The sequence below is a fragment of the Aplidium turbinatum genome, chromosome 1 (assembly GCF_918807975.1).
Source record: "Aplidium turbinatum chromosome 1, kaAplTurb1.1, whole genome shotgun sequence".
NCBI classification, from domain to species: domain Eukaryota; kingdom Metazoa; phylum Chordata; class Ascidiacea; order Aplousobranchia; family Polyclinidae; genus Aplidium; species Aplidium turbinatum.
In genome coordinates, this window is record NC_137472.1 from 56,463,633 (window position 1) to 56,535,721 (window position 72,089).

The 72,089-nt window shown below is 36.6% G+C and overlaps 2 protein-coding genes across 2 annotated transcripts in view; both read right to left on the reverse strand.

Annotated features, from left to right (window-relative positions):
- Positions 1–17,557: 17,557 nt before the first annotated feature.
- On the reverse strand, positions 17,558–35,548 carry LOC145767569 (deoxynucleoside triphosphate triphosphohydrolase SAMHD1-like). The gene is made up of 13 exons (XM_082579419.1): positions 35,476–35,548; positions 35,102–35,262; positions 34,580–34,695; positions 32,985–33,064; positions 32,054–32,326; positions 31,206–31,253; positions 29,550–29,774; positions 28,684–28,775; positions 27,767–27,893; positions 26,232–26,408; positions 25,549–25,611; positions 24,519–24,653; positions 17,558–19,646 (listed from the first exon to the last, which is right to left on the reverse strand). The coding sequence occupies exons 1-13, from the start codon at positions 35,500–35,502 to the stop codon at positions 19,551–19,553; spliced, it is 1,620 nt and encodes a 539-aa protein (XP_082435545.1). The 5' UTR covers positions 35,503–35,548; the 3' UTR covers positions 17,558–19,550.
- Positions 35,549–68,477: 32,929 nt separating this feature from the next.
- The window catches only part of LOC145783575 (deoxynucleoside triphosphate triphosphohydrolase SAMHD1-like), a 14,031-nt gene continuing 10,419 nt past the window's right edge, over positions 68,478–72,089 (reverse strand). Inside the window, exons 11-13 of the mRNA XM_082595474.1 lie at positions 71,566–71,631; positions 71,133–71,267; positions 68,478–70,958 (exon numbers count right to left, since the gene is read on the reverse strand). Coding sequence (XP_082451600.1) covers positions 70,869–70,958; positions 71,133–71,267; positions 71,566–71,631 — 291 coding nt within the window. The 3' untranslated portion in view covers positions 68,478–70,868. The remainder of the gene's footprint in view (positions 70,959–71,132; positions 71,268–71,565; positions 71,632–72,089) is intronic.

Sequence of the window (72,089 nt, forward strand, 5' to 3'; positions counted from 1 at the left end):
GTCTATTCAAAAAATTGCCAAAGATTACAACATATGCCATGTGACTTTGTACAGACTGGTTAAGAAAGTTAAAGGTAAATTTAACTAGCCTACCTAAGATAGCTTACTGATTGTAAGAAACAACATTGAACACCTGTAGGCCTATGTCTTTCGAGCGCATTCGAACAGTAGACCGGGAGAAAACTGGGTCAGGTGTGAAAAGTGCCATGGTTGGTCGCATTCTCAATGTACCGAGGGATGGCCAAAGTATTATTGTCACCTTTGTGAAGTAAAGGAAAAATGTCACCTTTGTCACCTTTGTGGAGTAAAGGAAAAATGTGAATTTTTGAAATGCCTATTATATTGTGTGCAGTTTTGCTTCAGTGTGTACCTTCTGGTGAACATTTTCTGACCTTGAGGAGTGAATAAACCTTTCTTGAGCAAAAGTGAATGTTCAGTAAAGTGTTTGCTATTTATTAGCAGCAAAAATATTCTGTTACAACTTGCCTCTGCCTGTATTATAACTTGCCCCAGATCCGGGGCAAGTTGTAACGCTCGATTGAAGTTTTTCTAGGCCAATTTTCTCAAAATCCTTAATACATATCACAGGGCTTTAGGTGGAATAATATGCGTAAATAGTCTACCTATACAACTAATCTCCAAAAAATTCGCTCAGACTTGTTTTTATAGACATATAATAAATAATTCAAAAAATGTTACAACTAGCCCCGGTCTCCCCTACCTCACACCATTGTTCCACTTGGAAAACTTTTGCATTTCAACTAAATCTGCAGCCCATATTTCATCAACTTCTTTTGAAAATACTTGACGTCTATTAAATTTTCTCCTTATTGGTTTATGCAACTCTTCAGCTAAACCCTCCTTTTTTTATTACCCCCAAACCTAATTTGTATTTTGTTTCAATTGCTCCTTGAACTAGTTTCTTATCGAATGACTCTCTGATTCTTTTTGTTTTCGTCTTGGACAAGCTGTTTAACATGAATTTACTACATTTTAATTTTCTTGCTTTGTTGTTATTATCCCGATAGCATATGTCATGTTTTAAAGCGATAGCATCAACTTGATCGTAGGGTTCTTGACTTGGCATTGGATTGTCGTTTGCATCTAGTTGTTGATCTAAAGGATTGAACGGACCTGTGTATTTGTGACTTGGTAGAGTGAAACCACCTTTTGGACTTGATAATTTTCCGATTAGTGAATGAATATCAATATTTTCACCAACAGAAACAAAACTTGTTTTCGTAGTTCCACAGTTAGCACAAACACATTTTGAAATTCGACTACCTTTTGTTTTTTCAATGCGATCACTTCCTGTAACACATTTAGTCTTCTTTCGTCCTTTAACGCACTAAGTTCCATATCAGTTTGTTTAATAATAAAATGAAAAAAAAAACATTTTCTATCACATCAGCTCTTCTTCCTTAAAATATTGAATAAACATTTCATTAACTTCACTTGGGTTGTCATGAAAATCTTTTAACATTTCACCCGGCCAGAATTCTTCCTTTATTCCGTTCTGATATATAATAGATACAATATGTCCGTCCGAAAACCAGCTGGGACATGGCCTCTCTAGACTTGCCTCATCAAGGCGTAACCGTTTGCTCACTGGTGTTGGACGCTATGGTGCAGACATGTTGCGCTACGGCTTGGCAGAGAGTGCTGCTTGTGAGTGTGGCGAAATGCAGACGGCAGCCCACATTATCAAGGATTGCCGGCTATACAGACCACCCCATGGTATGGAAGGCCTAATTTCCATCGATGACGACACCAGGCAGTGGCTAACCAACGGATGCCCTGACATATAGCGACAACACGAGAGAAGAAGAAGATAGATACAACAATACCCACACACAATTGAACTCATGTTTTGAATTTGTGAGTCATTGAAAATCGGAATTTCAATCGCGGGAACAAGTTCAAATGAATCAAAGTATTCAACACAATCTGACCCCGGATCGTTAAATACAGAAACCCAATGAGTTCCTATGGTCCTGCAAAGTAATCTTGCGATTTAATAATCATTGATTCGTCATTTTTATGTTTTTTCTGGAAGCATGTCTTTAGAAAACACACCTCTAAAATATACAGTAGAATTCGCCTATAACGGCTTCGTTTATAACGTCAATTCGCCTATTACGTCACATTTCGCTCGGTCCCGGCAGAATTCCTATCTTTTACATACATTGTAGTTCGGCTACAACAGCATCGCCTATAGCGTCAATTCGCATGTAACAGCACCCTTTATTGGTCCCTAGACGTCTTTTGTTCGTTTATAACGTCACTTTAAGCCATCACCTTCACCACGAACGGTCAGTCTTTTAATCCAGTTGGCGCTGCTGCTTGCAAAATGTCTTCCCTTTATTTCGCTACGTCGTTCTCAGCAGGGACTTTAACTAAATTAAGTTCTTTCCCGCGTGAAAAACTATCACGTGTAAAAAGCAGCTCTACAGCTGACCTTTAAACAACTCAAAGCAACAGTTGTACAATGTACGTGCAGTACCGGTACTGTATAAACTAATTAACTTCTTTTTCCCGCGTGAAAAACTATCACGTGTAAAAAGCAGCTCTACAGCTGTGTCAAATCCGTGTCAAAACCGAAACAGCTCAAGATCAATGCCTTTTTTGCTAATAAACAATGAACTTTTCTATTACTGTATGTAATTGTAACGAGCTGTATTGCGCAAATTTCCTGTACCTGTTGCTGTAGGTTATTTTTTTTTTAGCAATTTCTTTGTTTATTGTATTTTCTGCGTGCCTTTTGTCAGTTTGGTGGTACACAGTAACCCTGATTGGATTATACACCTCTTTCTTTAATCAAAAGACAGTTGTGGAATAGTTTGTGGTAGTTCGTCTATAACGTCAATTCGGCTATAATGTCAGTTTTTGCAAATCCCCTAGAGGTGCCGTTATAGGCGAATTCTACTGTAGTTGCTTTTTTATCATTCTTTCAATATCAATATTGGAAAGTGGTTTCATCATCATTTTCAATTTTTTGAACAGCTTTGCTGGTTGCTCCATGAATTGCACCCGTTGCAGCAGCCAAACCCAAAGTTGGTAAGACTTTTTTTGATATTCCTGGTAACATCTTAAACAGAGCACTAAAAATCCCATCTCCAAGCTTTTCCATCTGAGTTTTCGACATCTTCAAGTCCACACCTTGGTTTTGTATTCTTGCTTTCTCAATTTTTATGATCTGCCTCTCTGTTAGCAAAAGTGATGCATTTCTTATTCCACGCAGTCTTGTAGAAGACAAATGAATTGTTACTCCTTGTTTCTTTTGCCCAGCAGAGACAATTTTTATTTTCTGATTTTCTGACAAATTCAAATCAAATTTTAAATTACACATCTATTACACACGAGAAAATTATTAATCATCATCATAAAATCAAACCAAGAATCGGTATGTTCTTGAATGGAGAGTTTTCCCTAAGAGAAACCTGATCCATGAATTGGTTGTGGAAAGTAATGTGGAGTCCCAGACCTGGTTCCGTGTAGTTTCAATCCGTTCCATAGAAGATTTGGTAAAATTGCTCCAGCGAGACTTGCCAAAAGAGTCCCAAGAAATCCTTCTTATTTTAGAAGCTATATTTGAATAATTTAATTGTTACTGCGGTTCTTTTCTTTTTCGCGGTGTTTATCTGTTTTACCTGTGTTTTTACAGAGTAGACGTTGATAAGGAGAATCAGCGTTGTTTGCTTGGTTTCTGAAATTACCACCGAGAGTGAATTTTAACTCAATGTCTGCTGGGGAGTTCTTCAACCGATCATTGCGTTTGGAGACGTCAAAATGATGAATTGGATACAAACCTGCCCAGTCTTCCACACTTAAAGTGCCTCTGACAGGTAAATAAATATGCGAAATTTACCTAAGATTCCAAAAAGGTGACACTAAAAAACTTCCCTGACCAGAAAATTGTAAAAAATATCAACAGGCTACTAAGTTACACGCTTGCAAACTTTCGTTGACATCGGCGATTCTGACACTCATTTTTTTGCGAAAATAAAAACGGCAACATCGCTGTGACGTCACCGTAAGCTGGAAGGATACATCTGTGGTGACTGGTGACTTGGTTAGGTATAGTACGGCTACTGCAAAACGTGAATGTGTTGGGCTCTGTTGGTCTAAAGCAATGGTTCTCAACCTTTTTGACCTTGCGGCACCCTATCAAAGAGATAAATAGTTTGCGGCACCCTGGTAAAACTGGATCAATTTTATGAGGTTTCTGCATTTCAAATAACTGTATGAAATAACAGAATGAGTTGTACAGTAGCCTATAGCGCGGGTAAATAAAGGTATTTATTCAAAAGTTAGTGTGAAATTTGGGCATGACTTCTTGCACAAAGGCCCTTAATATTTGGAGGCACATTCGATAAAGCCACTCGCATTTCTTCCTCGACTATAAGCAGTCGTTCTCGTTTTTTAGTTTTTATGTTCGTTAATACAGAAAATCCACTTTCACATAGGTATGACGTGGAAAACTGCAGCAAAAGCACAATAGCTTTCTTCCAAACGCAAGGTTATATATTCATTTTGAATTTTTATCCAGAACTCGTCGAGAGGCATCTGCTTGTGCATAAGCTTAAAATTTCCATTGTTACAAATGTCAATTAATTCTTCTTCTTCTTCTTTAAGATTCAAAACAATATGAGAGTCCAGTAAAAATGGATTTCTCGGTATCTTCGCAAAATAAAATCATGAAACCTTGCAATAATGATGCGTTTTAAACGTTTTTATGGAAAAAACAACAACGAGTTAAAATCTCTTTCACACTGTTTTTCCTGGTTGAGAAAACAAAGGCTTACCGCAGATTATCAACCTACCGCCAGCGACTTCCCCACTAAGCGACTCTCCAGAAAGGAGCAGGGAATAACTGGGAGACGCCAAACTTAATACGCACTGAAACCCGGTTAGAAATAAATAAATTTCGCTCTTAACGGGTTAAAGTTAAAATAAAGAATGAGCCGCAGTATTGCAATATCTCAATATCTCGCGGCACCCTTGAGCATTGCAATTGGCACCCCAGGGTGCCGCGGCACCCCGGTTGAGAACCACTGGTCTAAAGCATGTGCAAATTAAGAATTACCGAAATAGAAAAGTGAGCTTACTATTACTACCAGGTTTTGATCAAAAAGGTTGAGTTTATTTTTTTATCAAGTAACAGCATCTCAATTCAATTGAAATTGCAGTTTCATAGGGCTACAATTTTGATACTTTTTTATTTGTTCTAATCTGGCTATAGCCATTTGCAGTGTAACAACAGTATCTCACAAACAGTAGGCTACCTTTAATTTATGGTTGAGGCAATGCCTAAAAATTGTTGTTCATGTGTATTGCTGTATTTAAAAATATCTATCCAGAATTTCCTTGCCAACTGAAAGTATTAAATGCAATAATTCTCATTGTTCAGATGCTTCTCATGTTGCCTCAATAGACTCTTTCTATAATATATATTATAACTGATGGTCTCAAAGCAGCTTCTGATAAAATCTTTGTTGATGTAAAGAAGAAATGTAACATATTTTCTGTTCCTGGTTGGAATAATCGTGTTAAGCAAGCTCATGCTACTGCCAGAGAAAGTTACATCATGTAGGTAAAAAATGGGAAACAGTGAAATGGTTACCTATATAAGTTGGTGCAGAGCAAACAAAAGGAGTTTAAAAAAGCCTTTCACCGTTGTTTGTAATCATGCCTCTGAACAACATAGAGCAAATGTGCTTGCCTCAGCACTCAACTTGGACAGCTCACATAAGTCATTTTGGCAGAAAGTAAAAAAGTCTACTTGCAAAAAGAGTTCTCTTCCTGTAAATGTTGGTGGAGCAAAAAGTCCTGAAGCAATTACTGAGATGTGAAAACATCATTACAGCTCCTTGCTAAGTTCTAGCAAAACCAACACTGAAAAAGAATTTGTTAACTCATGTATATATTTCTTCTAGGGATAAATATTACAACTTTTGTTGCAACATGGACACAATTGGTTCCTTGCTTGTCAAACTGACATTAAACCGCGCTGCTGGTGCTGACAAAATTTCAGCTGAACATATTGTTTATGCTGATTATTCGTTTTTATATTAGTGTACCTTGCTTTTTAATATGTGTCTTAGTCATGGCACTGTACCAAATTCTTGCTTGAAAACTGTCTTAGTCCCAATTGTAAAGAATTTGAATGGCGACATTCAAGATTAAGGTAACTATAGACTTATTGCTCTAGCCACAGTAATCTCAAAACTGTTTGAATGTTTTATTTGAATCATCTATTGCCTTTCTTGAATACCAGTGACAATCAATTTGGGTTTAAGTCTGGTCATAGTACTGACATGAGTGTTTTTTATTAAAACAACCAGTGTCCTCTTATATCAGTCATGACACTCAGGACTGTATATTCTGTCTTTTTGGATGCTTCAAAAGCCTTCGACAAAGTCAATCATCATTTATTGTTTAAAACGCTTATCACACGTAACGTGCCTACTGCCTATCTGGTTTGTTCGCTTATTGGAATACTGGTGACCTTTGTGCCTTTATAGTAAAAAAACCATGCAAGTGAGGTGGGAAGGTCACCTGTGCCAATCATTTAGGCTACTGTGTCCAACGGAGTCTGACAAGGTGGGGTGTTCAGCCCCTATCCTTTTGCCGTATATATTAATCAGCTTTCTTATGTCAATAAAACAAAAGTTGGTTGCTATGTTGGCAACTCTTGTCTAAATCATATTATGTTTCCTGATGACATTTGCTGCATCTCGCCTAGTTTGTGTGGCTTTAAAAATTTGTTAGATGTTTGCCACAAGTATGCCGTTGAACATGAAATTACTTTCAATTCTAAAAAGTCATTTGGTATGTTATTCTCCCCAAAAAACGTTTATCTTTTACGTGCTCCTCTGCTACATCTAGGTAAATCTGAAATTGTGTTCACAGACTCTATAAAATACCTGGGTGTATTTATTGATAGTTCTCAGATGAAAATTATGTTTCAAGGCAAGTACGCTCTCAGTATTGTGCTGCAAATAATGCAAAATCTCAATTTTTCTAAATGCTCACCCACTGTAAAAAACAGTTTATTTCGTTCTTATTGTATGTTGTTTTACTAATCCAAGTTGTGGAACAAGTTTAGATCTTCTAGTATAAAACAATTACGTGTTGCTTACAATGACTCTTTCAGAATATTGCACAATTTGCCTCGTTAGGTCAGTGCCCGTGAATATCAAGTAATGAATAATGTAACTACGTTTGATGCTTTATTGAGGAAAAAACATGTTTTCGTTTATTAACCGATTGCATACACTCCTCAAATCGCTTTATATCAGACATGATGTCATCTGATTGTTTTTATCGTTCTGAATGCTTTCAATTCTTCCAACGCTCATTGTATGTAAATTTGTAACAGTAGATAGCCTATTTAGTGAGCTTTTAAACCGACGGCATCCAAGGTGGCTCTCTGTGATCTTTGTGCATTTTCAGCTTGTGTATTACAGTATTTCGTTGTTTTGTTTTCGATGTGGACAGCTTTGTCTGACGCAAATAAATAATAAATAAATATGTGACAGTGTCAGTGACAAAGATCGTGTGTTTTCTTTTCACGCTTTCCCACAAAACAAGGTGCTGAGAAGAAAATGGTCGAAGTTTTCTTCAAGTGTTCGAAAGTAGGATGGGCCATACAAAACTAGTCATATATGTTCTCTTCACTTCACTAAAGATGATTTTGTTAATACCACTCAAGTAAAAATGGGCTTGAGCAAACTTTACATTTTGAAGAAATCTGCCATAGGCTACCATCTATAAAAGCAAAGATGCAACCTGTTGCTGATGATGATTTCAGCACTTCTAAACAACAACTTTTACAAAAACGTACCCTTGTACAGGTAAACTAGGCTTTTACATGTATAGACTCTGCTATGTACGTACTGAGGCCACATCATGAGAGAGAGAGAACTTTTATTTATTTTTGAATAGTGATGATGAATTAAATATGAATGATGATTCGTACAATTTCTTCATTTTTCACTTCAAGTATATTTTAGGTTTTGTAGGAACGTATCCAGTACAGTTTTATTAAACTGTAAAAAACAACAGATCTTTGAAAAAGCAACCGCTTGTACCAACTCCGACTAAACTGTGATCCAGCAATTACATCTAGGAAACGTATGTTTCATCCGTCGCTAAGAACGCCGACTTAGGATGACGTAATACCACCAAAGTCATCCCAGAGCAGTGAAATATGGAGTTTCGCCTGTGGTGGCGCTGCGGAGCCGTCGTTTGATGTAAATTACGCCCTAACCAGTCGAGCTACGAGGTTAAGATTAAAAAGTTCGCTAAATATGATTCTGCGCAAGGAAATGCTTTAAAAAGTTACTATACTTGGATCCAACCTGTCAGGGGCACTTTAACTGCGAGTCTGTGTCCGAGTCCTGGTATTTGTTCGCAGCATCCATGAAACTCATATACGAACTTGTGTAGCTTCTGTTCCCTGGATTGAAATTACACTCAAATTCACGTTCAGGATATTGTTGAGAATTGATCATACAACTGATTCTTCACAAGTTTGCTTTGTCGAAAACCATATTGTTCATGTTTTGATTCATCTCGTTCTGCTGATTGAAAGGCAACAAAAATGTGTCGAGCAAGTTCAGACCCTGACTGAGTTGTGATTCTCCATGTTGTGTTTACATGAGTTGCTTGAAATTGTTTTTGATACACTTTGATTTGTTTAAAATATAAGTTTTTTAGATGACCTTGTCGAGTTCAGTTTGCATTTGTAGATTTGGAACCACTTTTGGCACCCAAAGACTCATGTGACTGATGTTAAACTTCCCATCTGTGACTCCTACTGCTTTCATGATTGCATTCGAAGCCAGATTTTTTCTTAAATTTAATGTGTGTTTGACCCCTCGAAAAACTTTGTCAATATCTCTGCAAAATCCGAAAATCTGTGACAGCGGGTGGAGTAGTTGGACTTGTTTGTTTCCCGTTGTGATTTTTTGTCTAGCTGTAAATCATCGGTTTGCAACTGCATTCTTGTTGATTCTTTCAATTATCGCTTTAACACCATCTCTTATAGCAGCTGGGTTTGCATCGTCTGCGACAACACCAACTAAATTTGAACAATAGGACTTGCTCCAGCGTTTCCAGTGTCCCGAAACCAAAAGAAATTTGAGGCTGTTGATCTACTGTAATCATCTCTCTCTTGGACTACTACCTTAACGCGGTGAGAGAGTTTCAGTGCCTCGATGACCTCTAGAGCAGTACTAGCAGGAGCATCTGCTCCTGGTAGGGTCACCCATGCCAGGTTGGTCGAAAGGTAGAGGCCAGACAAAACGTAGTCCCTCGACCAGGGCAGGAGAGCTCTCTAGTCCAGTAAGACTATCTCCTAGTGATGGTGTCACAAAATCAAACCACTCTCTTCCAACCTGCCATGAGCCAGCATGGAAGCAGTACGGCTCGTGAAATCACATGGAATAATATGTCAACCAATAGTATCGCAACAAACTGAAAGCAAAAATTTTCAACACCTACGTTTTACCAGTCGTGCTGTACGGTCTTGAATGCGTAAATTGGACCTCATCAACAATGAAAAAACTCACTACCTTCCAAAATCACATCATGAAAAGCATGACCAACAAAAGGTTACTTGATCACACAAAAATAGAAGATCTTCTAACTATGACAAAACTACATCCAATTGCAGCAATTATAAAATCAAAAGTTTTAAAACTGTTCGGCCACACTAAAAGATCACAATTCGGAATCAGCAAAGTTTGCACAGAAGGCAAAGTAGAAGGAAAAAGAAAACGTGGCAGACAACCAAAACGATGGCAAGACAACATTCAATCATAGACCGGACTCCACTTGACGACACTGGGCGAGTTGGCCCAAAATCGCCACTCTTGGAAGCAAATAAGCCATGTTGATGCGCAATCTGCCGCAGGCGGAGATAACGACTGATGAATCATCTGAAAACATATTGTATTAAGAATTTGTACTTGCTTGCAGGAGATTATTATTAACCTCGTCAATGATTTGATTGTTGACAAGATATTGAGCAGACTGAAACAGAGACCATCCGTTATTAACCATGGACACCACATCGTTTTCAGCGTAATTAGTATCAGCGTTTGTTTGGAGTCTTCCACAAATTTCCAACACAGCTTTGTGAGGTAATAAAAACACATAATTATCTTTAGTTTCAAACATATGATTGTCTTTGTTTACATCAACGTCGCGTGGAAGGTATTCAATGTATTCGTATTCCTGAATTGAATCATCTTCCAGATTTTATTCTGAAATTTTAAGTATGTCGTTTACTATTTTCATTGTCCTTTATTATAATTGACCAGATTTTTGATTCCTGGGTGTAATAATAAACTTTTTAATCTCGGAAATTGCCAAAGGAGCAGTGAGTTTTTTTTAAGTCAGATAGATTTCTGTTGATTATTTTACTTCCAAAACTGATGACCTTCTTGACCTTATCATAAACATTTTTAAGCAAATTTCCACCAATGATTTTTCTTTTTTCAAATCTTTTGTTTCAGTAATTTTTTATGAAATGTATTCTTGAGTGTTCAGTTTACGCATTTTAATGCTTAATTCCCGTTTGAAAATTTCATTTAGTATGCCTTTAAGCATCCAGTAATAATGCGCATTGTCTCGTTCAGGCAGGCGTCTAATTTTTTGGTATGCTTGCTGCGACACCATGCCGGAGCTGCGTATTCCTCTGCACTGTAGGCGAGCGCCTTCAATGAACACATTCAATAAAACATTGCACTTTCAGGACGAAAACAAAAGTAAACTGCTATTTGCTACGTCAGCGATATTGGCCAGTGAGCTAATGAAGAAAATAGCTTTTGTACTTTGAACGCAGTTACTTTGTTTCACAATCGTCAATGCTGTCAAAAGAACGATATGGATTCCTATAAACAAATTATGGAGGTACTTATCTTCTGTTTCAGGCTACATATTAGGCTAATCAACCTTTTGATGATGAACTGTTTTATTTTGGTCAACGACACACGAGTACAAAATAATTGACACGGCGAGAAGAACACAATAAACATAGCCAGGTCAGAGACTTTAAAGAACCGGCCTGCCACGCCCCGTGGAGGCGGGGAGCGGCGTGATTATGGGGTGGCGATGCACCCGGAAGGGAAATCCACCAGCTTAGGTCGCGGGGGCCAGGCTGGGGAGTCTAGGTACCTGTGGAAGGAAAGTGTGGATCGAGATTTTTGTGCGACTCGTCCGCAAAAGTTAGAATGGCGGAACGGGCCAGGGAGACGGGATTTGCTTTCTGCAAACGCAAAAAGGTCAGCTCACGACGGGCCGGGCGACAGAAGTTTTATAAAGCCAGGCAGCGCCCACGTCTCCATCACGTGACCGTAACACAGGTACGTTTGACTCCTATACCCGGTCTGCCCGTAGGCAGAGCGGATAAACTTTGGGGTCTCCCACGAGGAAGAGAAGCTTAGCTACAAGGACGATTTGAATACTCGTGGGAGACGAAAATTATTTAAAATCTGGAGCAAAGGCTCAATTAATTGGTGTAAAAAAAGAGATGGTAAGTGGGAATATATTGTATGCTTTACCTACCGAAAAAGTGTTGACGTTGAACCAACGAGCACGGATGTGCACTGGCCAGACGTTGAGGCAGGTTCGCCCAGATGGGTCGGGGGGACTAGCGATCGAAGCGTAGATATGACTAGGCTACGTTACCAGGAAAAATATATAATAGTGGGATGAAACTTTGGAGGTTGCATCGAGTTGATCGGGAAATCATGATTATCGATGAGTTAAAAGCAACGCGAGGTTGATCCGAGCGGGAAAGAGCAGCATATCGGGAGAAGGTAGTGTGTGATAATCTAAAATATTGAAATATGAAAATACAGATCCAGTGTTGTTAATGATATTACGTCATTGATGATGATATGAGTCCATTCTAGGGCAACTTATGCAACGAGGATTGGATGAAACTTGTGGTGTGTTATACAAAGCAAAAATTTTATGCCATTTTTATTGCTTCCTGTTACTTTTTCATTTTAAGACTAAAGGATGTACTTTATGATCACAGGAAGTAGTGTTAGAGGTTTACTGCAAGAAAAGGAGTTAAAAGATGATTGTGAGGCGAAGTTCAAAGAGTGGAAGAAACTAATACATTGATCAATGTCAACTTTCGAAAATATATCTATTATCCTAAATCAAATATAGTTACTACTATCTGAATCCTTAACAGCGTGTTTTACCCAAAAGAATGGACGACGGGATGGACGACAAATGGCTCCTCGTGCCCCATCCTGTGAGTACCATCTGCTTTCAACCAGATGAGAAACGAAATTTGTCAACAAGGAGCCTCCACCCGAACGGCACAGCTGCAAGGGGCAATTGATAAGTTCAGACGCCCCACTATTCTGCAGCTCAACATAGAAGGCTACACAACAAGCAAGACCAAATTTGTGGAGCAGCTTGCCCATACCAACCGGGCACTCGTCATCCTCCTCCAGGAGACACACTGCACTTCTGCAGATAGGCTAGCTATTCCCAACTACACGCTAGCCGGGTCGCGAAATTTTTTTTCCCACGAGATTTCTGTCTCATTGATTTTAGTCACTCTAAAAGTAAGATTTTCCGAAAGTGTTTTGAGAGATTGGTTGATTCAGATTGCGAAATAAATATTTGCTAATGAAATTGTGCAATGATAATAAAATATAAGCTTTCCCTAACCCTACTTTTTTTGAAAAGCTCTTGTGCACCGCAAAAATTAATTTAAAGAAAAAAAAAGTTTGACTTCGACGGGCGTTGAACCCTCGTTCTCACGATCACTAGGCAGAGGATGAAACCACTGAACCAACCGTGCCAACGAGAAAATGTTGCATTCACACGGTTTTAATACAAACTTTTACCAAAATATGTAAATGAGACAGAAATCTCGTGGGAAAAAATTTTTTGCAGCCGGGTCTACCTTAAGCAGGAAGCACGGCATTGTCACGTTTGTGCATGAGAGCCTGAAGTGGACGTTTGTCGACCAATCTCCAACTGATGCCGAGATTGAGTGGGTGTGCATATGTATCTCAGACTACAACATCGTCAACATCTACAAGCCCCCACCCTCGCGAATGTTGCCATCATCCCTTCCAACGTTCCCCTCCCCCAGTCTCTACGCTGGCGACTTCAACTGCCAGCACATCAACTGGGGCTACAACAACACAAGCAGCGACGGAGAATTGCTGGCTGACTGGGCCTCTACAAACCATCTTGCCCTCCTATTCAGTCCAAAGGAACCAGCCAGTTTCCACTCCGGCTGCTGGGGAACAGGGACAAACCCTGACTTGGCCTTCGCGAGTGTCGACAGCTCTCTTCCAGACAGACGTGTGCTTGAGAAGTTCCCGCGGTCCCAACACCGGCCGTCCCTCATCATCGCCCCAAAACATGTGGCTCCTGTCCTGAGTTCACCGGTGAAGCGATGGAACTTCAAAAAAGCCGACTGGAATCAATACAGCCTCCTGACCAATGAGTCTGCTGCAAAGTTAGGCTACCACCACCTGAAACATGCAACGCAGACGAGGCATATCAGGACTTCTGCAATGCTATAATAATTGCGGCAAAGGCCACAATACCACGTGGCCATCGAACCAGCTATACACCATGCTGGGACTCTGAGTGTGAAGCTCTCTATCGCTCCTACCTAAACTCCACCCCGGGTACTGCTTCTAACACCGCCGCCACCAGATTACTTGAGCGACTGGACGCAAAGAAGCTTGAGCGATGGAATGAAGCCGTCCAAACCATTGACTTCTCACACTCAAGCCGCAAAGCATGGAGCATCATCAACAACCTCACTGGGTGCTCAGCAAACTCCCCTCGCTAGTGCCCCGTTTCTGCAAATGCCATCGCTTCCCAGCTAGTGCAGAACGGGGTCTACAAGACAAAGGACCGCGAGACATCCCGCCTTGTCGCCAAGGAAGTGTCTGCCCTATGGCGAGTGGTAACACCACAAGAAGAAACAATCTCTGGAGACTTCACCCCAGAGGAATTCGCCACCGCCCTCCGCCTAGTGAAACCACACAAGTCTCCAGGGCCGGATAAGATCTGCCCTGAGCTTGTGCTCCATGCTGGCCCTGCCCTAAAGTCCTGGTTACGTAGATTCCTCTCTTCCTGCCTGCACCACCTCACAATTCCAAAAATATGGAGAAGAGCTCTAGTAGTTGCGATCCCTAAGCCTCACAAGCCACCAGAGGACCCAAGGAGTTATCGTCCGGTATCCCTCCTCTGCGTTCCTTTCAAAATTCTTGAAAGGCTGATCTATGCCCGCGTCAACCCAATCATCGACCCGCTCCTTCCAAAAGAGCAAGCTGGGTTTCGGCGCGGCAAATCCACCGTAGATCAGGTCACACTGTTGACCCAAGACATCGAGGACTGCTTTGAGGCAAAAAAGAAGGCCGGCGCTGTCTTTCTAAATCTCACAGCTGCCTACGATACTGTATGGCATCGCGGCCTTACTTACAAGCTGCTTCGCCTGCTTCCTGACTGACATATGGTCCACATGATTATGGAACTTGTCAGGAATCGAAGCTTCACCCTCACCACCGGCAATCCACGCGAAGCAGACTGAGACGCCTGAAAAACGGCGTCCCACAGGGATCGGTCCTGGCTCCACTTCTTTTCAACATCTACACCCACGACCTCCCAAACACGGTCTCCGCAAAATGCGCTTATGCGGACGATCTGGCAATTCTCCACTCCACAAACTCGTGGGAAAATCTAGAAGACACCTTGAGCCAGGACATGCAAACCATCTCAGCTTATCTCCAGAACTGGCGACTGAAACTCAGCGAAACCAAAACTGTGGCGGCAGCTTTCCACCTACACAATCGGGAAGCTGATCGTGAGCTACATGTCCACAACAACGGAAAACCTTTGTCCTTCTGCCCCGAACCAAGGTATCTTGGGGTGACACTAGACAGATCGCTCACATACCGCCACCATTTGGTGTCACTGCGCAAGAAAATTACATCCCACGCTGCACTACTGAAGCGCCTGGCAGGCTCTAGCTGGGGGGCGAGGGCTGACACTTTGCGAATAGCAGCCTTAGCCCTTGTCTACTCTTCTGCAGAGTACTGTGCACCTATCTGGTGCCGCAGTGCTCACTGCCACAACATCGACACTGCCATGAACAGCGCCCTGCGCACAGTGACCGGATGCCTGCGTCCCACACCATTGGACAATCTCCCCATTCTCGCTGGCATCCAACCTGCTGAGCTTCGTCGCGAAGAAGCCACTCTGTCCCTCGGTCGACGGGCACTGGAGCCTAACCATCTTCTTTACAACAAGATCTCTGCCTTCCCAAACGGGCACCCCCGCCGACTGAAATCAAGACACCCATTCGTGCCAGCCGCTCGGCTTCTGATCAACGAAGCTGATGAACAAGACATCTCTGCGGCTACTTGGGCGGACCATAAATGGAATTCTGAATGGAGGTCAAGCACCACCAGACTCCATTCATTCATCCCCGACGCCGACACACGCCCCATCGGCCTGACACTACAGAGACAGGCATGGGTGCGCCTCAACCGTCTCCGTACGGGCGTCGGGCTTTTCCGCTCAACCATGCACCAATGGGGAATGGCTTCTTCCTCCTCCTGTGAATGTGGTGCCGAGGAACAGACCGCAGACCACATCATCAATTACTGTACCATCTTCAAGCCACCTAATGGAGTGGAAGGTCTGCGCGTCATGGATGATGAAACTAAAGACTGGCTGCTCTCTAGCAGCCTTCCAGTGTAGTCCGGGAACATCGTGAATCTGGGGTGGTAAAAGGATAGACCCTCGGCCCCAGCTCAGACGACGACGACGACGACCCAAAAAAGGATCATCAGAAGGTCTTTATTCAAATAGAATTATATTAGATGCTATTTGAATAAGGACATTCTGATGATCCTCTTTTAGGTGAAACAGGCTGTTAAGGATTCAGATAGTAGTAACTATATTTGATTTAATTCGCTCTGCTTTGCTTTTTTTGCTTAGCATTGAGCACTTTTTGTAGTATTAATAGTTTTCATTGTTTTTTATCTATTATCCTATTAATTAATAACATAAATCAACACTAGTAGTAAAATTCCATTAATAATTCAAATTTTACAAACACTTAATACTAGATTATTTGTAATCAGTTACACAATTTAGTAGCCTAGACTTTTAGTTTGGTGTTAGTTAGGTGTCTAAGTAACTGTCACTGTTTTGATGAGTTTAGTTAGACAATAAAGTATCAACTGCATTGGTTCTCATCGTAAAATTTAAAAAAAATTTCAAACATTTTATTTTATGCTTATGGAAATCAAAAGCGTGAATAAAATCAGCCATCTAATTGAAGTGATTGAATTTATTTGCTTGTAGATCAATAGATTTTTGCAACATTGCTATTGCTTGGCGCTTTTTAAGTTTCAATATATGTTATTAGGCCTACTACCCTTTTAACAATATGTTAAATTTATGTATTTAGTTTTTATGTACTTTAATTGTGTATGAATGGGTTTTTAATTCTGTGTAAAATATCAAAGCTAGCATATTTTTACGCGAAAAGTCTTACTATGTATTGTACTCACTCCTGAATTGTCATGAAAATTTATTTCAGTATTATTGAAAGAGATGTTGATGCTCATTGCACTATAAGGACCAAACACCCTTAAAATTCTTTAAACAATATTTGTGATGATGTAATTTTCATATTGCTTGACTGTTAAATTATAGAATCGATATGTGAAGGATATTTTAATAAAGTTTTTTTTTTATTTACCAACATTAGCATTTATTTAAGATAATTGTTGTCATAGTTGTAGTTATGATTGATCGACTATTAAAACTATAATTAAAAACAATTCACAAATGATTTGATAATAACATGTTCATAGACATTGTGTTGATTATTATAGTTCACTTTATAGATTTGTTTCTTGCTACACACGAAGAAGAACGCTGCTGGCCTATATACAGCTTTAAACCCTCCGCATTCAATCAAAGCGATCTAAAGTTGTGTAGAAGGAACGATCTTCCTGGTGTCACAACAACTCAGCAAACATTGATTGTTGCAACATTGGCCATTTGCGGTGTGTGTTGGCACAAGGCTGGCAAATTTGTCCAACATTGCCAACAATATGAAGTTACCTTCCTGATGTCACAACAAGGTTTATGATAGAACAGCGCACACTGTGCTTTGCAACCATACAGTAGCCTCCACGTTAGGCATCAAAACGTTTCTAAAAAAAAATGTTTCTCGGCAGCCGAGTGTTGCAAGAATTGACAGCGATAGACACGTATTTTGTCCACAAGGTTCATCCGCACCACACTCGATGAATTAGTGGGGATGTGGGAACATCTCAGACAGCAATAATCAAAAAAGTAGAGAGTACCACACCTAATCGGCAAATTCAAGTTTAATAAATTTGAATTAAAAGAACTTGAATTTGCCAATTAAGTGTGGTAATCTCCAATTTTTTATCGATATAATAAGTCCTGCATCAGTCGACTAGATTGCAGATTCACCAGTTAGATTAAAGAGCGTTTATTCACCAAAATAGGGTATACACAATCAAAGAAATATACAAGCTGATAAAAGAAGTTAAGACAAGCAACAAAGGAGGTTGACTGTAAACAGAGTCACTAGTGGGATCATTTCCCTGGATTCTGAACAGTCTTCATCCTCATCATTGCAGCACTTGAAGTTGGGTGGCTCATTGGTGCCACTTGCTGACCATGCGGCTACACTTGTCCCTTATAGAACTTAGTCAAAACTATAGAGTAAACTAATTTATAGTAAGTTATTCAGCAGCTATAATTTTGCAGTTTCTTTACGATTTTTTGCTGTGATAAATGAAAACATTAAATGTTTTGACTTAGTTTTCATTAATTGTTTTCAACAACGAATTGCATTTTTTCAATAAACAAAATTTGTTTATTGAAAATTATATATTAAATATTATTATTGAATATTATTATTGTATGAAACATATAGAAACAGTGTAAAAACAAAAAAACGTAAAAGAACGTTAAAATAACCATTAAAAAAAACAAAGACTAAAGTAAATCGTTTTATGATCCCCAGTTTTAATACTTTATAACCATTTAAAAGTTAAAAAAAACACAAAAAAAAGACACACAAAAATTGAGTAATAAAGTGAAACTTTTACTATTTATATGAGTAACAACGCGTTAAGTGCGCAATCAATATTTGCAACTCGAGTTATTGTGCGCATTTGACAATTCTCAGTATTTTTCCTCGCATTATTACTTCGTAGAGTGTTGTGGAGTCCGCAGCGCAACAAGCTTTTCTTTTAATTCTGTTTGCTTCCTTTTGTGGTTTTGACTGTTTCTGATAATTCAATATTGGACTATTCTTTACTTGCAGTGAAAGTGATTCCGTCGAACACCACTGGCCGTAATACGCACTTAACAGGTTAAAACGACAAATAGACAGTTGCAATGATGTGGTTTGGCCTCGGTAAATCCAAAAGTAAATTGCATTATGCCTTTGTGCATATTATGTTGGACTGCTATTATTTCATTTATAGGAGTAGGAAAAGTTTAGTTTTCCGGGGGTGCAAAAAATCCTTGCCCAAATATAACCTAATTAATTGCCCCAAATATTTTCAGCAACAAAGCATAGACCACCTGATTAAAAAATTCTAAACTGCTACCGATAGTCTGGTAAATACTGTAGCCTAAATGTAATTAATCAACTACCAGTATCGCCCAAACAATGAAAATCATTATAACAATAGGCTAATAGTAACTCAATCAAGGAAAACATTTCACATCAATAAGATAATAATAAGCTTACGTCTACTTTTAAATACAAATTGTCATAATGATCTAAAATCTTAACAAGCTAAAAAGTTCTTTCTAAAATTCTATAAACTAAACTTGTAGACTACATATTCAGTTGAGTATTTTGATATTGCAAGTCATGTGTTCAAAGCATCACTTTCAAATTAAATTTTGGAACATTTCGATTCATAAAATTTACAACCATCTGGATATTTTTAGATGATGAAAAGAAGTTGAAAAGTTGTTTCAAATTTTAAGAACTAAACTTGCAGGCTACAACTTCAGCGGAGCATGTTAATATTGTAAGTTATGCGTTGGAAACATAACTTTCAAATTCAATATTGGGGCACACTTCGATTACAATATACTTTCATATAATCTATAAACATCTGGATATTTTTTGCCCAACTTTTTCAAGTTTTCAACAAATTCCACACGATGTCATGCATAACTTTGATTTTCTACTTGACTTAGCGGATGTAGTGGTAATAAAAAACACAAAAACGTAAATTCAGTCACATTCATTACTTTTGTGTGCAGTGTAATGCAATGCATAGAGCTAGCAGTATTGCAGAAAAATTTTATCTTAAAGCGCCTGCGAGCGTGTGTGTTTGCAAATCCTTCTGGAAACAATTATGACAAAAGCAAAAGAATATAACGTTGTTTATCCATACATATCCTTTGCAACCAAAGCTGATAAAAACCAAAACAATGTCTATTCTTTTGGTTTTCAAAGATGAAGAATATACGCATCATTCCTGCTCCATCCAATTTCTGAACTTTTTATCAACGTCATTGTAGTGTTTGTCATCGACCTTTCCTTTGTAGTAAACCTCCAACTCGTATTCCTGTGTCAATCAGGAAATTAGATGAATGATTCAGTTGTTATACAACAGAACAGTTTTTTTATTCATTACCACAATCCATACAGCGAATTCGTTGCTGGATAACATAAAGTCGTAAAAAGGAAACAATAACACAGGTCAACATTTTTTTTGTATAGCCTTATATGGAAAATTGTAAACCTGCTAGGTGTAGTGGTATCCAGTGGCGTAGCAGCCACCTGGTGGTTCTGGTTCTGCGCCAGGGGCGGCAGGCTGCAAGGGGGCGGCAAAATGAGGCTGCACAGTGCACACAGCACGTGAAATGAAGTAATACAAAAATAAATAAAAAGTGAAACAAGAAAATGATTTACAAAGAGACAGCTAGCACACCTTAAAAAATTTAAGGATAGAACAACAGCTCAAAAGCTCGAGTTGCTTCTTGCGTGATGTTGGATAGCTGGTAGCCTGTACTCCGTCTGTTGTTCAATTCTTAGTAACATTTATTACGTCATAAATCTAGAGGAGTTTCTCCAAGCTCAAAATGATAAAGTCGTATTTACGTTCTACCATGAATGATGATCGGCTATCAGCTCTATCGATTCTTTCTATAGAAAGAGACTATACGTTCAGAAACTTGATTTTGAAGATATTATCGCTGATTTTGCTTCGGCGAAAGCTCGAAAAGTTCAATTTTGAAGCGACTATTGATCTTTTATTTGCCTAATACATTTGTTGTCTATTTTTTGTCTTTTATTTTTGGCCTTAAAGCTGAGACAGTGAGGCTTCTTTCTCAAGCCAGTGCCGGTCTTTGGGGTGTGCAAACCGTGCGATTGCACAGGGCCCGCAAATTAGGGGGCCCGCAATTTACTCAAGAAATGCAGTAATTTTTGTCATTTCCAATGGAAAAAATTCAATTCGATTCACAAGCAAGTAGCCTACCGTTATCCTTGAAGTCAGTTGCGGCTTTAGGAATTAGCAACAAGAAAACATGGAGACTCAGCTTTATTTCCGAAAAATGCCAGAGAAAACATGATCTTATCCTTTTACTATGCCACCGGACAGCACCATTTACAGTTAATATTCAAACTCAAATTTTTGTTGAACATGCGCTCAGAATGCACCAAATTCAAAGTAATTTTTCAAATCTTTCTGGGAGAGGCTCGCCTGACCCCACACCGTCAGGCTTTGCCCGCCGGCCGTCAAACCCCCCTCCCCTTTCAAAATACTTAGTTACGCTACTGAATTGGATCATTGTCATTAGGGCCCGCAAAGCACATTCCGCACAGGGCCCGAAATACCCTAAGACCGGCACTGCTCAAGCAATATAGAACTTCTGAGACGCGGTACATTATTTGTAATTATCTTTATTGAAAAGATTGCTTGAACATGAAACTATTTCAAAATTTGCTGCAGTCTACTTAGGGCTGCATTTTCAAAGAAAGCCAGGGGCGGCAGCATATGCTCCTACGCCACTGGTGGTATCTTTCTTAAACTCTGAGCATTGCGCAAAAAATATTACGTTCGTTGCATACGATTTTTTAACGGATTTTGTATGAGTTTGGAATTGTTTTCTGTTTGTGGCATATACAGTATGTTGTGCTTGAGCGGTAGGATGGCGAAGCGGATAAGGCGTTCACTTTCCAATCCTGCAATACTCGTTCGACTCCCGGCTTAAGCTGGTTGTTGAAAAACACTGCTCACCTCTACCAAGGGTGTAATGAATTAAGTGGGCGTAGTTGCTGAAGGAAAAGTGGCCGAAAGAAAGGAACTGGCCACCCTACCCTCGTTAGTGTCGAGGGATTATTATAATGAGAACTTTATCTTCTTATCCCTGAATGCTTGGATCAAGCATGGGACTCACCTTTACCTTATTTAGTGTTTAAATCTAATTTGCACTGAATAATATTTATTTATACGGCTTTTTTCTTATGTGTGCATCATTTTCAGCTATTGTGAACATAAGCTTACTCATGGCTGATTAACTTGCACGTGGTGGAGTATATCAATGGATCCTGTGGAGCCCCTGTTGTTTTTGTATCCCCTCCTTCCAAACAGAAACAGAAAAAACATGTGTAATTTTCCTCCCGTTTCTCAAAAAATTGTGGCTTGCTTCGCTCGCTCAAGCTCATTTAATTAACTTAACCGAGATATTAGGTGCGCACAGGGTTTCAAGAGCAATTGATTTAAGGGTAGAAATGATTTCTGAACTCAAAACCTATAAAAATATTGCAATAGGCTATTCCGAAATAAAACTATTGCTCATTCAACTAGTTAACAATTAAATGGAGTCATTTCACTGTTTATAAAGATATGAGGTGAAATATGTTTCGAAACTTTACTAAAAAACTACACAACACTAAACAAACCTTGAAAAGATAAATTATTGAAATCTTTTTGTGGTCATAAAAAATATTTAAAACATAATTTCAGTTTTAAAACAAAACTTGTCACTCAGCCTTCTACGGAAATTCAGTTTTGATTTGATAAACTAGGGCAGATACGAAGTGCAAGGCTTCATGACCCAAATTGTTGCCTCAAGTGCATCACTAATTATAAGTCAAGCGGAATGTTTACATAATGCAGAATTTTCGTGAGAACTGATAACAACTTCTTTTTTTAAAGCAGTTTAATAACTTTCATACAATATTATCTTCGCATAATATCTTCTTGATTGCAATGGAGACTTTTTCCCTGGTGAGAAGGGGTGAAAGTATCATTTAAACATATATTAGCAGCCAACAGTGTCAGCATTGAGCTGTCTATGATCACTAAGAATAGTAATTATTTTCAATATTTACCTGTTGTCATTATTGAATTTTTTCTGACTAAAGACTTAGGCTTGCCGCTTTTGGTTTTAATATTATGTAACCATCTATTTAAAATAGAATTTTTTATCGGTGTTGATAATATCGGATTTGCTTGATTTGTTTGTTTTACGTATTTCGCAATTTGTCTTTTTTACATGTGCTAGCTAGCTGAAGATGCTGTTACTATAAATTACACTAATAGGTTAGATTGTTGTGCAAATGCCAGCATTTGATGAATGCGAAATAGCAGTACCTACATTTTGGACTTGAAATTATTGGGCAAAAATGACCGAAACGTCATAGTGTAGGCTAAGCCTAAGGACATAAGATTTACATTGAAAGAATTTCATTGTCAAATATTTTATTAGATAAAAAGAAAGATTGAATGTATGTATTTGTCTGGTATTAATTCCATGACGACGATGAAATATCTATACAGTCATTTGGGGCTCTAAATATTGGGGTAAAAATGGGCTGTTTTTACTTGATAGGGTTTTCAGATCCCCATAAGATCTTTTTTAATGACACCACAACTGTCAAATTCAAATCGGTAGAATACAAGCTTCGAAATATTACAAATATTATGTTGTAAACAATTATTTTGATTGGTTTAGATTGAGTGTTAAAAGCATTTAAAAATTGAAAAAACATAAGATTTTGATGACACACCTTATACCTATACATAGCCGAGTGGTTACTGGTTAGAGCCTTGGAACGGCAATCGAAAGGGCGTTGGTTCGACACCGCTCAAGAGCAATGCGGCTGTGTCTTTGGCAGGACACTTTAAGGCATGCCTGAAGGTAGAAACAAAGATTGGCTTCCTCGCCTTCCCGCCCACTTAATCTAAATCTTCAATCACCAGGTGTAAGCCTGGATACGACAAACTAACAACTATGCATTTAGAGATGTTGTTTTTTTTTTCTTGAATTGTGTAGTACAGTGTGTAACGAACTCATACAGAAATTTTTAGTCCTCCGTCACATTTACAATAGAAGTTATAAGGCTGGTTATAAAGGCTAAGGCTTGTAAATGACAAACATTCCTATACTAAACCCCCACAAGCCAAAAACGAGGGTAGAGCCGGATATGGAAATGGTCGTCTTGAGAAAACCGTTTAAGATATTGATCTAAAACTTGGAATTCGGAAGTTTAGAAGCCTAAGGAATAATATAACAATTTTCAGCAAAATCTGACAGCCTCTAGGTACTTATATGGGTGTATGAGTTAGTATGGAATGACCCATATAGTAAAATTAAATAGGCTATACTAGCCTACATTTTAATTTACTGTACAAACAATGTAGAACTTGTAGAAAAGAGCTGAGGTCAAATTCCGAATCAGCGCCCTCAAATTATGTCAGAACAAGCATTGGTAGAAATACAACAACAACTTTGTTAACCTGTGATATTTTCCGTTTAACTTGAAAGACACTCTGCAAAAATATGACAGCAACAAATCAAACATCTATATTTTGAAAGTTCAAGCTACTTTTCTTAATTATGGAAAGTGATATAAAGTTTACATGACAAAAATATTATTAGGAAATACATAAGAAATAAACAAACAAAACAAAGTAACCTTACCGGTTTTAACATTTTTTATTACAAAGAGATATAACGTAATTAAAACATCAACTCAAACGTTTTCGACACGAACGTCGAACGTGTGTCCTTATCAGCAATTAGTTAAATCTGCATTACACATAAAATGAAAAATTATTAGATAAATCTGAATCTTGACTATCTATCTGATTTAAATAATGTCTGATGAGGACACACGTTCGTGTCGAAAACGTTTGAGTTGATTTTTTAATTATGTTATATCTCTTTGTAATAAAACATGTTAAACCGCTAAAGGTACTTTGTTTGGCTTGTCTATGATTCATCAAAGCAAACTCTCTACCAAAGCTTTAACATAAGAAATAATAAAAGCAAATTAATGATTTGGTTTTATCTATTGTTTTACCGCTTTTATCCATTATATTCATCAATACTTACAGAAATTAAGCAATCTTATCTGATGAGTCACAAATAAAGTTTACTGGCTGAACAAATTTTAAATAAATTAATTATTAATCAGTTCAACAAACCAGAAATTGCTGTGGAAGCAAATGGGATACTTCCTCCCTCTTCATGGATATAGGAATATCTGGTTCATTCTTTGTATAAAACCCAAACAAATCAACAGGGTTCTGAGCCTTTTTTCCGTAGTCGTACTTTTTCTCCTGCACAAAATTGTTTTAGAATATTTTGTTTCACCCAATTTGTATATTGATCGCTAGCACAGTCTAACGGGTAAAAAATATTTTATTTTTGTGGTTGATGTTTGAAACAGAAAAACTTATGTTTTTTATCTATAAAGCGTAGGTTTTAATGCATTCGTATGCAAAAGGATAAACATTTGAAAATATAAAACCTTTTGTAACACCATGGCTCACTTGTTCAAACAAATGAAATAAAATCAATACTCAACCAATCAAATCAATACAATCATGGAAAAAAGTTAGAATACTACACATTTTAAGGATATTTTCAAAAGTCTAAGATAAATTTAAAAATTTTAAAACTTAAAGTCATTGTTTAATAATTTTTGTATTTTAAAAGTACGATCATTCATCGCTTTTGGCGGCATTTTCCATGCTGTAATGTTGGAAATAGCTAAGTCTAAGCCAGGGGTTCTTAACCATGGGTGCACGCACTACTAAGAGATGCGAGACCTACCTCCTCCAGGGATGCGTGGATACTGAATTGTTTGGCGTAGTTATAAAATAACGTAAGAAGTTATATTGCATTTATTTACCGGGACTCAGCACTTTGAATTGTAGGGATAATTACATTTCAACTATTCTTAGAAGATGTGCAAATACTGATTGTCGATGTCAATGTAGTGCCAACAAGGATAAAGGTTGAAAATCAGTGGACTCTAAGCAAGGCATTTTTTGTTCTTAAGTAATAAAAATACTTTAGGATTAGGTCAATCAAGAAGGTCTAATTCAGAAAAAATGTAATTTCTTTGATTCTTTAATAAACGTCGCCAAAAGTCGTAGAAATCTAATAACAACAACATCAACTGTGGATTAATGTAACTCATATGCTTTCATTGCTTTGTATTGTACTTACACGATAAACTACATGTTCCTTCAAGCCTTCGAACTTCTCCTCAAAACTTGTCTTTTGCTTGTCCTGAATAATTTAAAACCATGTTTCATGTACAACTACCTAATTACACAAATTACCACGTCGAGTTGAAAATGCGACTTGATTAGTCACATTTGCAGACTTTGCCGACTATTGTTAACTGTCTGATTAATTTTTTTTTTAAATGTTAAAAAAAAACAAAAAAAAACGCATTTTCAGTGTATCATCAGTGCGTGATGAAGTTATATCCCATTGAATCAAATGGAAGAGACAGTAAAGAATGATAACTTATGTTTCAACAATTCCAGTCAGACATTTTGCAACAGCATGTAAACTACAAGTAATTGTTGAGTGCAAACTTAAATATGCCTCAACAACAAAATAGTGATTTTGGAAAAAACAAACTTCAAAGATTTAATTTACAACAGAATTTAAGGTTGTCGTAAAACATATGGTACTGAATAGTGGCAAGGCTTGTTGGTTAATTTTTTCCAGCTTGAAATTTGAAATCACATTTAACATTCTATAAAAGTTCTCTTCCTGCAACTGCATCCAAATCAACAAACATGGGAGTTGAGGGCTTTTAAAACGACAACTTGAAAGCAAAAGATAGTAAGAAATTATTTATAAAATTTTAGTTTATTAGAAGCAATATTGTGTCTCACTTTCCAACCATCGATCTCTTTTTGAAGGTCGGCTGGGACAACACCATATATACTTTTAGGAACCTTTTTTATTCCCAAATAGTGGTAGTAGTCGTGTGTGAAGACTCTTTTCAATAGCTGTCGGGCTTGTATCATTGCAGGAGACGAATCACTTGAATAATAGATTTGTTGCATCACCTAGAGTACATTTTGAAAAACTTAACATTTTTACGGTTTAAAATTAATTGTTTTCTTTTATACGTTCATATTACAGTCGCATAGGTATTTGTGTGCAGTAAAAACGAAACAGTTAATTCAATCACCACTCATCAGTAAGTAATCTTCTTCGTTTGAACCTTCTTCGCCACTCCAAGGGTCGAGGGGCTCTGCCTTTTACCACCCTTGGGCAGTGGCGGCGACGCGGTCTAGATGTTTGGGCAGGTGTCGAGCAGCCATTCAATTGATTTGTCATCCAGTTCACGCAGACCACGCACACCATTTGGCGCATGGTAGATGGCGCAATTACAAATGGTGTGGTCTACGGTTTGTTCCTCCTTGCCACACTCACAAATCGCGGATGGAGCCATCCCCCATTTGTGCATGTTCGAGCGGAATAGTCCGACGCCAGTACGCAGGCGGTTGAGCCGCACCCAGGCCTTCCTTGGCAAATGCATTCCGGTTGGGTGGTTGCCGGTGTCGGAGATGAAACTTTGGAGTCTTGAGGAGTTCTTCTTCCACTCCGAGCTCCATTGGTGGTCCGCCCAGGTAGCCGCACTGATGGATTGGTCTTCAGCAGTTTTCATCAGGAGTTGTGCGGCACGTACAAATGGGTGTCTCGATTTCAGTCGCTGAGGTTTCTCGTTCACAGACTCATAGAGACTTGAGTAGAGCAAGTAAGTAATCATAGAACAGTGAAATTTTAATATCAGCTAAACATTACCACACTGGATTAGACACTGCAAACTGTTGAAAAGCTTACAAAAACTGACACAGATAATCTCCTGGTAAACAGTTTTTTAAGAAATATGCAAAAAAAATTTAAATTGAATAAGGTAGGCAAGTTTTGAAAAAATGAATAGCAGCATTTCTCATAAGCTTATTTCGAACAATCCTAATTTTGTTAAGTTTGATTACTGTGTTCTTTATCTTGCTAAAAATATAAATTTATCATAACGTTAGCAATAGCCTATACAGGGCTGCTATTTTTTTCCTGTTTATTTTTTTATTTGCTACTCTCAACGTGGCTTACGTAGGCCAGCACGCTCTCAAACAATGCATCAATGCAGTGACGTAGCTAGAAAGAAACTTTTCAGGCGCAAAAATAGCTGTTGGGAGAGGAGGGTAAACGTAATTCGACACGTATTACAATGATATTAAAACGTCGTAATAGGATAGAAACTTGTGGGAGAGGAGGGTAAACGTAATTCGACACGTATTACAATGATATTAAAACGTCGTAATAGGATAGAAACATATTTTTTGATGGCTACGTCTGTGCATTAAAGCCTGTTTGAATCTATATAAGTACCGGACACATAACACTGTGGCAGCATTACATTGTCAGTGATCTTTTCAAAGGCAACCATGTTCCTGTTATCAACAGACTCAGCCATTGTTTTGTCTTTTCCATCGCTTCCTTTAAATTTGATGCAGTTGTTTGCCAACACCATTGCATCACATATCCTGTAATGAAATAAATTGAATATTTTTGTGACAGTAAATGAAAATATAGCGGACAATGATGATCAGGCAAACTAAACACATCAAATAACTTTTATCAAATACATTATAGTTCAATTCAGTTTGTTTTTATTTCTGAACATCACAATGAAAAACAGTATGTTATGCCAAACATAGCAGAGGATTAGAAATAGGTAGAAACCTCCTATCCCCTATTTGTAATGCAGTGCATGCTAAATGTTATCTGCAAATTGCAATAAATCATTTCTGCTTAATTGATGGTAATAGAAATATCTAACCACGGACTGAGATAACGACTGCGGAAATTTAATCCAGTCAAGTAGATACTTTTACTGCGGAAAACCCTAAGGCACGACGAAGAACGTAAAACAAGTATTAGGCGATACGACGCAGGTCAATAACACTATATATATACTGCAACTCATCATAAAGGTTACAAAATCGGTTGCTAAACAATTAGTGTTGCCAATTTGTGTTACTGACGCCAATTTGTGTTACTGACGAGCCCAGCAGCCTCATGAGCGAAACACGGTGTCTATCGCGGTCAATTCATTGCTACAATCGGCTGCCGAGAAACATATGTATCAGTTACGCAAAGAGAACTATAGGACTCGTGTTACATAATTAAAGGAATCTTACGACATTCACAAGCACCCATTAATACAATTAAATACTGCAATACCAGATGACTTCGCTTTCAAATGTTTTTTCTGGAAAACAATTGTAAAGTTTAAGTAGAACAATCTAACCAAATAGCGTTACCGCCACTTACATAGCTTCTACAGCTGTGCTTATCTTGTGTTGGTATGCCCGATGATACAAGGAAACTCTAGTGTGGAACATCTCATATAGATTTTTGCACTCCTGTAATTGAGAAATAGCATAAACCCGCTTACTCCTTGATATTTATCTAACATTGCAACAACCTTGTCCAAAAGGAATGAAAAAAAGCATTGTCACAACAACCAATAAGCTATAATCCATCGATATATTAGGATTATAAAAACTATTTCCTAATATTACGATTTCCATATTGACTTTTACACGTTTATGCTCCGTGCCTGCTTAGTACAGGCTACCTACATTGAGACGATGGAACTGTGAAAATCAAATTGCAATCACTACGCCTAGTCTAAAATAAACTTAATCAAGATATAACCTACTTCAGTGGTTTAAAATATAACCCAACACAATGTACAGTATGTATGTTAGCCTATAACTTCAGTGAACTTTATTAAGGTTTTTTTTGCTTTCACAGGACTTTCTGTTTAGATTACTTCAATGGTAGGCTACCAAAGATTTTTTTTTCTCTTATCTAGATTTATGATTGAATCAGGATTTATCCAATTTACTGTCCCAATTTTTATTACTGCGGGTTATCTTTGCAGCATTTTGCAGGAGGGCTAAGATGATCACAAGGAACATAAAAATTTACTGACAACACGACAGCAAGATAAAGTGAAAGATTTTAAGCAACCATAACAAAAGAAAGATACTTTCATGACAATTAAGATTATATGAAAGGCTAAGATGTTTTTCAGACGTTTTTGTGCTATGCTATTATGTTTCAAGAGGCTGCGGCAAACTTGAATCACATCACAGAGATTTCAAGTTTTCAAATAACCTATAACGCCAAACCTTATCTCTTGCACAAATCCCCAAATCAGGAAGAGAAGTGGATTTAGCCTGGCCGTTACCCCCATCTTGACCTTGGGCTGCGGTTATTTTTGCGTAGTCGAGAACCCTCATGTTCTTCATGAACCGAATATGATCAAAGCTGTTAGCTATGCCCAGCTGGTGGCAGTCGCGAGCAAAGTAATCCCATTTGTCAACATCCACTCCGTTGCGCTGATTTGCGACAATCTACAACAGTTTCAATCTATTCCTTTAACTTTTCTTGGTTGTGCAGTGCAAGTAAACAAAGTATGAAGTTTGCAAAGCAACTTAAAATTAATTTATTGTAAAGCACGAAACGGAAGGTGGCTCGAACCTTCGGCACCTCAGAACCAATCCTTTTAAACAAAGGTTTGAAATAAGATATAACCTAATCAAATTAATTTGCGTTCTTCTGGTGACTATTTACTAGGTTACCTCGTGATGTTAAAGATGATAACTAACTTTTTTTCCGACGTTTCGTCAGTCAGCACGACTGACTTTATCAAGGTGGCTAAAACAGGTTGATACAACCTGTTCAGCAACGATGGCACAACACAAAAACATACTGATAAAATGAGTAAAGTAAAGCAGCAACAATCAGAATTAAAACACGCAACAAGATACCTAGAGATTGTGAAGAAAGGGGCGTTCTTCCCGGCTATCAGCACAAGGCTGAGCACTCACTAGTACAGCGAGCAGCTGCGATTCGCCAACCATAACGGTGTAGCTTCCACGCTAAGCCATTCAGACCATCCAATCAACAATATGTTTCTCGGCAGCCGATTTGTAGCAAGAATTGACAGCGATAGACACGTGTTTCGCCCATGAGGCTGGGCTCATCAGTATCGCACCGTATTCTGCCACAAATTTATTCGACCACCGCTTTACCAGTCAGTTTAACTCTTATCTTTGTGGAAACAAAGAAAGAGCCAACAAAACCAGCAGGCGCCAGGGCAGAGGACATTGTGAAGAAAGGGGCGTTCTTCCCGGCTATCAGCACAAGGCTGAGCACTCACTAGTACAGCTTGCGATTCGCCAACCATAACGGTGTACGGTGCGATACTGATGAGCCCAGCCTCATGGGCGAAACACGTGTCTATCGCTGTCAATTCTTGCTACAAATCGGCTGCCGAGAAAGATACCTAGAGGTTAAACTAAATGCAGTGAATGCCTAAAACCAGTAGGCTACTTCCCGCAGCGTAAATTATCTATCTATTGGGCCACTGTCCAGAAACGTTGAAAAGACATCAGACAAGACAGAAAGCAATGGGATTAGCAATAACAATGGTAGAGAAGACGCACTGAGAATGGAAAAGGTGAAGCTAAAGTTAAAGTAATTTGTTGTACACAGAGGGGAAATTCTGACCATCTTTTTGGTTAAGAGCATGTTGTGCCTTCTGGTTTATGTACCATTTTTCTGTGAACAATCTTTTTGTATAATCCTTTTCATCTTTAACATCACGAGGTAACCTAGTAAATAGTCACCAGAAGAACGCAAATTAATTTTATTACCAAATGCCTGGTGAACAGTCTCTCTCTGTTTTTATATAACCTAATCATTGTGATTCGTTGTTGCATTTGTGAAAACATTTCAGTAGGCCTAACGCCCATTATAATTTATTTTAGCCATAACCGTACCTCATACAGAAATCCTTTTTCTCTTGTTCTGCCTTCGTACTGCCAATCCTGAATGAAATGTTAACATGAGAAATATAGACAATATATTGTATGTCATCCAAAAAACGCATGTTTTGCTTTCTTACAACCATAGGTCACTACAAGTCTACTGGAGGTAAAAATAACTCGTGAGATCAAGCCTAAAAGATGGAAATAATGCGATGTCAGTATGTTAAGTCTTTGGTAAACCCTAAAGAGTTAAAGTTAAAAATATTGGATTGTAAAAGAAAACCTTTGAAAAATATGATGGCAATTTTTGTGAGTAAGATCTACTGATATACCATTTTGCAAGAAAACTGTCAACTTGTAAAAATACTTACAAAATTATATAAAATAAATAACATTATTAAAATGAGCTGTTTTTATGGAGATGTACTGTCTGATATTTTGCTTTATGAATCTAGCTCTGAATTAATGCGGAAGAATTATTTCGAAAGAAAATTATTCCCCAGCTTCGGAAAAATAATTTGGTTTTACAACTAATCATTCTTTGTTCTGACTCTTCAGACTTGTCAATAAAATTAAAAAGTGCCAGGATACAGTTCGTTCTTTATGAATCGAAGTGCTTTGAACTTTTGATTAACCTGTTCTTTTCTATAACCGTGAAATGGTGATCGCAATTTAAATACAGTTTTTATGCATTTAAATCACAAATTTTGATCAGGAAAATACACAACATCATTGTTGATCATTAGTCTAACTCTAAAACGTCATAAATCATTCAAAAATACTTTCCAAGAAATTTATACAAATATATCCCACCTCACGCAATGTAAACATACGGTAGACTATTGTTTTAATCGATTTACCGCGGGTTGAGGTTTGTACTCTACAAGTTTGTCGTTGGGTCTTGGTCCGTTAATCATTTCTTTGATAAAAATTGCATTCTGACACTTGGTGATCTTAACTTCCTTTTCTTCTTCTTTACACCCTTCTTCTTGTTCTTTTATTTTCTTTTTCTTTTCTTTTTCACCTTCCGTTAGCAAAAGCTCCTCAAAATCTGAGGCGATGCCAGCGTTATCCGTTAGAATTCGATTAAACATCAGGCAAGATCGTTCTTCGTGATGAACATTTTCTTCGTGCTGAACACGGGAAAATAACAAAACTTAAAAAGAACGAAAAAAATGGCGATAGACAGAGTAAACCTAATTTCATAAAACACTGGCAATCTGGATAGCCAACACATAATATCGGTCCAAATTTCGAATTTTACGTCCATATCAACGTAGTTGTTATAATAGGCTATAATCATCTACGTGGAACGAAAGAGTAGCCTACGAAATGAAATAAGAACTGATTTTCAATAGACACAAAATGGCAAAATTTGATGAATCAATTGGCAACAAAATGCCAAATTAAACAAAATCGACATTAAAGGAGAAATAAACACAAACGTAACATGTGAGGTTGGAGAAAAAAAAAGTGTCGATGAAAACAAAAGCATCTAAATATATACATGACCTGGTTAGTGGTTATGCGATTACAATAGAATGAAGAAGTGATCGATGGGCCACAAGAACCATGTAGCTTCAAGAGACGGGAAAGGAGCTAGACGCCCGAGGAGAGAATGATTATACGCCATTGAAAAACAACTTAATGATATTTCGACAAGAACAACAAGAGGTAGAACGGTGTAATATAATATAATTTAGGAAAGGGGCACTAGTTCATTACTTCATTGTATGATGTGGACATAAGTCATAACTTGCCAAGCATAAAAAATAATATGTAAAAACGAACTTTCCAACAAGGTTTCGGAGTTTCGTTTCCAATTTTTTCCAGAAATAGCTGATCGAACATGTGTGAAAATGGACCATGACCTGCGTAGCAAAGAAGTAGCTATAAGGAAAACTTTAGGGGGGGGAAAGCAAGTGTCGAGAGGAGAAATATTTTGATATTTAAAATAAAGAGTTTGTTTAAAAAGATAGTTACTAAATGCAGAGGAACATTTATGAAACTCATTCAAAACGTAATACAATGTCATAAAAACGTTGTATTGGTATTGAAACTATATTAGGGTGAGGCAATTGCTCACCAAACTCCCCTCCATGATACGTCCCTGAAACAATACTCCTATTAATATCAATTGAGTTTACGATATTCATGGAAACTAAAAGGCGCGTCTTTGCTTAAGCAAGCTTAACCTTTTGTTTAAGATAATCGCACTTTGTGCCGCTTACTGAAACTTAAGCGTGAGTCTGCGAGAAAAAATACGCTCCAGTGCAAACAACTCCGCCAGAACACACAATCAAGCGAGTTCTCTTGCTTGGAAATATTTTTGCGCTAACATCTCAGGTTTACTCTCAGTAGTCTGGCTGCTGGGCAAGCAACTAGAAAATTTGTAGTTGTTGTTTTGTATTTGATGCACCCAGTGTTCTCTGACCACACTTGTTTCTAACTTTTCAAGCTCACTAAAGTGTCAGAATACTCGTCGGCGTTTTGGCGCTTCTACCTTTTCTAGACCTCAGCTGTGTTTGGCATATATTGTTTTTTCGTTGTGATGGTCAGAAATAAAAAAAACAAACTGAAACTAAACTACTTCTTTCAGAAGTAAATTGCTTGTTTGCAACCTTAGCTTTTGTCTATAGACTTACTGGTATGCTTTCGAAAACAAAATCAACCGAGTGGTGAGTGCGTCTGCGCCGCGATTAACAGGACTTTGTTTCGACACCGCTCCAGAGCATGGGATTGTGTCTCGATACTCTCAATAAGACACTTTATAGCAAAGTAATGGAAGCGTCTGACTTTATAATCACATGTCCCTTCGCTACTTCCTGTGGGTTGTGTTACATCTGTGATTCGCAGTATAGCCTATATACTATCTGCGTGATTCTAGTGCTATAGTTGAAAATTCCCTTGAAATACAAACAAACCTAAATCATGTTACAACAAACCTAAATCATGTTACAACAAACCTAAATCATGTTACAACAAACCTAAATCATGTTACAACAAACCTAAATCATGTTACAACAAACCTAAATCATGTTACAACAAACCTAAATCATGTTACAACAAACCAAAATCATATTACAACAAACCTATATCATGTTTCAACAAACCTAAATCATGTTGCCACAAACCTAAACCATGTTACAACAAACCTAAATCATGTTACAACAAACCTAAATCATGTTACAACAAACCTAAATCATATTACAACAAACCTAAATTATGTTACAACAAACCTATATCATGTTTCAACAAACCTAAATCATGTTTCAACAAACCTAAATCATGTTGCCACAAACCTAAACCATGTTACAACAAACCTAAATCACGTGACAACAAACATAAATCATGTTACAACAAAGTTAAATCATGTTACAACAAACCTAAATCATGACACAGTCCAGCTAACTCAACGCATAAAACATCTTTTTCATCGATATTCAACTCTGGCTGTGTGGACTGTAAGTGTCGAACGAGCTCTCCAGCTAGATGACAAACCCTTTAAAAGAAAATTGGAACAATTTCAAAGCATCTTAACTTTACCGTTTAAAGTTAAGAAAATCACTTGAACACGATGTTCCAGTGCAGCAAATTTGCAGAGTTTAGGTTGACTAATATTTTGCTGAAACTACTGTACAAGATTATGAAAATCTTCCTAGTATAGGCTATATAGTCTTTTTATGCAAATTTATTGCAACGATTCAAGGTATTGCTCCCTGAAGGAAAAACATTGCATTAATGTAACCGATAAAACTTAAAACCGAAGAAGACTCCCATTATTGACTACAAACTGTAAGGACTGTAAACTATATATCCACTCTAATTGTGTAATTGCAAAAACTACTTTTTTAATGACAAAAAAACAATATACCACAGAGTAAATAATTTCCCAGTAAACTAGTTACCCAATGGAATGTTCAAATCTGTTATGAGAGGCTCCTGGGTAAAGAAAGTACTTCCCCCCAAGTTGTTTGATGTTTTTTAGTCTTTGAAATTGAGGAGTGTTGATGAACTTCGACAACAAAGGATGGAGCTCTATGTGTTTATGAATCGGGTCGTTGAAGCACTGGAGCAAAAGTAACATTATTTTTCATGTATGTCATATCACATTACATTTCACATTATACTTCATAATAAAGTAATTTAGATGATAAATAATTCAAAGTTTTTAAGTTCAAGCTTGGTGTGGTAATTATAGTCAACAGCTACCATGAACCAATATCTATGAAAACAAGTCTGATAAAGTTTGCTTGTCTTACTGAGAAACAGTCCGTCTTACTTGTTTCTTTGCTGGAGGTTCTCCCATCGCATTAATTTCCAATCGTTTGTTTTCAGGCTTGTTGTAAAAACGAAAAAAATCTTTTTAATTATTTTGCAATTGCAGAACGAACGGAAAACAGTTAGCCTTAGATAACTTTTTTTCCTTCTGAAAAATATATATTTTGGTTATATCTGCGTGTGCATCACACCTTTTCGGCTTTTTGGCCTCCTCAGTGCAATAGGTACATTGGGTACATTGGCCACCGAGATTTATACTTCCGTGTGACGTTTTCCCATTTCGGAACCTAAGTGCCAAAAATGGCAACCGTCAACCTTGCTAAAGTGTTCAAACTGCAAGCAGTGAGCTTTGCTCAATGCACAGCAAGGTGCCTCCAGTAAAGTGTTCAATCGTCATAAGCCAAGAGCGTCAATGACTGCAGACAATAGCACACCGTTTCGGCCTTCCGAATCAAAACCAAAACAACGTTAGTAATGCGTTAGAAAGGGAAACTTTTGTTTGATAATTCTATCTGATCAACAAGTAATCAAAAGATTAGAACGCCGTCCACTTCTTACCAAACTTCACTTGCTATCATGGCTGTTCCTATGAACAAATTTTATTTATTATATCATGTTTATTAATCGTACCAATTATAGTTCATCATACCCGCTCCAATATAGTTCAGGTGATAAAACGCCTAATTTGTGAACAAAGAAAGAACAAGATCAAGCGGCGATGGTTCGACTCTTGTGCAATGCGCTTGGGCAACGCATAACGCATATCAAGGATTGCTCCACTGCATATTCCTCTGCACCCAGTGATAAGGAAAGTTCACAGTTCAGAACAGTTCACAACAACACTTCAACAATCGGAAACTTCACTCTGTCAATCTCGATGATCGGCCTGCATCAGTGATTCAAAGCCTCTACAAGTATGTGAAACTACCAGCATTAGGCTCTCAAAAAAGCTTTTCTCAGTCCGAGGATAAAAATCCTCAAACCAAATACAATATTATGGTTTCTTTCATTTTCATCGCACAGCGTCTCCGTTGCGATAGTAACAACTTTACAAGTTCCAGTTCATGTTTTTGTTCACAAGTTCTTCACTCATCCACAACCATAACACTAGATATCAAGCAAACAATAATTATTTTGTTAAACGCACTAATACAGAATTTGGCAAAAAATCCATACAAGTATTTGGACCAGTGGTGTGGTCAGAGGTTCCAAGCAATCTCAAAAAGTTATCTTTTTATGATTTCAAAAAACATAGCAAAGCATCAGCTTTGCAAAGTTATGATACTTGATAAGTGGGTCTTCATTTGGCCTAAGCTCTTACATTCAACAATGTCTATTGTCATGGTGTCCAGTGTCCACTGATTTTCATGATTACTATTTGTTGGAAAATCTCGCACACAATTTTATGAAGCTGACAATTAATTGTAAGCTACTAGTCGAAGTATTAGTCTTGTTTGTGTTTTCTTTTTTGATTGTAACTAATTTGGTTAAATTGTTGATTAGTTTCATAACTCAAATTGTTCTTTCCAGGGTGGCAACTGACTAGTTGACCGTATGGTCGTTTCGTTGTCTCCCTATCAATAACAAAACCTCAACATTGTATGTATTATTGTTTTATGTCACTTTTGTGTTTTGTTTTTTGATAAATAAACGATTGATTGATTGATTGATTGTGTTGGTAGTTGTATCAACGATTTGTAATCAGATGGGCTTCTAATCTTTCTTAGTTAAAAATACAACTGTGATATTTTGAAGTATTTTTGCATCAAATTGATTTTTGATTGACCTTGGTCTAAAATTGCAAAGTTTTATTGAATGACAGACATAACAAAACAACTTTAGCGGGTTTAACACGTTTTATTGCAAAAATAACATAACGAAAAAATTAACTCAAACGTTTTCGACATGTACTGTACATATGTCTTCATCAGGGATTACTTAAATTTGCAATATAAGTTTAATCTGACTATGCACTATAACTGTAACGACACTGCGGACTGAAAAGCACAAACTGAACAAGTGATACAGGAATGATAACGAGTAACTTATATGGCGGAAACAGACCACATGAGGTGTAAGATGCAGGCATGTGACAAACAATTATAGAACACACACAAAAGGTACGATGAGCCACAGCCGAATACCTGCCTGTTGCTTTATTAAATGACAAATTAACGCGTCAAGAGATTTGGAATGACGCGTTTATTGAGAGTTCTTTATTCGTACCGCTTTTTTGTTTGTTTTTGCAGTGCCGACATGAAAAAAATGTGCATTTTTATCATGGAACAAACTTTCTTCTGTTTTGCTACAGTCTTTAGTAGCCTGAATGAAAAAGTTAAACACAAGCAATCCCTGTTTTATACATCCCACATTTTTTCTTGCAACCCTCCACGTCTGCACTTAGAGCATACTTAGTGTTTTAAATTAGAAAATATTGACGTTTTTACTTCATTGATTGCGTGAACCTACTGAATATTTGAAACAAAATGTCGATGAAAAAAACTTTGCTTCAACCAAATTTAACTCTTCGCTATTTATAAAAAAAAACATGTCCAAACGCAACTGGCATTAACAAGTTCAAGGTATTAGCTGCGCCCTGCAAGTATAATGTTATGGCAGCACATCATACCTGCCTACAGCGTAGTGTTGGGCAGTTTTAAAATATTTCCAATTTTGGCTATTGGATTTAGATACTAGAAACCTACAGTGCTTACAATTGGTTGCATTCATACATTATTTGTTATCTAACAATAAGTCTCTGTATCAGCTTGTAAAATCAATTTGCTTATTTATTTCCTTCTGCTATTTTAACTTAATTAGATAAAACAAAGTAACTTAAGTTTAACTTTTTTTTATTACACAAAGGAATACAACATAATTAAAATAAATTTAAACATTTTTGCTACATGCCGAAAGAGTTCGAGTTTATTTAATTTTGTTTAATTATGTTATATTCCTTTGTGTAATAAAATATGTTAAACCCGTTGAAGTTAGTTTGTTTGTCTGTCTATGGTTCAACAAAGCAAAGTCTCTACCAAAGCTTTGTTTTAACTTACTTGCTGTTCCCTACCGATATTAGTCTTATCTGAATTACAAGGTAGGCTACTACACGGAAGTTGAGGGAGACATCATGCTGAGTGTGAACTTCACTACTGCAAAGGCAAACGTTTTCACTACTTTAATGGAAATTCTAGGGTTATTAAATATGATAAAAGTCCAATCACGGAGAAAAAGGATTAGCATTATTGACCAACTTGCTTTTGTTTGCATTTTGAATCCTTTGCAGGTGATTATCACGAGTTGGATTTGTGATTTGTGTTAGTTTGGTTTGTAGGTAATGTAACTTAAAACTTTTAAGGGCAGTACGCAAGGGCCGTATGTACGCATACGCAGTGATGGAATATGGCTGTCACAAATATTACGCTGTTTTATAACGAACAGTAGAAGCAAAGACTGATCGAGTGAAATAAATATAAGCGACAACTCAGGTTTTTGTAAACAATTTTAAGATTTAGTCATCGTTTTTAAGTTCATTTATTTAGAAAAATAACATTTCGTAAATGAGCGTTCTGTTTTTAGATTTCACTGCTCCATCTACTCACAGCTAAACAAACCAAAATTATTGCTCTCCTTGGCGTGTCCAGACCCGTTTACTGTGAACTCACCCGTGACCCGACAGTTTATCGAAAGACAATTTATCGAACGACAGTTCATCGAACGACAGTTTATCGAAAGACAGTTTATCGAACGACAATTCATCGAAACGACAGTTTATCGAAACGACAGTTCATCGAAACGACAGTTCATCGAACGACAGTTTATCGAAACGACAGTTCATCGAACGACAATTCATCGAAGGGGCTAGGGGCTAGAGGCTAGGAGTTAGGGGCTAGGGGCTAGGGGCTAGAGGTTAAGGGTTAGGGTTAGAATTAGGGGTTAGTGGTTGGGAGTTGGAGTTTAAGGGTTAGGGGTTAGGGGTTAGTGGTTAGTGGTTAGGGGTTGGGGGTTGGGGGTTGGGGGTTAGGGGTTGGGGGTTGGGGGTTAGGGGTTAGGGTTAGGTTTTAGGTTAGGGGTTAGGTTTTCGATTAACTGTCGTTCCAGGCCCCTAGCCAGCAGGGAGCCAGGGAGGCCTCGCCCCCCTAAAAAAAAATTCGCCCCCCCCCCCTGGCAAAATCCAAACATTCAAGAGCAACAGCTACATTTATAATGATTTTGCCCATTTACATTTTTTCGGCCCCCCTTAAAAAAGTTGGCCCCCCTTGCTCTGCGGTCTGGCTACGGCCCTGTGTCTTTCGATAAATTGTCGTTCGATAAACTGTCGTTCGATAAACTGTCGTTTCGATAAACTGTCGTTTCGATAAACTGTCGTTCGATGAATTGTCGTTCGATAAACTGTCGTTTCGATAAACTGTCGTTCGATAAACTGTCGTTCGATAAACTGTCGTTCGATAAACTGTCGTAGTACCGAACTCACCCATATCTTTAAAAACTTTCTTTGCCTAGAGACAGCCAAATGTGGAATATGGTTGCTATGTTTGAGGTGACGAGGTCGGTGTATCCAAATTTATCGTCGTTGCCGCGAGTTCAGTTCATCCCCGGTGCTCAGAAGTGCTTTGTATTGGCAAAAGGAAATGTGGAAAACATTAAATCGACTCTAAACTAGTGTTGGCCGTACCAAATTGGCAATGGTGGTGTGGGATTACAAAACAGATTCAATTGCATGCTTTTGTGGCAACAAGCCACAAACAGTGGACTATCGTCTTGTGTGCCTTCAACTTAGCCTACTAGTCAATGCACCAAGTGTGATCTTTCAGCATACAGCACAACTATGTCACAAAAGATGCTTCAATTTGAGGAGTATCAATCAATTTTAAACATTTCAATAAATAAAAGACGCCTGCATTAACGCTTACATAATTTACCAACAGTGATAATTCAGCAACAAATTTTCTTGCCAAAAATTTTAACATCCACAATTGCAAGCAACAGTATCTCTGACGTGTCTTCGTGGCTAACCGGTATTAGTTTTTTAAAAACAACATATTTCACGATGGTTTGTGTGACTTATCAGTCAGCATATATGGGAAATTTGAAACAACAGAGTAAAATATCTATCATTGCAATGTTTCCTAACCTGCACACAATAGCGGTTCCAGGGAGGGTATGCCACAAAACCGAGAAACATCATGTAAATTTTATTTCGTTTTTTTTTCATAATTTTTTTTGTTGCATCACTCGTTGAATTATATTTCATGATGTTCGGTCCCTAAATCTACAAATTTCTAAGAAAAATGCACTATATTCAAAGCATACGCGATAGCATTATCTTTAAGTGTCGGACCCCTTGTTCAGGTTACGGGCTTTTACATTTTGATTCAAATCGTTTTGATTGGTCAAAGATTTTAATGGCTGATTTAGGTGGTAGCGCTGGATTTGGGTCCACTATTATGCATACAAAGTTACAAACACACTACACAAGTAGCGCAGCCTACGTATACAGAAAACCATTTTTTACTTGAAGAGTTTTTTAAGCGGTTTAGATAGTAATTTCTTGTATGGCTTCCGGTTGTACAGTAGTAACCAGAGAATCGTCAGAGAGGTTATAGTTTGATTATTATCTCTGAATAATGAAGACAAGGTAAAGAAATGGATTTTGCATTGAAATTCAAAGACTCCTCTGTTAACAAGCACTGCCGTGTGTGCAGCGATCATTTTTTGTCCAGCGATTACCAGTGTGATCTAAGAGCAGAGTATACCAAACACCTGCCCAACCCTAAAGCTGTTCCTTCTATTTTTGGTTTTTTAAATTTGTGTAAGTCACTGCGAACGCAGTGCCCACAAAACTTGATCGACCTTGGTCCGTATGTCAAAGTACGAACGGGCGTTTGAATTGAATAGCAAAGCAAGAAATGAACAAGACATTGAAGCAGGTTAGTAGGACATTAAAACATCAGTAGGGTATAGACAACTCGGAACACATACTTTTGATTCATATAAACCACTTGGTTCAAGCCAATTCTCTTCCTGCATTTTTTCATAATTCACCAGGCAGTGGATCAACAACTGAAATCAAAGCCAATTCCTGTGCCTAAACCACCTACCCCGGCAGAACTTAAACTTTTCAGCCATGTAAAAGTTCCACATACTGAGCAAAAAATCCCTATGTTGTTGTCCACTTTCTTCTACTTTATTACTAAATAATCACTATAAAGAAATTAAATTTGACACTTCAGGTTCCCTTTAAGGTAATTTTTTAATGTTTGGAAACACTAGCCTACATCATACAGTACTTTTTATACGTGCGTATACTTCTTGTATGTGTCCAATATCCATACTGTACCTGTACATTAGCTTACTTGATAAGTAATGCATAATTGTATATGTATATATTGTATATGTAATTGTATATGTATAATTGTATAATGTATGATTGAATATGTATGAATAAACGTGTGTAGCCTATATGTACGTTTGAGAGATAATTCTTTTCAATATATATATTGCGGTAACCCAAGGAAAAAAATGGTGAGTTATTGTCACTGAAATAAAAAATAACATTCTCCAGAATACTCTTATATCAGCCTGAGAAATAAAGTAGCGCAGTGTGTTCTGCAAGATATTTCAACTTTCCAGCTCTAACTCACAAGGCTGCGTAAATGTTTATGCAAAAACTGCACACCAATGATTGTGAATTTTCTTATTTAAGTAGTTGCTGCTGTTAGGGGAATTCTGTCTTTAGTTAAACAAGACGAAAGTTGAACACAAAACTGCTGATTCTATTTGCAAGCAAACGCTTATTTGAGCTTTGAATACTTTACATACAATTGCCAAACAACAAGCCAAATGTTGTTGCGGATTGTTGCCAAGTAAAAACTAAATCTATTTTTTCATCCAGTGATTTTTCGACAGTAGTTGCTTGTCGGTTGCGTAGCGGAGTGGTGAGAACGTCGGCGCAACGTTGGAAAGAACATAGGTTCGAAACCACTCCAGAGCATGCGGCTGTGTCTGGCAAAGACTTAATGGCATGTCGAAACAAGAGGAACAACTGACTAGACTATAATATGTCACTTCGCTGTTTCCTGTTGTATTGTTTCTGTGATGGCAGTCTATTGTATGTTGTCGCAATGGGCGCAACATAAAACATTGTTGTTATTATGTTGGAAAGTTTTGGTTCTTATCTTGCAGAAACTAAAAAGTACCAAAAAGAAAAGTTTTATTGACATTGTTACCAGTTGGGTAACAATAGCAATGTAATTGTCTGGCAACCATTCACTTAAGTGACTTTCGTGTCACATCTCCTCAGTAGCATAAGCCACTTAGGCTACAGTGACTGCAAAGCGTCTCGGCAGCCAACTGGTGTTGGTTTCTTAAAACCAACATATTTTACTGCAGCTTGTGTGACTCATTAGTTATATATATGATAAATATCAAACGACAGAGCACAACGTCTATCAACGTAGCCTACGGCTTTCCGACTTGTAAAGAATAGAGGATCCAGGATAGGTAGGCTACTCTCGAAAACGGAAAAAAGCATCCTAACTTATTTATTTTTGCAAAGTTTTTTGCTTGTCTTACTCCCTGTATTACTTTTCATCAACAATTAAATTAAATTGTATTCCAGTGTTTATCGAGATGTAGAAGTAGCACAAAAAGTCATCTTGAAAGTGATCTTGATCTTCCAAATCACCAAAACTGGTGACATCTTAATCTAGTATGTAGGAGAAGTTGGATACACCTAAGACGAATTTTCAAACTTTTAGTGAAAAACTATGCAACGCTACCCAAGATTATAACACAATTTGTCAAAAACTTTTTATAGAAATCTTTTTATAGCCATAAAAATTGATTTGAAGCTTAAATTCAATTTCAAATCCACCTTGTCAACCTCAACAAAAAATCTACCTTTAAATTGATGAGTTTGGTCAAACACTAAGTGTAGCCTAAATCAAATCACTATTGAGCCTAAAAACACTCAAAAACGACTAAAATTTAATTAAACTTGTGAAATGTTTCTGGGGGGGTAAGCCCCATACCTTCTGCTAAACTATCTGCTTCCTTGACCATAGACAGATAAAACCAAGCAACCACACGGCATTTAACATCATGCATTAGAGTGAATACAAACTATAAACTACGAACGTTTTCGGCCATACTCAAGTTAGCCCTTCTCAAGTAACGAATTTCGTTACTTATTTTGTTGTTACTAATTTCGTAATTTCGTTACTTGAGAAGGGCTAACTTGAGTATGGCCGAAAACGTTCGTAGTTTATGTTCACGCTAATGTATGATGTTAAATGCCGTGTAGTTGCTTGGTTTTATCTGTCTTGGGTGAAGAAAGTCACCTCTCTACCAAAATTCTATTTGCTTTTTTGGTCTTCAAATTTAAGATTGTCTGAATGTTCAGTTTTTATTAGAAATTTTGCTTTGTTGAAACTTTGATGACTTTTCCCAATTATTTGGTTTTAGATCAGGTACTGCATACCGGAAATGCAAATCTTGCAAATGATGAAGTTCAGTTCAGTTTATTTTTATTCAGTTGGCAAATAAACAAAAATCTACAATATGCAATAAACACAAATAATTCGAGACCCAACAATAAAATAACGCACTAGTTAGAAGAATCGAAATGAGGAGTCACTAATTTACTGCCTTGTAAACTAGGTAACAACCACTTAACAGTAAGTCTGGATCATGGCCACCTGGAGATGCGGCCTGATTTGTCACATTTTGCAGATTTTGATTACAGCTACTGCTAGTGTTTGACTGACATTTTTTGAGATGTTTTTACTTTTTGCGGTTTTCTAATGCCATAAAACTTTTTTGTTGCTTTGGGAAAGCAGTACCAAATGAGAAAAAGTAAGTTGAAAAACGCAAAATCAGACTGTTATTGAAAATTAGCAGTCTGACTAAAATCTTCAAAATCAAATTTTCTTTGTTTTTCAACATGTGAGAAAGTTAAAACCTATTGTGTCATCTGGGGAAAAGAATAACGAAAGCGTAAAAACCTAATTTTTAGAAAAATTTATTTAAACGTTCGCCCAAATTTAGAAAAACCTAGAAATTTCTGCAAAATGTGACAAATCAGGCCGTATCTTTAGGTGGCCATGGTCTGGATGTAGAACAAAAACCTCTACCCAGACTTCATAGTTGTAGAAAGCAATGAAACGCGGGAAATTTTCCGACAAAACTAGACGCTCAGATCTGTGGCCTATGCGAGATTAACAGTTTTTTATTTAGGAGTAAACATATAAAGGTATATTTAATAAATATTTAATTTCAGCGGGCTCCAGTAACAAAGTAGGCTCTGTTGGATGACATGTTGTTTTAGTAAACTTGCTGTCAATTGTTAAAGTTGAGTTTAAAGTTGGGTTGGTCACAGGGATATGAAAAGTAAAACGTCATGCAAAATACCTGAAGTAGCACAAGAGGTTTGTTAGCTTTTGCTTTTTGTTCTGTAAACTGCCCAGTCTGAAATGCGCATGCGAAGTTCGATACCGAGCATATCAATCAATGCTAATTTATATGTTGCTTTTTTAGGAATCACATTTCAAATAAATACGTTTTGGCTAAAGTCCAACATCGGCAAACAAAAACACAGGCGGCTATACTGTATGAATACATTCAACAAAACATTGCACTTTCACACCGTACGATGCGATTTCGTCACATAGGCTACGTACCCAGGACGAAAACAAAAGTAAACTTTTATTTTTAAGCTACGTCAGCGATATTGGCCAGTGAGCCAATGAAGAAAATAGCCTTTGATATCTGGACAGAATAGCTTTGTTTCACAATCATCAATGCCGTCAAAAGAGCAATATGGCTTCCTATAGAAAAATTATGGAGATAACCTACTTATCTTCTGCTTCAGACTACCTATTAGGCCAATTGCAAGTTAGATGAACTCAATCAACCTTTTCCTGATTTGCAAAAAAACAGCAAAAAATTGCAGAAACATAGTTTATGTAGTCATGTGTAATACGGAATTAAGGTACTAGCCTAGGCCCTAAGCAATTAAGCGTCATATGATTTTGCCTCTCCTTTGCCCTTTTTTCGATTTTTGTGTATGTAGATCAGATCTGTTACTTCAACTTATGAAGAACATCGGTCAGTTGGTTACTTGAAAAGGGCTAACATGAGTATGGCCAAAAAACTTCGTAATTTTTAGTTTATTTTCATGTATTATTTTAAATGCCGTCTGGTTGTTAGGTTTTATTTATTTATGGTTAAAAAAATCACCTCTCTACCGAAATTAAATAGTATAAACCATTTTTAACCTTCGTGTTCATGATATTCTGACATCTTTTTCTGCATGAAAATTTCTTTGAAACATCTCGCATGTCAAATGTTTATAAGTTGAACTCGAAGAACAGCTTGCCACTATTAATCTGGTCGTCTGTTTAATTATCAATGCAAAACTGGTTCATAACCTAGTTTTGAAGTAACGGTGAGCTCGAAAAATTTTCGTAGTGGCAACAAAAGGTTGAAAGTTTATTATTAACATTCAGGCAATACAGCATTCGATTCAATAAAAGATACAATAAAGCAGTAACGTTCCTAGAAAGAATTTTTTTTTTGGGGGGGGGGGCAAAAGCAACTATTACCATGCCTAGCCTACAGTACCATGAAATTTTGGTAATTTACAATATCGACTGCTTATTTGTAGCCTAATCTAAACATTGTATTTTTTGAAAAAACAGTAAGTTATTACTTTTAATCATATTATCTGCAGCCACAAATTTTTCCCCTACCATGCCATGTTGCCAGCCTGCTGCTGTTAAGTATATATATGACAAGTATATTTCTGCAAAAGACCATAAGCGGTCATCTAGTCAAGCACCATCCCATGCAAATTTATTTGCCAACGTGCGTAAGGCAAGGACACAACTTCAAATGGTATAATACAAATGAATAAGGTTAAAATGATACGTAAATGGATTGTTACAAATTAAAATTTCATTCCAATGCGGCAAAAATTTCTGATGCAAAAGTATCTTTTAACTTTCATCTTATTTTTGCTTTATTCTCAATTACGTTAAGATGCCATGGTAGATAAGTTTTCAACATGTTTCCAATGTTAAAATTATTTATACAAATCTGCTGCAAGCGTCAAATCTGGCAACCCTGTTTTAGTAACTTCTGGACTGGCAGTAACTTCCAGACCGCGTATACACGCACCAGAAGTTACGGTAACTTTCAGACCGCAGTAACTCCTGGACCGTTACATGACTTTCGATGCGCTGTTGGCAAATTTTCACCGCACATCGACCAATTGGTGGAAAGCAAACAAAAATCTCATTAAATTTAATTGTGATGCTTTAGTGTTATGTTAGTAGGCCAATATTATTCTTCTGAATAAATTATTATTCGATCTAATTAGTTGTTCTGCAAGAAGTGGTACGCTTGGCAGTACAGAACGTCCAAGTGGTACGAGATCGTAAAAAGGTTGGGAAACCCTGTAATATAGCCTATCTTATACCATTGCATATAGCCTATAATGTAGCATGTTTAGACATCTATTTTCTTATGCTTATAAATTCGAGTAAATCTCGTGCTCTGTTGCTCAAAAGACATTCCTGCGATATTCAAGTTCACGATTTAGAAATTATGAGACTCAGTAGTCAGTTAAACACTGAATGAGGCAGTTAACGAAGTATTTAGTTCTATGATATGACACACTCTGGTGAACTAAGCCAAGCCATCAGTAGCCAAATTATTGCTGATACCGTGTTTTGTTAAATTACAACTGATACTGTATATAGCAAAACTTGCTTTTATAGTAAATTTTTAATTAAAAAAACGTTTATTTAACTGTAGGATTCGTAGCTTTATAGTCTCAAATTATTGTTCAGCTAATGATTACCCCAGCTGGAAATTACCCAACCCGAAACGGACATCTGCATTGCGACAATGACATTACGAGAAATACTAAAACATATGTTGATTTTGAATATGTCTTATCTTGAATACACACGCCAAAAATCTATAATCGAAGTTTACCTTCAATTAATTAGCAAAAATAAAAACACCATTATTTTGTTTAGGGGAAGGAGGGGCAAAACGGACATTTGCTTTTTTAAAACAACTACAAACACAGACAACATTTTTTTTCTCTATCTTCTAAAACTCCTTGAATGAATATTCTGCATAAAAAAATTTGAAACTTTGGTACCACACACGGCGGTCAAGAGGTCGAAATAGCTTTCTTAGTACTTTGTTATAAAAACTTGTCTGCTAAAATGTGATGATATTAGATGTTTTTAAAAAAATTCTGCTTCTCTTTTAATTCTGAACATTGGTGGACAATGGATCACTATCCTCCAAAATATGAGCTTTCTACATGTTTCAGTTTTGCTTATAATTATAGACATTTTTATCTAGCTTGTTTGGGGCAAAACGGACAATGAATGATTGGGGTAAAACGGATATATGCATATTACTTGCAACACAGCCTAAAGGAATTAGTAGTTTGTTTGGCTTGAAAATTATTTTCAAACAGATAGTTTGTTTTAAAAACCTAAAACAGCAAAGATGCATTTGTCAAACACTGTCCGACAAACGGTTAGTTTCATTCTATTTGAATAAGACTATTGAAGAAGCTGGCTTTATTACGGCGAAAGCTTTCTTTAGAATAACTTTATTGGTCACCAAATCTGACTGTTTTTATTCATAAATATTTATTCGAATAACTTTACAAATAATCGCTTGATCGTGACAAATAATTAGCAAAATAAACTTCCAGGCAAAGCAGTCATATACTATATCCGTTTTGCCCCATGTCCGGGGCAAAACGGACACCCACAATAAAAAATCATTTTTTGCAAATAAACTAAAAAAGAAAAACACGTTAACTTTTATACTCTGGGCGGTTGTTGTTGAGTGGTATGTTAATTCAAAAAACGCAATAGGTCGATGATACGTAATTTATTTGCTCAAATAGAGCACTTTGAAGTTAGCATGTCCGTTTTGCCCCACCTTCCCCTACCCCTTCTTGAAAGCATCAATGGAAACATTGAACCTTCAATAATGCAGTAGATACTCAAGTAGCATGAATTCGAAAATTTTCATAAATTTGGCATTGTTTTAAACATAACGGTCTTCTTCTTCGTGTATACGTTCTTCGCCACTCCATGGGTTTAGGGGCTCTGCCTTTTACCACCCTTGAGCAGTGGCATCGACTCGGTCTAATCTCTGGAGGTATGCCAAAAGTGTCGACATGTCCTAGTTTAGAAACCCTTCTAATGTTTCTCAATCATTCGACAGATGTAGAATGGCCAAGTCATCGGCTTAAACGTACTTTGCTGACACCGTGTTTGGCAGTCGTGAGTGTAGATGTTAACCAGAAAGGGAGCCAGGACAGATCTGTTAGGGACGCCATTTTTAAGTCGCCGTAACCTGCTTAGTTTACCACTTCCGGTTGTGAGGGTAAAGCTTCTGTTGCAAACATGCAACAAGGAGAAATATATTGCAGATCACACCATCTTCAACGGTGCCATCTATCATGCACTTAATGGTGTGCGTGTTCTACGCAAACTGGATGACGAATCAATTCAATGTCTGCTCAACACCTGCCCCCAAGCATCTAGGTCAAATTCCCACCACTGCTCAAAGGTCGTAAAAAAGCTGAGCTCCTCTACCCTTGAGGTGGCAAAGAAAAACTGGTATAGCGAAGAAGATACCAAACTAAAGTTGGTTTTCTGCTATCAATAATTAAGAACCAGTTTAGTTTTAAAGCTTGAGTTGGTTTGTCATATCCTGTATTACAGTCTATTCATACCACCACGGTGTGGTTACATTACAGAAGATTAAGTTACATCTTTACGTTTAAACCTTCACATTCAAAGATAGCAAAACAAAGCATAGACTATAGAAAACTTCCTGCAAAGAAGATGTCCGGGGAAGCAGCCTGCCTACACACAAATGAGTCAAAGAAGAGCACTACCAATTACAAACAAAGCAGTTGTGCTGTTCTATTACATTTGCTCGTTTATGTGCTCTGCTATACATACCACCGAGTGAGACAAAACTCAACACCTGTAAAGTTAGCGGAACAATTCAGTTCCTGGGAAGGATTGCCTGTTGCTGCTGTTTTGATTATTTTAACATTTGTTTAACATTTTTGTTTGTTTATTTTAATTTTCAAAACAGGCCGTTTAAGAGTTTACAAAATTGGCATCAATGGTTGTTTGATATATTAATCTCTATGGCTATTAGCATGGTGAATGTTGGGGGCTTATCAGTTTCCGCATTCAAGAGGGCAACTCTAACTGGCAAATGGTATTTTAAAATATAATATTTTAACTTGTTGTGGTCATATCTTTGCTGGGTGTTCTTCATGTTGATCGAGAAATAGTATTGTTACGTACTTACGGTTTTACTAATTTTACTAATAACAACGAATCTACTATACAAATTGTGGAAGTGAGTAGAAAATTAAGGAGTGAAATGGTTGGAACGCTTGGTTAATGTAATAAAAAATAAAAAGCCCAAAATTTAAATACTAAACTCACGTTCGCCAAACGTTTCGAAAATTAAATTATTTTCATTTTTGTTGCTATAAAGGTGCTATATCAAAGGTATAGGCTAATATAGAATATGAATCTATTCTATTCGATAGCACGCGGAACAAGAAAAAAGGAAACTTGAAAGGAACAGCTGCAACAACTAGGCCTAATGCAGTTTTATTTTTTCATCAAGTTGTAATGAACAGTAAAAAAGAAGGTGTCTTTCCTTGGAAATATTACAGCGTTTGAATATTGTTCGTTCATTGTTTCAATCATCCACCGAGAAAACCATTGTGACAACATGTATCGTTACTTCTTTTTCCATTCACTGAATCTCATCTTAAATTCTTTCACTTTTTCTTTTGACTTGCAATATACTTCCAAATCAACATCCTAAAAATTAAAATAAACAGCATTATTTTGATATTGGAATACGCCAAGAAATTGTCTAAATGTACTCTATGGATTTACAATTTTATTCAAAGTGGGGTGCAAAATAAATACAAAGCACGACGTAAAGAAGAGACCACAATTAGATAATACATGATCGATAGGAAAAAAAATAATGGTGCTACTGCATTGACTTGCTTTTGCAAAGTTCTTTTTTTAATTGTCTTCTTTCAAATTGACTGCGCTATGCAGTCATTTAACATAGTTTTACAATTGATTTAAGGTAAAAGTATTTTCAGAATACGCAATTTTAAGATTTTGCTTTTACAATTTTGTAAGAGAGATCGCCTATTGGATGTTTTCCCTTCAGCGGCTTGTTGCCGGGCTCACTGGCATGCGCAAATAACAATTATTTGCGCACCCTCCAAAGTGATTTGCTTGCAACGCGCCCGATGGAACTTGTCGTTTAAGTTTCTTCGCCAGTTTTACATAAGACGCTTATTTTACCGAGGCAGATTGTGCGGTAAGCCGATATGTCATAGACCTTATACTTCTACTGTAGTAAACTTGTTATTCAAACTTGCAATAAAATGCTTTGGAAGCATATGGGAGACTTCTTCTCTTTTGATCCGTTTAGGTTTCACCTCCTCGTCTCCACTTTTGGAATAAAATAAGTAATTTTCAACTGGATTTATACTTTTCAATCCATAATGAAAATATGCTTCCTGAAAAGATATTTAAAACAATTTAAAATGAATATAACAGAAAGTCTAAATCAAGCATGTATTCACTTTTTCATTGCTTACAATTCAAAACAATAGCAGATGTGCAGTGTTGGCATACAAACTATGGCTTCTAATTTTATAAGGTTTTTGTTAGCGACTGGCAGAATATTTTGAAAGTTTATAATGTCTGCAGTCAAGGCCTACGAGAGGGGGGTGCGGAGGGTACGGCGTACCCTTGAGGGCCCAGGCCTGTGATTGTTGGGAGGACCGAAATTGTGATTTTATAGTTTACAAGCTAAAATGTTTCTTTAAAATCATCATAAACGACTAAATTCAAGCATAAAAGTTGTTATTCTTTAGTCCTGGAGGGGGGGGGTGGGCATAATTTAGCAAAAGGGCCCGGAAAGGTAATTGAATGCATTGCTCGCAAATTAGGGACCCAAAGTAGTGATTTAATGCTTTACATGCAAAAATGTTCAGTTAAAAGCACCCTAAATTACATCATATAAGTTGGTTATTCTCCTGTCCGGGGGGAGGGGTATAGTGTAGCAAAAGTATGGTTGGCAAAAAAAACGGGCTTTTTTGTATTTTTTAAAAACTATTTGAAAAAGGTAGTTTCACGCTCATTTCACTTCAAGATGAATTTTGGAGTTGGAGCAGGAGCCGGAGTCAATACTTTCAGAGCAGGAACGGAGCCGGAGTCAAAAAATGACTTCGTTCACCTCTTCTGGGCATGTGGTGAATGCAAAAGTTAATGAAGAAAGGTTAGGCTATTGGTCAGATGATTAATTTGATTATGTTTTAACAAGAGGTTATGTTTGAGCTTTGGTAGAGTATAGTAATAAAATAAATAAATGAATTTGACAATTTTACAATAATGCTGTACAAGCGTTACGTCTCAACAGCACGATCAACAACTAATAATAATGTTATGGTTTTATTTATTGTCGCTCTACAACAGCTAAGGTCTTTTAGCGACAGGGCTCATTTTTTTTTAATTTGTATCAGGTTTACGATGTTATCACATTATTACCCGACGCATTCTCACTGCGCTATGCAGGATAGAACACAATCGGTACCGTTTTTAAAGTCTTCGGTTTGACCCGACCTGGAATCGATCTCAGATCTACCAGCACCAGAGCAGAAGGCGAAACCACTCGGCCACTGAGCTGGTACGATCAACAACTGACACACGAATTCAATGCAAGATATACAAATTGGCGAGGGACAGATCACATGATGTGCACAACACAAAACAATACATAATAATGTTGCCCACTCCATTTCCGCCTCAAAGAACATCTCAGCTCGGATAAAAGTTCGGTATTTGATCACCAACAACAATGCCAAGCAGACTTTGAATTTAAAATTATTGGAAGAGAAAATGACGCGGTACAATTACGTTTCAAAGAGGCCATACTCATTAGCAAACAAAATCCTAAAATCAACAACCGCGCCGAAAGGGAAGAACTACGTCACCTAATCTACTAATCAACTGATCCAACAAAACCTCACAGCAATAACGCCTAACAGCACAGAAACTCAACAGCCGGCAGCCTCAAGCTAAAACAAAGAACCATTTTAAAAAACCACTCACTGACTTCAACACCATTCGTCATAGCACATGACTAGGGAACTGTGTTCCGAAAGCTAGTGTAATTTGATATTGCCAAAAAGAACCCGCAGCATCAGGCTATAACAGATCGTTTGAATCTACACTGTGAAATACATAATAGTTGCAGCCTGATACTATTATTGCGCACAGATGTCCAATTCTGCAGTAAAATGTTGTATGATGTGCAATACGCCTAAGCAAACATCTCGCGTTTTGCCCAAGACAAAAGGGGGCCCGGAATGACTCTTCGTACCCCTAGTGAAAATTTCTCTCAGAGGCCTTGTCTGCTGCAAATGTTTTGAAAGTTTTGCAGCTGATTTCAGTTTACAGAAAGTCAAAATTGGGTCTCGAAAAACTAGGGTATAGGCTCATTGTATGCTGCGTTATGTAATGTTTGTACAACATAAGCTACTTAATGCTGATTCTAGGTTAAATTTATTTTATTTGCAGAAAAACTTAATAGAGAAAACAAATAGTCATTTGTTTTCTAATAATATTGAAGTAACAAAATAATATTGAAATTTGAAGTAACTAATATTAACAAATAATATTGAAGTCGCCATTTGTTTCTCACGCCAACACGATACTTCGATCAACAGTAATAATGATAATGATATAGTAATATTATTGTCAAAGTTGTTACAACCACCTCTAGCTACATGCTACTGGTTGTGATTATTCTTTGCTGTACTTACTTGCCCTATATTGAAAATTAAATTTTTCGATATTTCCAAAACGAAAAATGTGGTTGATTATGATCATACCAACGCGAGTACGTAATGCAAGCGTCTGTTCCGTCGAACAATATCGTCTTGTAAATGCTAAACAACCAACTGGTCGTGCTATGCTTGCCTCTAAAGGGAAAGCTCAATAGTCCTCCAAGCCTTTGAAGATTTCTTTAAAGGAGTTGTTTTCTTCCTCCTGGATAAACAATATGCGAGTTTCAGAAATGTATTTTGAAAATGTTGATACTAGTAAACGAAGGTAGGCCTATACCAGGGCTAGAGTACACTACAGGCTACCCAAACAAGAAAATTCGTCATGTTTACATTGATTCAACGTCTGCGGACGTTGAATAAAGTACAATGCTATCTGGCCAAAGAATTAAGAGAGCTTAATCTCAACCAAATACATAAAAGGGGCTGATCCACCATGTTGCCTTATGGGAGAGGGAAGCGATTTCAACAAAGCACAATGATGTGTAGGTCTAAAGGAATTCGACCTGCAAATACACCGTGAACAAAGTTACGTTCTGTGTTTTATGGAGCGATGGCCCCCTCTCCCCTTCTACTAGGTCTGCCTCTGCATATACTCATTATTACATTAATATGATACACAAAGTAGCAAAGCTTTCATGATCATCCTTAAAATATAAAAAAATAAACATATAATATTTTCTTGACATTTTAATATACAAATGGAAAGTCTGAAATGAAAATGTACAAATCAAGTGTTTGACTTACTATTCACATATCAACCTTTGATTCTACAGTGCTAACGTCTTCAGTGTTCTCTTTTTCGGACACTTTGTCTTCAGCAACCTTTTTAGATCCGATGTAGACATAATAGTCGTGATCAAAAACTCTTCTCATCATTTCTCGAGCTTTTCTCCTTACTTTTTTTTCGTCATCTGAAGCATCATTTGGGGCGCTTGAATAATACATTTGATGGATAATTTACAGTACAAAATCATGTTTTTCATTCAATTCGATTTTTGTGTGTCTTGTTTCGCTGTATTGTATAATGTAATGCATTTATGTAAAATAGATGTATTTTAACACCTGTAGATTTTACTCTAAAACTACGACATTTATAGTGAGCTCTCGGACCGCACGCTGCTCGGGTACCAAGGTTTGAACCACCCTCCTCTATTTCATTCCTACAAGTGTTAAAGGGATACCCTATTCTATTTTCTTGTATTTGTTATTAACAGGGTTATAATATAATTGGAAATTAAAACTTTCCCTACTTAAATGTTTTGAAAATTATGTGGGAAATGAATGCCGCTTGATTTTCAACGACATGCTTTCAGACTACTCAGAATTAAGTTTTCAAAGTCACTCTGTCAGCCTGAAGATAAGTATTTGTACTGCAAAGCAAACAAAGGTATCATAATATTACGTTATCCGTGAGCTTTTCAAAAGCTTCCATGTCGTTCACAGACTCATCTATTGTCAATTCTTTTCCATCTTTACCCTTCAGCTTCATGTGGTTATTCACCAACACCATAGCATCAGATACCCTGTTAATCAAATATATGCTGAAAATGATTCAATAAAAAAGTTATGCCAGTCCTTTAGAGAGAAATTAGAACTGTAATGTAACTTTTTTATCCCCAATATCTGTGTCCTTGAAAGTTGCATGACTATGAACTGCGAACTTTTGATAATTTGCCTTTGAATGGAAAGTAGCTTTCTTTGGTAATATAGTTTGTTAACTATTATTCATTGGCTATACAGTAGAGTAATTTTCTTGCTTAAGGAAATAGCAAGAAGATTTTTGGGAAATATCATAATTGTTGAATTCGTAAGCAATTTGCACATGAGGCCGCTCCAAGCTATTGAGTCATAACAATATGTTGATTTAGACTTTTGGAATTGATCTATTGCTTAACGTAAAAACTTTGGAATGAATTTATCAAATTTGTTAATCAAGAATTTCTGCTTTCTGTTGAAAATTTGAAATTTTAAACCACGTGGAAATCTATTTATTACGCGCCTTTAGATGAAATTTTACCATGAAGTACATACCCAAGAGTTTGTGCTTGTTTTATGCAATTGTAAACATTTTTGGTGATTAACTGGTATGACAACATTTTGTCAGCCAGTTCTAAACTTAATTTGTACGTCGATAAATTATAATTCGAATAACCAGCTTTAAAGACTGCTTCATGTTATTGAGTTGTAACGCATAAGAATTCTGTCTGTTTGACTAACGTATGAGAATTTCAGAATGTTCTTCGTGTGAGCCTCTCGGGCCGAGGGTCTATCCTTTTACCACCCCAGATTCACGTTGATACGATACGTTACCATGCTGTTGTTACACTGTTGTCAAAATACAATCGGCTTACTTGGCAAAGAAACGGTATATAAACGTATGAATTGTTTTATGGTTTACTATTGATTCAAATGCTGCTATTTCCTGTCGTTTGTGCTTGGCAACTACTGGATTTGTGCTTTTGTATGTTATTTTAGAAAACCCTTTCACTTTCTTCTGCTGCCGCAAATGTTGACAACAGATGGCAAGCTGCAGTGTAATTTGTTTCCAATTCAATAAATGATTTACAGTATATCTATATTGACAAAAGTCAGATTATTTTGTAGTCAAGCCTTCTGATAGGATAATGTCATATCTACAGTAGTCTGGAAAAGTTACAAAAGAAAGCCGCCAAAATTTGATTGAAAAAACAACATTTTAAATGAACTTGTGTCGTATGTAGTCTCATCTATCATTTTATTTGTTTACTTTGTCATAGCGTAATTGAATCCTTTAAACTCTTAGCTCTGGCAACGAACGTACCATCACATGCGTCTTCTCTTCATATCCAAATTAATGAAAACCGTTCGATTAAAGACATTTTGACATACAAAGTCCGCATCTCAAAAAGGCTACTGCAGTTAGTTGGCCATTCGGTTTAGAAAAACAAAATTTGACTCATCAAACTAGTTGGCCCAAGGCATTCAACTACTGGCCTTTAGTGGCGCAAAGTTATCACTTACATGTACTCCACAACGTTGCTTATTTTGTGCTTGGAGGCTCGACGATACAAGATATCTCTAGTGTGAAACATCTCGTAGAGGTTACTGCATTCCTGTTGTGCGTTAAAACATAAATAGACAAAATTGTTGTTGCCACTCTAGTAAGAAAGACTTCCAAAGTTAAGCAACACAATTTAACTATACAATTCGTTGGTTGCTATTCGTTGGTACATACTTTCTTGCTTTAAAACTTTCGTTATAATTACTTGAGTGTTTTCATGCGGCTCCATACGCACTCTGAAGTTTGAACTTCGGCCCCGACACCAAAAAAGGTTGGGAACCACTGCTTTAGGCTATATTGGTCAGTTTGCAAAATAGCAAAAGCTTGTCAGTGGTCAGAGTGATACACTTTATTACTTCAGCAGCAAGCAATCTAATAAGCATTTAACACTTACCTTGTCCCTTACGCATATCTGATAGTCTACACTCCTCTTTTCTTCCTCATTCGTGCCATTGATTTCAGCGCAGTTGAGCACCCTCATGTTCTTCATAAATCGAACATGATCGAAGCTGTTTGCTATGCCCAGCTGGTGGCAGTCGCGGGCAAAGTAATCCCACTTGTCGACATCCACTCCATTCCGTTTGTTTGCAACAATCTGAAAGATGGAAAAGCTGGTTACAGGCGAAAGTGATTTGCACATGATGAAAAAAGAATGTCAGTCTCTAAAGACTAATTGCTTTATTGCAGGCTTTGATCAACTGTAAACAGTTTTAAAATATTTACCGCTTCATATCAGTAAACTATGAACCCAACAAATCGAACTGTGTGAAGTGTTCCGATGGACATCTGGTATCAAGGTTTGATATGATTCACATTTACGAAATTGAAACATTCGTAATACTCGTTTTAATCTACATCATCACTGCATCATGTAGGCCTACATCAAAAAAACGGACTTGAACTTGTCTGTAAAAAACGTAAATTCTGTAACTTAGAATTGTAACCAACACAAGACCTTGCAATAAAAAAAATATGGAACAGACGTTTTAGAATCAAAATGGTTGGAACACCTGGTCAACGTAGGCTAATAAAAAAAAAATGTAGATATTAAACTAAGGTTCAGCAAACACTCAAAACCTACACCGTTTTTATTTTCAGTGTTATTATTTTTTAGAATATCTCAGAGGAGTATATTTTTAACATTTAATCAGCAACACGTACAATTTAGTTGCAGTACTTTTGCGCAATGTCAGCTATCTTTCATTTTGAAGCAATAGTGCTCGAGATTAAGACAGCATGACTTAGCCTATTATGCATTGTTTTACTAGAGAAAGCAATAGCAATAAATGCCATCATAAACCTATACTTTTGTCAAGCATTTACCTCGTAGAGAAATCCCTTTTCTATATCTCCTCCATTGTATCTCCAAATCTGCATACAAGACCAGATTTAAACTTACAGAGACTCTAAGCTGAGAATTTTGGAGTTGATTTTGTATTGGTTGATCATTTTTAATAATTTGCTCAAAGTAAAATGTTTAGAATTTCAAATTATTTCGTTTTGACTTTCATTGTCTTGAAATGATGAGCGAAAGTAAGCTTCGCTTTAGCATTAAACTTTTTAACAATTTAGTTAGCTTACCCTCTTTCCAGCAAGCTTTTGTTCATCTTCTTGGAAGTCAACTTCCGATATTTGTCCACCGTTCATTTTCTGTAGGTAATAAAAACATAAAATATTTCATGTTTTTTTCATTGAGGCAACTCACACATATTACACTAATAATTACATGCTGCGCAATGTAATCACAGTTATTTCAATGCAATTACAATATAGAGATCATCATCATCATGTGCCGTCTCCGATCCGAAGGTTGGCTGTCATTTTCTTCCACAAGTCACGTTCTTCCGCTACTCTTTTATTTTTCCAAAGCTTGACAAATCAGCCCACTGTATTACGTCATCTCCCCATGTTCGTTCCCTGCACTTCTTTCCTTCCACCATACCTTCAATAACCAATTGATGTAGCTGTCCTGCTGATCCTCTCAAAATATGTCCCGCGAATTTCATCTTTTGTTTTGCCAAGTCGTTTGCCCAATGCCCATCTATCTTGCACTCCAATTCTTTTCCTAATTGCTTCGTTTGTGATGTGCTTTTTATATGATATTTTTAATATTCTTCTATAGCACCAGAGTTGAAAAGCATTAATTTTTTTGTGTATTTTTTTGCTGTAGGTCCAACTTTCACTTCCATACGACATGACTGGTTTGATGTAACAAGATAGAAGTCTCAGTTTTTATTGTAAATTTATTTCTCCTCTTAAAAATTCCTTGCATTTCCAAAATGACCCTTTCGCTTGACCGACTCTTCTTTTTACATCCTTAGTACATCTTCCATCTTGTGTAATGAGGGACCCTAGGTATGTGTACGTGGTGACCTGATCAAATCGTTCTCCGTCCAGCGTAATTTTTATTTTATTATTTCCATTGCTTTTTTTGATCAGCATTGTCTTTGTTTTCTTCAAATTGAGTTTCATTCGTATTTTTTGTTGATTTCATTGTTTTTGTCCATGCTTTCTTGCAGTTTTTTTTCTGTGTCGTCGAGAATGACAGTGTCATCGGCGTATCGTATGTTGCTTACTATTTGACCATTGAATTTTACTCCGTTTTTGCTTAGTGTTGTTAATGTTTCCTTGATTATTGCTTCGCTGTACAAATTGAATAATATTGGGGATAGTATTCATCCCTGCCGAACTCCCTTGAATATCGGGAAAAATTCTGTGAGACTGCTACCATATAGAGATACCGAATCAAATATAGCCTACTCTCATGTTAGGATTTCATTACTGTATGTGCCAAGCATCAGGGTACAGCAGCTTACTCCCAAGCGGTGTCGAACCGCTGCTCTCCTTCCATTGCAACACCGTACTTTTTGATAAAAATGGCATTATGATGATAAGCAAACGTAAGCTCTGCCTTCGTCGAGGTTTAGTAGTTCAATAAACTTTATTCAAGGGTTTTGTCAAATTTTATCAGCCTGTACTTCCTAATTTGGACAACATTGATTTCTTCGCTTGAGCATTCGGGGATCTATAAGATGTATCTTTTTACCAGCCTAATTGGAGATGTTTTTCTGACTATATTCAGAGGCTGCTATACAGTAGAGAGCAGCCAGCAGGTAGTCCCATCATAGCAGATATACCTTCTACTAATAGACTAAGGAAGTTAAAGTTGTTGATGGCATAATGTGTGGTGTGTTTTTCAAAGCAAAACTCTTGTGAAGAAAAATATCCCTCTAAATTGATTCTGTTTGAATAAGCTTAACTGAAGATGATCTAGCTGCTAGGGGATCGACATCGATTTTCAACTGTTTATGATTGAACTGACTCGTGTGAAAATAAATTCCTTTGTATTTCAAGACATGTAACCGAGTCGTTCATATCAAGCATTGTTGTGGGTTTGACACCTATCAGAAGATATTTCATTACCTCTAAATTGGTGTTTATTTCAGCAAAAACTCTAAAGTAGTCTAACCATTGATGCGTTCTTGGCTCTGATGTGACTTGAAAAGTTCGAAACAGTCTAATTGTCTATGGTTGGTGGATAGGCTATATGTAGGCTACATCTAGTTTAAAATGAGCTGTAGGCTATCAATCAAACTTCCTGCTTAGTAGTATTAGGATATCTCGTGAGTTTTATTACGCTTTGTAAGTTATTAATTTATTATGTTAGAGACAGGTCTACTAATCAATGGAATTAAATTTTTTAATTCATTTTTAGTTACTTCTGTGTCTTCTTCTATCGGTCCATTGATCATTTCCTTGATAAAAATGGCATTTCGGTACTGAGTAATGTCAGTTCCATCTTCATCTGTATCCGTTTTCAAAAGTGTCTTAAGGGAAGCGAAGGAGAAGACAAAACAATGGCTCAATCTGTTGATGACATGGTTGCCTTTGAAAAGATCACTGACAATGTAATGCTGCCACAATGTTATGTGTCCGGTACTTATATAGATTCAAACAGGCTTTAATGCACAGACGTATAGCCCCCAAAAAAATATGTTTCTATACTATTACAACGTTTTAGTATCATTTTAATAACTTAAGTGTTGAGTTACGTTTACCCTCCCCCTCAAACAGCTACGTTTGCCCCTTAAAAGTTTCTTTCTAGCTACGTCACTGCTTTGATACATATTTTGAGAGCGTGCTGGTCTACGTAGGCTACGTTGAGAGTTGCTATTAAAAAAAATAAATACAAAAAAATAAAAAACAGAAAAATAGCAGCCCTATAGGCTTTTGCTAACGTTATGTTATTTCTTTTTAGCAAGATAAAGAACGCAGTAATCAAACTTAACAAAATTAGGATTGTTCAAAATATGAGAATGCTGCTATTCATTTTTTCAGAACTACTTAATTCAATTTAAAACAATTTTTAGCATATTTCTAAAAAAACTGTTTACTAGGAGATCATCTGTGTCAGTTTTTGTAAACTTTTCAACACTTTGCAGTGAACTGATATTAAAATTTCACTGTTCTATGATTACTTACTGATGAGTGATGATTGAATTAGCTATTTTTGTTTTTACTGCACACAAATACCTATGCAACTGTACTGTCATAAAAAAGTATAGAAGTAAACAATTAATTTTGAATCGTAACAATTTTGAGGTTTTGAAAATGTAGGCTACTTTAGGTGATGCAACAAATCTATTATTCAAGTGATTCGTCGATTGGAATGGAACAAGCCAAACAGATCTTGAAAAGAGTCTTCACACATGACTACTACCACTATTTGGAAATAAAAAAGGTTCCTAAAAGCATATATGGTATTAACCCAGCTAAACTTCAAAACAGGATCGATGATTGGAAGGTGAGATAGAATATTACTTCTAATAAAATAAAATCTTATAAATAATTTCTTACTGTTTTTTGCTTTCAAGTTGCCGTTTTAAAGACCTTCAATTCACACGTTTGTTGATTTGGATGTAGCGGCAGGAAGAAAACTATTAGGGAATGTTAAATGTGATTTCAAATTTTTTAGCTGGAAAAATTAACCAATAACCCTTGTCACTTATCAGTACCATGTGTTTTACGTCAACCTTAAATTCTGTTGTAAACTAAACCCTTGAAGTTTTTTTCTTCCCAAATCACCACTTTTAGATTAATAATAACATTTTGAGATACGTGTTTGCACTCAACAATTACTTGTAGTTCTATATGCTATTGCAAAATGTCTGACTGGAATTGTTGAAACATAAGTTTTCATTCTTCTCTGTTTCTTCCAGTTGATGAATGGGTTATAACTTCATCACGCACTGATGAAACACTGAAAATGCGTTTTTTTTTAAACATTAAAAAAAAATTAATCAGACGATTAACAACATTCGGCAAAGTCTGCAAATGTGACAAATCAAGTCGCATTTACAACTCGCCATGGTAATTTGTGTAGTTGGCTACTTGCACATGAAACATGGAAAAGTTTTGAATTATTCAGGAAGACCAAAAGAGAAATTTTGACGAGGAATTCAAAGGCTTGAAGGAACATGTAGTTTATCGTGTAAGTACAGTAGCTTATACAAAGTAATGAAAGCATATCAGTTACATTAATCCACATTAATACGTTGTTGTCATTGGAGTTATACGATTTTTGGCAACGTATATAAAAGAAATTACATCTTTTCTTTAAGAATTAGACTTTAATGATTGACCTAAAGTATCTTTATTACTTAAAAAAAAAAAAATAGCCTACCTTGCTTAAAGTCTAATAGTTTCAACCTTTTTCTTGTTGGCATTACATTGCCATCAACAATCAGTGTTTGCACATTGCACATCTCCTAAGAATAGTTGAAAAGTAATTGTCCCTACAATGCAAAGTGCTGAGTCCCGGTAAATAAGTTCCATATAGTTTCTTACGTTATTTTATTACTACGCCAAACAATTCATTATCCACGCACCCCTGGAGTAGGACTCGTACCTCTTAGTGGTGCGTGCACCCATGGTTAAGAACCCCTGGCTTAGACCTAGCTAGTTGCGACACTACAACATGCAAAATGCCGCCGAAAGCTATGAATAATCCGACTTTTAAAATGCAAAAAGTATTAAACAATGACTCTTTTTTCCATGACTTTTTATTAAACAACTTTTTTCCATGATTGTATTGATTTGATTGGTTGAGTATTGATTTTATTTCATTTGCTTGAACAAGTGAGCCATGGTGTTACAAAAGGTTTTATATTTTCGAATGTTTATCTTTTTGAATACGAACGCATTAAAACTTTAAACGTTTTATAGATAAAAACATATTTTTTTCTGTTTGCATATCAACCACAAAAATAAAATAATTTTTACCCGTTAGACTGCGCTAGTGATCAATATACAATTTGGGTGAAACAAAATATTCTAAAACAATTCTGTGCAGGAGAAAAAGTACGACTACGGAAGAAAGGCTCAGAATCCTGTTAATTTGTTTGGGTTTTATGCAAAGAATGAACCAGATATTCCTATAACCATGAACAGGGAGGAAGCATCTCATTTACTTCCACAGCAATTTCTGGTTTGTTGAACTGAATTATAATTTAATTCAAATTTTGTTCAATCAATAAACTTTATCTGTAACTCATCAGGGATGAGATTGCTTAGTTTCTGTAACTTTTGATGAATATAATGAACAAAAACGGCAAAGCAATAGAGATAAAAACAATGATTAATTTGCTTTTATTATTTCTTATGTTAAAGCTTTAGTAGAGAGTTTGCTTTGTTGAACCATAGACAAGCAAAATAAAGTAACTTTAGCTGGTTTAACATGTTTTATAACAAAGAGATATAATATAATTAAAAATCAGATAATCAGATTCCAATTTATCTTATAATTTTTCATTTTATGTATATTGCAGATTTAAGTAATTCCTGATGAGGACACACGTACGTGTCGAAAACGTTTGAGTTGATTTTTTAATTATATTATATCTCTTTGTAATAAAACATGACTCGCTAAAGTTACTTTATTTTGTTTGTCTATTTCTTACGTATTTCCTAAAAATATTTTTGTCATGTAAACTTTATATCAGTTTCCACAATCAAGAGAAGTTAGCTTTAATTGACTATGAACTTTCAAAATATAGATGTTTGATTTGTTGCAGTCATATTTTTTCAGAGTGTCTTTCAAGTTAAACGGCAAGCATCACAGGTTAACAAAATTTTTGTTGCATTTCTACCAACACTTGTTCTTACATAATTTGAGGGCGCTGATTCGGAACTTGACCTCAGCTCTTTTGTACAAGTTCTACAGTACATTGTTTGTACAGTAAGTTAAAATGTAGTCTAGCCTATTTAATTTTACTATGTTGGTCATTCCATACTAACTCATACACCCATATAAGTACCTGTCGGCTGTCAGATTTTGCTGAAGTTGTCATATTATTCCTTAGGCTACCAATCGTCCGAATTCCAAGTTTTAATCAATATCTCAAACGGTTCTCCCATGACGACCCTTTCCATATCCGGCTCTATCCTCGTTTTTGGTTTGTGGGGGATTAGTATAGAAATGTTTGTCATTTATAGTGCCTTATAATTTCTATTGTAAATGTGACGGAGGACTAAAAATTTCTGTATAAGTTCATTACACACTGCACTACATAATTCAACAAAAACAAACAACATCTCTTAATGCATAGGTGTTTGTTCGTCGTATCCAGGCTTGCACCCGGTGGTTGAAGATTTAGATTGAGTGGACAGGAAGGCAAGGAACCCAATCTTCGTGTCCACATTCAAGCATGCCTTTAAGTGTCTTGCCAAACACACAGCCGCATGCTCTTGAGCGGTGTCGAACCGGCGCCCTTTCGATTGCCCTTCCACGGCTCTAACCACTCGGCTATGCATAGGTGTAAGGTGTGTCATCAAAATCCTATGTTTTTTCAATTTTTAAATGCTTTCAACACCCAATCTAAACCAATTAAAATAATTGTTTACAACATAATATTTGTAATATTTTAAAGCTTGTATTGTACCGATTTGAATTTGACAGTTGTGGTGTCATAGGGGTCTGAAAACCTTATCAAGTAAAAACGGCCCCTTTTTACCCCAACATTTAGAACCCCAAATGACTGTATAGATATTTTATGGTTGTCATGGAATTAATACCAGACAAACACATACATTCAATCTTTCTTTTTATCAAACAAAATATTTGACAATGAAATTCTTTCAATGTATATTTTATGTCCTTACACTATGACGTTTCGGTCATTTTTGCCAAATAATTTCAAGTCCAAAATGTAGCCTATTGCTATTTTTCATTCATCAAATGCTGGCATTTGCACAACAATCTAACCTATTAGTATTAGTGTAATTTATTAAGAATCGATTTTGTTATAGCAACAGCATCTTCAGCCAGCTAGTACATGTAAAAAAGACAAATTGTGAAATACTTAAAACAAACAAATCAAACAAACTCCGACATTATCAACACCGATAAAAATTCTATTTTAAATAGATGGTTACATAACATTAAAACCAAAAGCGGCAAACCTAAGTCTTAAGTCAGAAAAGATTCAATAATGACTTAACAGTTAAATATTGAAAATAATTACTATGCTTAGTGATCATAGACAGCTCAATGCTGACACTGTTGGCTGCTAATATATGTTTAAATGATACTTTCACCTCCTTCTCACCAGGGAAAAAGTCTCCATTGCAATCAAGAAGATATTATGCGAAGATAATAATGTATGAAAGTTATTAAACTGCTTTAAAAAAAGAAGTTGTTATCGGTTCTCACGAAAATTCTGCATTATGTAAACATTCCGCTTGACTTATAATTAGTGATGCACTTGAGGCAACAATTTGGGTTACGAAGCCTTGCACTTCGTATCTGCCCTAGTTTATCAAATTGTGGTGTTTTTCAACGACCAGCTTAAGCCGGGAGTCGAACGAGGATTGCAGGATTGGAAAGCGAACGCCTTATCCTCTTCGCCATCCCAACGTTCAAGCACAATGCCACACATAGAAAAAATTGAATTGTCGATTGTACAAAAACAAGAGCATCCAGAACGAAACCGACTGCAGATTTGGAATCAGCATTCCAAACTCATATGGAATCCGTTAAAAAATCTTATGCAACAAAGGTTTTTTTTTGCGCAATGCTCAGAGTTCAAGAAGGATAGCACTACACCTAGCAGGTTTACAATTTTCCATATACAAAAATAATGTTGACTTGTTTTATTGTTTCATTTTGACGACTTTATGTTATATAGCAACAAATTCGCTGTATGGATTGTGGTAATGAATAAAAAAAACTGTTCTGTTGTATAACAACTGAATCATTCATCTAAATTCCTGACTGACACAGGAATATGAGTTGGAGGTTTACTACAAAGGAAAGGTTTCCAAGAATGATAAACGCTCCGAAATGGAAGTGTACAATGACGTTGAAGAAAAGTTCAAAAATTGGATGAAGCATGATGATGATGATGATGAAGCACAATGATGCGTATCTTCTTCATCTTTAAAAACCAAAAGAATAGACATTGTTTTGGTATTTATCAGCTTTGGTTGCAGGGGATATGTATGGACAAACAACGTTATATTCTTTTGCTTTTGTCATAATTGTTTCCAGAAGGCTTTGCAAACACACACGCTCGCAGGCGCTTTTAGATAAAATTTAACTGCAACAATGCTAGCTCTATGTATAACATTACGCTGCACACAAAAGTAATGACTGTGACTGAATTTACGTTTTTGTGTTTTTTATTATCAGTACATCCGCTAAGTCAAGTAGCATGCCATCGTGTGGAATTTCTTGAAAACTTGAAAAATTTGCGTAAAAAATATCCAGATGTTTAGGTACCAATTATATGAAAAGTAGGTCTACCACTACATTGTAATCGAAGTGTGCCCCAACATTGAATTTGAAAGTGATGTTTCAAACGCATAACTTACAACATCAACATGCTCCGCTGAAATTGTAGCCTGCAAGTTTAGTTCTTAAAATTTGAAACAACTTTTCAACTTATTTTCAACATCTAAAAATATCCAGATGGTTGCAAATTTTATGAAAAAGTTTTCTAATATGAAATGTGCCCCAATATTGAATTTGAAAGTGATGCTTTGAACACATAACTTGCGATATCTACAAACTCAACTGAAACTGTAGTCTACAAGTTTAGTTTATAAAATTTTAGAAATAACTTTTTAGCTTGGATTTTAGATCATTATGACAATTTGTATTTTGAAGTAGATGTAAGCTTATTATTATCTTATTGATGTGAAATGTTTTCCTTGATTGAGTTATTAGTATTGTTATAAAGATTTTCATTGTTTGGGCGATACTGGTAGTTGACTAATTAGTTACATTTACAGTATTTACCAGACTATCGGTAGCAGTTTAGAATTTTTTAATCAGGTGGTCTATGCTTTGTTGCTAAAAATATTTGGAGGCAATTAATTAGGTTATATTTGGGCAAGGATTTTTTTTGCACCTCAAAAAACTAAACTCTCCCTATACTCCTATAAATGAAATAATAGTAGTCCAACATAACATGCACAAAGGCAAAATGCAATTTACTTTTGGATTTACCGAGGCCAAACCATATCATTGCAACCGTCTATTTTTCGTTTTAACCTGTTAAGTGCGTATTGCGGTCATTGGTGTTCGACCCATTCGCTTTCACTGTAAGTAAAGAATAGTCCAATATTGAATTATCAGAAACAGTCAAAAACACAAAAAGAAGCAAGCAGAATTAAAAGAAAAGCTTGTTGCGCTGCGGACTCCACAACACTCTACGAAGTAATAATGCGAGGAAAAATACTGAAAGTTGACAAATGCGCACAGTAACGCGAGTTGCAAATATTAATTGCGCACTTAACGGGCTATTACTCATATAAATGTTAAAAGTTTCACTTTATTACTGTATTTTTCTTGGGTTTTTTGTTGTTGTGTTTCTAAAGTTCTTGTTTACAAAGTGTTAAGACTGTGTATCATGAAAAACGATTTTTTTGTCTTTGATTTTTTAATCGTTATTTTAACGTTCTTTTACGTTTCATTTTTTTTTGGTTTTTATACTGTTTCTATTCGTTTCATACATTTTTTCAATAAACAAATGTTTTCTTTTATCACAACAAAGAATTGTCAAGAAACTGCAAAATTATAGCTGCTGAACAACTTATTATAAATTAGTTTACTCTAGATTTGACTAAGTTCTATAAGTGACAAGTGTAGCCGCATGCTCAGCAAGTGGTACCAATGAACCACCCAACTCCAAGTGCTGCAATGATGAAGATAAAGACTGTTCAGATCATGAATCCAGTGAAACGATCCCACTAGTGACCCTGTTTACAGTCAACCTCCTTTGTTACTTGTCTTAACTTCTTTTATTAGCTTGTTTATTTCTTTCATTGTGTATAGCTTATTTTGATGAATAAACGCTCTTTAATCTAATTGGTGAATCTGCAGTCTAGTCGACTGACATAGGACTTATTATATCGATACAGAAATTGGAGATTACCACACTTAATTGGCAAATTCAAGTTACTTCAATTCAAATTTATTAAACTTGAATTTGCCGTTTAAGTGTGGTACTCTCTACTTTTTTGATTATTGCTGTCTGAGATGCTCCCACATCCCTACTAATTCATCGGATGTGATGCGGATGAACCTTGTGGACAAAATGCGTGTCAATCGCTGTCAATTTTTGCAAAACTCGGCTGCCGAGAAACATTGGTTTTTAGAAAAGTTTTGATGCCTAAGGTGGAGACTACACCGCATGGTTTGCAAAGCGCAGTGCGGGCTGTTCAATCATAAACCTTGTTGTGACATCAGGAATTCAATCTCATATTGTTGGCAAAATGTTGGACAAATTTGCCAACCTTGTGCCAACACACACCGCAAATGGCCAACTTTGCAACAATCAATGTTTGCTGAGTTGTTGTGACACCAGGAAGATCGTTCCTTCTCAACAACTTCAGATCACTTTGACTAAACGTGGTGGGTTTAAAGCTGTATATAAGCCAGCAGCGTTCTTTTTCGTGCGTAGCAAGAAACAAATCTATAAAGTGAACTACAAAATCAACACAATGTCTATGAACATGTTATTATCAAATCATTTGTGAATTTTATTAGATTACAGTTTTTAATAATCAATCAATCATAACTACTGTACAATCATGACAATAATTTTCATAAATAAGTGCTAATGTTGGTAAATCAAAAAAAACAAGTTTAGTAAAACATCTTTCACATATTGATTATATAACTTAACAGTCAAACAAAATGAAAGCTATATTACCACAAAAATTGTTTAAAGAATTTTAAGGGTGTTTGGTCCTTATAGTGCAGGGGTGACGAACCTTTTTGCGGTCGCGGGCCACTTTGTCAATTACACATGAGTTATCGGGCCACACAACTTTTTAATCGTAACCTACTATGAAATCTTTTAGAAGCGACTCAAGAAATTATTCATGAAAAGTAACAAACGGCAGATGAAAGTAATAAATTTGGCAGCAGTAATAAATTTGGCAGCAGTGGCCGAGTCGGCAGCAGTGGCCGAGTGGTTAGCGCGTTGGGCTCGCAGTCGAGAGCCTGCATGTTCGACTCCGACCACCCGCACTTGCTGTTGTTTCTCTGGGCAAGAAACTTTCGATAATTGCCTCTACCTAGTGATCGATTTCGAGTAATGGGTAGTACCAAATTTAAGTCATAAGTAGAGTAGACAATCGGAAACAGACATTGCAGTCGGCTGCAGCGTGGGTCAGGTGTACGTCGGAAGGCGTACACCGATGCATAGCGCTCAAGTCCGCTTTCCCGCAATGCAGGATAAAGACATGAAAAACAAACAAACAAATAAAGCCTTTGCAGTTGAAATTATCTTACGCAGAATCGAAACATACAACAGTAAAAAATAAAAACAAATCAACTTGAGCAAAAAGGAGAGAGCAACAGTAGCCTACTTGCACTGATAATGAAGACAGTTTAGTTTTCGAAGCGTTTGCTTTCATATGAGTTTTTGCTCAAGTTGACTAAATGTTTCGACCATTATGCTCCGAAACAACAAATCAGTAAATGAAATTTCTTTTTCAAACAACAAACAAAAGCCCATGCGAATCATACAGCTGAAGCTATCTAATGCAGCATTGAAGCATAACATATTAAAGAATAATGTAGTTGAATGAGTTTCGCTTTTAGCAGCATGATCGTTGCTTACTTCACAGTGTAGATTCAAACGATCTGTTATAGCCTGATGCTGCGGGTTTTTTTTGGCAATATCAAATTACACTAGCTTTCGGAACACAGTTCCCTAGTCATGTGCTATGACGAATGGTGTTGAAGTCAGTGAGTGGTTTTTTAAAATGGTTCTTTGTTTTAGCTTGAGGCTGCCGGCTGTTGAGTTTCTGTGCTGTTAGGCGTTATTGCTGTGAGGTTTTGTTGGATCAGTTGATTAGTAGATTAGGTGACGTAGTTCTTCCAAACTTATTAAAGAATAACATTGAAGCAGTGAATTTTTTTGCTTAGTGGGATTTTTGGAACGTTTTTTGCTTGACTAAGCGTTCAATATTAGCTCGAACAGACGATGTGACAGCTCTCAACTGCATACTAAGATTTTCATCTTTCATTTTCATGCCGATATCACATGATCATTGATCAAACTCCACAGATTTTGCGCAAAGGCTTTACTGGTGAATAATGCAATGACACAAAGGAAAGGTGTGCGGTACCAGTGAAGGCATAAAACAGCTTTGAGATGTCTTTTGTCTTTAATGCATGAGCGATTGTCAAATTGTTTTGCGGGCCGCACAAAATTCTTTGACGGGCCGCATGCGGCCCGCGGGCCACAGGTTCGTCACCTCTATAGTGCAATGAGCATCTACATCTTTTTCGTTAATACTGAAATAAATCTTCATGACAATTCAGGAGTGAGTACAATACACAGTAAGACTTTTCGCGTAAGATTATACTAGCTTTTATATTTTACACAGAATTAAAAACCTATTTATACACAATTAAAGTACACAAAAACTAAGTAGGCCTACATATATTTTACATATTGGTAACAGTGTAATAATAACATATATTAAAACTTACAAAGAGTCAAGCAAAGCAATGTTAGACAAATCCACTGACCCACAGACAAATATATTCAATCTCTTAAATTAAAGTGCTGATTTTACTCACGCTTTTGATTTCCCCAAGCATAAAACCAAAATGTTTCAATTTTTTTTTTTTTTTACGATGAGAATCATTTATGCAGTTGATACTTTATTGTCTAGTCTAATTAAACACAACAAAGTAATGACAGTTACTTAGAACAACAACAAACTAAAAGTCTAGGCTACTATATTGTGTAACTGATTACAAATAGTATAGTAACTTATAAGTGTTTGTAAAATTGCAATTATTAATGGAATTTTACTACTAGTATTGATTTATGTTATTAATTAATAGGATAATAGATATGTTTTTGAAAGCTGACATTGATCAATGCATTAGTTTCTTCCACTCTTTAAACTTCGCCTCACACTCAACTTTTAATTCCTTTTTCTTGCAGTAAACCTCCAACACTACATCCTGTCATCACAAATTACATCAGGTTTGTGTAACGCACCACAAGTTTCATCCAATCCTCGTTGCATAAGTAGCCTAATCAGACTTGAATAGAATCGATAAGGAAATACTTTCATTTTATACTTCTTTTCAGACTTTCATAATGATGAAATAATTCTATTAGATATATTTACATACCATGAACTTCCTAGGGAGCATATGAAATCTCTCCTCCTTATTCATCGGCAGAGCACAGTCTGGTAGTTTTTTGGAATAAAACAAGAACTTGTCAACTGGATCCTCGTCTTTTCTTCCGTAGTCGAACGTCTTTGCCTGCGAACGTATATACATTAAAACTGTCTGAAGTAAATACAAAGTTGACTGCTTTTATCAACTAATGTCCTTATCTAGTACTTGGAAATACAACTGCTCAGAGTTAGAAGTTGTGTTCTTCGTCACCGTCATTATCACCAATATTACCATGCGTAACTATCAAAATTGGACTGATTGCTATTGCATTGACTAGTTGTTTGGAATGAGTTGAGTCATGGAAAAGAACTATCAACCCAGGGCTCTCACCATGCACTTGGCTATGTAGCTGTTAAGTTACGCTACTTTTTAAATTACGTACTCGCAAAATGCAATTGTCTTGAGCCAATTGTCCAAAGATCGTTCTAAACCTCTTTTTTTCTTCTTCCTGAGTATATCCAAGTAACAACGATTAACATTAAAGCAAATAAATACATCGAAGAAAGATTAACATCGTTTTTTTGATTAGCTTAGATAGCAACAACTTACATACTGTAGTATACAGTATAAACCCATTTTTAGCTTATTTCAGTCAATTACCCCGCGTTCGCCACTTAATTTTATTATATAGAGCAGCATACAAATAATATGCATAAACGCAAGCTATTATCACAATTGTAACATTTCACGAATATTTGTTTTTGTTTAGATAAATTAAGGTATTTTCCTGACGAGGGCAGAAGGTTTTGCCGAAAACGTTTGAAGTTATGTGGCTATTTTTATTTTATATATTATTTTTGGAATTATGCAATTCAATCTTATAAAGTTGTTATCGATTATTATCTGTCTATGGTTTTCAAAAAGTATCTCTCTACCAAAGCTATACTATTATTTTAATGATTCAGA

What these genes read in the sequence shown, in the direction of transcription:
- LOC145767569 (XM_082579419.1), bottom strand. Translation starts at nt 35,502, where the DNA reads ATGGGAGAACCTCCAGCAAAGAAACAA. An exon ending in AAAAAGGATTTCTGTATGAG is followed by an intron (nt 29,775 to 31,205) that starts GTACGGTTATGG and finishes AAACTGTTGTAG; the next exon opens with ATTGTCGCAAATCAGCGCAA. An exon ending in AGCACAGCTGTAGAAGCTAT is followed by an intron (nt 27,894 to 28,683) that starts GTAAGTGGCGGT and finishes ATTTCATTACAG; the next exon opens with GATATGTGATGCAATGGTGT.